This window comes from Arachis ipaensis, chromosome B8 (genome assembly GCF_059453495.1).
Source record: "Arachis ipaensis isolate K30076 ecotype BB chromosome B8, ASM5945349v1, whole genome shotgun sequence".
In the NCBI taxonomy this organism is placed as follows: domain Eukaryota; kingdom Viridiplantae; phylum Streptophyta; class Magnoliopsida; order Fabales; family Fabaceae; genus Arachis; species Arachis ipaensis.
In genome coordinates this window covers 95,390,287-95,462,375 of record NC_142443.1, presented here as the reverse complement: position 1 = coordinate 95,462,375, position 72,089 = coordinate 95,390,287, and the positions used below count along the sequence as shown (strand labels likewise).

Genomic DNA, 72,089 nt, shown 5'->3' with positions numbered 1-72,089 from the left:
ATGCTTAACTTGACTTGAGGGCCAAGAAACGTTAATTTCCAGCAACTCTAAGATGGGAAATCCCTTCCTAACATGCTGAGTGAGATTTGGTCAGTTGAAGGTTTTTGGATTTAAAGTTGTTCTTGATGTGATTTAGGAGGAAAAAGTGCTTAAGGACCACCTAAGGACATAACCGAATTAGGAGCAGCAAAACCAGGTAGGGATTGACGAATTTAATCTTGATTGATTCTGTTTGAGTTGTGTGATTATGATATGGTTTGGCTGTGCTTGAAATTGATTGTTTATATGAGTAATTCTTGTTGAAATTTTGGTGAAAATTTGATGAAATTTAATAAAATTTAGGCTATGAACTTGTGTTCTTGTGGCTGCTGGAAAACAAAACCCTAACCCTTAAATTGGGATTCAATTTGTGTTGAAATCAAGCAGAAAAGATGGGGTTTTAGTGGCTGCTAATTTATTATGAATTATGGTAAAAATCAGTTGCTGAAAAGATTTAAAAACGGGTTAAAACAGAGAAAGAATCTGAAGAATTTATAAAGAACACGAAGAACAATTTGAGTCTGATGAAGAACATTGAAGAACACCTTTTAGATATTAAAAAGGGCAAGTTTGTAATTATTTTGGTGTTTGAGGGGTTATTTGGTAATTTCTCAAAGTTAGGATGGTTAAAGTAGAAATATTAAAAGTTACGGGTGGTAAAAAGTGAATTTTAAAGGTTAAAGGTTAAAGTAAAGTTAATTTTAGAAAATTTAATAATAAAATAATAAATAATAATAAATTTTAGATAATAATATTTAATTAAAAATAATATTTTAATAAAAATAATAAAATAATGCAGAAAAGGCAGTTTTCTGTAAAAGCTTTAGAAAGACAACTTTAAGCGTAGAATGTCATAATTACCTTCATAAAACACTTAGGGAGTGGTAATAACATATTAGTGAGGCAAAGATAAAGGAAAGATAAAAAGTTAAAGAAGAGATGAAAATTAGAGAAAAAGTCTGTAAAGTTTTAATGACAGAAAACAAACAGAGATTAGTGAACGAACTAGGGCAACATAGTTAGTTCTTGAGTTGCGCCTAGGGTCAGGTATTATATGAAAAGTTAAACTGTTTCAGTATAGACTTAATGAACCTATACTTGGAACAGGCTAACTATTCATACTAAAATTTACAAAAGCTTTAAATACATACGTTGAGCAGAGAAATAAGAGCAGAGTAAAGAAATACAGAGAATAGAGTAAGCAGAGTAAAGTAAAGAGAAAAAGAGTAATAAAGAGACTAATAGAAAAGAGTAATCAGAGCAGAGTGAAGAGACAAAGAGAAAAGAGTAATTAGAGCAGTGTAAAGAGACAAAGAGGGAAGAGTAGTAAAACCCACAGATTGATAATTGGTTAAATTCGGGAAGTATCCACGAACTGAATGATCATTGATCTCGGGGAACCTATAAATTGTTATTTGTTTTAAATGTGGGAAAACCCATGAATTGATAATCATTGATTACGGGAATAACCCACGAACTGAGGATCACAGTTTTGTGTATTGATCTCGGGGAAACCCACAAACTTATGATCTCTGTGTTGTTGTGTATTGATCTCGGGGAAACCCACGAACTGAGAATCTCTGTTTTGTTGTATGTTGATCTCGAGGAAACCCACGAACTGAGGATATTTGTTTCGTTTGTGTGTTGATCTCGGGGACGCCCACGAACTGAGGATCACTGTTTCCCCTTGTGCGTATATTATGGGGTCGAGCTTTGTGCCGACTGCCGGTAGTCACGAAGGAGTGGTATTCTTACCACCGACATGTATGCACTAAGGACACAAAGGGAAACAATATCTGGGACTTGTTCTTAGGTAATGTCGGGCTGCAAGGTGTAAACCGACACATGAGCTCATGGCCTACATAGGAACAGACATGCATCATACTTGGTTGTGTATTTTCTCTGTTATGATTGTGGTATGAATGTATGCTTTCCTTTTTTGTATTCTATTCTCTGTGTCTGTGTTGTATTTTCTTGTATTCTTCTGTTTGTGTTCTGTTTTCTATTTTCTCTATTTCTTCTATTTATCTTCATCTTCTATTTACTACTTTCTGTGTTTTGCTATTCGTTTGCAAAACAACATATAATTAATGAACTTAACTAATAACCCCGACCCTACTAAGAACTTCCAAGTTCTTACCCCTTCTCTCTCCCTTCCCCCTTCAGATGGAATCATGAGTACACTTCCGTAGTTCGCTGACGACCGTTCGCAAAAAGGATTCCGCTCTAGGTAGTCATCTGAGTCTAGGGTGAATCTCATTTTCTATTTATATGTATATACTGTGAGACCAACCAATGTCTGCACCCCGTTTGTACGTGAACTTTAACCTAAATCCTGTGTACGAGACTCCTATTGTGTGGCTACTTGATGAGGTACCAGAGAGACGTCATATGGCAATGTCTGGTCGTGTAGAGGAGAAACAAATGATGTTCTACCTTTTGCTGATGTTCCACCTGACTTGAGTTTTGAAGACTTAGAACGTACTTTCCGTCGGTTTAGTAGTTTAGAGGGACTAGGTGAGTATATAGTCTAGGTTAGCCTGGGTGCCAGCTTAGGGACTTCTTGAACAGGTCAAGGCCTGGGATGTTGTATGTATATATATGTATATAGTTATTATCTAGCTATATCTAGGGGTGTTCTAACTAACAATCTATACTCTAATAAAGACCGAATCACCAGATCTTGTCAACTACTTGTGATGTATTTATGTGTGGTTGTTTATAACTGTTTTATCTGTTATTATTTGTGAGTTGATTATAAATAATTCTATTTGTTATTCCAAACGTTTTAAAAAAAAAGTACCTCGCAAACTAACTATGCTTTTAACAATGAATCAGGCTCATATAATAAATAATAGATAATAATTAGGATGACAAATTGGTAGCACTTAGTTTCCGGTATGTCCTAGGCGTACTGAAAATTGGGTTGTTACAATTTGGTATCAGAGCAGTTCATTCCCAGTAGAGCCTGGGGAGTGCACTGACTATGCTTCATTGCATACTCTGCTTGTGTGTCTCATGCCGTTAGGGTATCTTTAAGATACATTTGGCATGAATGTCTATGACCACTCATTTTGGGAATGTTCGTGCCTAGCTTGAGATATTAAGACTGATCACCTTAATGTTGATTGTTTGGTGCAGATAGGACCTAAATGACTGTGAATAGACATGGCTTAATCGAGCTCCGAACGATAAATCGACGTGAGCCACATCTATCTTCATAGCTGTTATGATCTCCACGGCTATGACTATGTGAGATTTGGGTGCCGTAAGGAACGGACCGATCTCTTTGTCAGGATGGTTTGAAGGAAATAGACTGCTTGAAGATGGATTCTGCACGTTGCTGAAATTTTGAGGGCAAAATTTTCTTTTAGGAGGGTAAAATGTAACAACCCCATTTTTCGAGTACAAGAGATCTTTTCAGAAGGTACGGATTTCTCCGGAAGATTACTAAAGGGAACACCTCTGATATACCATCAAACATCTAAATCCTCATTGTCATTGTGTCATCCTTAAGCTAGAACCTCTTTTGGGGCAAGCTCGATAACGAATCACGAAGAACCTAGTTTTTGAACCGTATCAGTTAGGAGTTTTGATTCTAGTTTTTGTAAATAGTCTCAGTTTGATGAACCGGACTCGATTTATGAGAGAAGAGAGATAATAGTATAATATTATCATTATATTAGTGTTAGAAGATGGTTGAATGATATTATAAAGTTACCTGGTCAGTTTTAGATAAAAACAGGAAATCGGTTTAACTGGGTTCACAGTTTACTGGTGCAGCTTAGCACCAGAAATATTTGATGACTTTAGCAATGCTAATTCCTCATCATACATGTTCTATTATCATATTAAATATGTTACTAGTGTCATTTATGATAGTAGCTCAGAAAAGAATTTTTAGAGATGTTTTTACAAGTGTTCCGATACATACAGTTTTAGTAGTTATACACCTGAGATATTTTAATATTATTTTAATCCACGTCCAAGCCAACCAATCACAACTCACCCTATACCCCCAAGACCCCCAAGGCTGTCTTATTTGCTCATTGTGGCCGAAAATCATCAAGAGAAAAAGGAGAGAAAAGTTCTTAGTTCCAAATCTTCAAAGCTTGATTTCTTCTGAACTAAAACTAAAATCAAGACTTTGATTTCACCAAAATGATCCTCTCTTCTTCCTCTACATAATCATATAATATATCAAGTCTGAAAATAAGGTGAGATGGCTGTCTCCTTCCATCTTCATTTCGGTTTTCAAGGAAACATGCTTAAACATGTGTTTTCTTGATGTTCTTCCTTAGGAATCATGCTTAACTCGACTTGAGGGCCAAGAAACGTTAATTTCCAGCAACTCTAAGGTTGGAAATCCCTTCCTAATGTGCTGAGTGAGATTTGGTCAGTTGAGGGTTTTTGGATTTAAAGTTGTTCTTAATGTGATTTAGGAGGAAAAAGTGCTTAAGGACCACCTAAGGACATAACCGAATTAGGAGCAGCAAAACTAGGTAGAAATTGACGAATTTATTCTTGATTGATTGTGTTTGAGTTGTGTGATTATGATATGGTTTGGCTGTGCTTGAAATTGATTGTTTATATCAGTAATTCTTGTTGAAATTTTGGTGAAAATTTGATGAAATTTGATGAAATTCAAGCTATGAACTTGTGCTCTTATGGCTGCTGGAAAACGAAATCCTAACCCTTAAATTTGGGTTCAATTTATGTTGAAATCAAGCAAAAAAGATGGGGTTTTAGTGGCTGTGAATTTATTATGAATTATGGTAAAAATCGGTTGCTGAAAAGATTGAAAAACTTAAAACAGAGAAAGAATCTGAAGAATTTATGAAGAACACGAAGAACACTTTGAGTGTGATAAAGAACATTGAAGAACACCTTTTAGATCTTAAAAAGGGCAAGGTTGTAATTATTTTGGTGTTTGAGGGGTTATTTGGTAATTTTTTGAAAGTTAGGATGGTTAAATTAGAAATATTAAAAGTTACGGGTGGTAAAAAGTGAATTTTAAAGGTTAAAGGTTAAAGTAAAGTTAATTTTCAAAAATTTAATAATAAAATAATGCGGAAAAGGCAGTTTTCTGTAAAAGCTTTAGAAAGACAACTTTAAGCGCAGAATGTCAGAATTACCTTCATAAAACACTTAGGGAGTGGTAATAACATATTAGTGAGGCAAAGATAAAGGAAAGATAAAAAGTTAAAGAAGGGATGAAAACAAACAGAGATTAGTGAACGAACTAGGGCAACATAGTTAGTTCTTGAGTTGCGCCTAGGGTCAGGTATTATATGAAAAGTTAAACTGTTTCAGTATAGACTTAATGAACCTATACTTGGGACAGGCTAACTATTCATACTAAAATTTACAAAAGCTTTAAATACATACGTTGAGCAGAGAAATAAGAGCAGAGTAAAGAAATACAGATAATTGAGTAAGCAGAGTAAAGTAAAGAGAAAAAGAGTAATAAAGAGACTAATAGAAAAGAGTAATCAGAGCAGAGTGAATAGACAAAGAGAAAAGAGTAATCAGAGCAGTGTAAAGAGACAAAGAGGGAAGAGTAGTAAAACCCACAGATTGATAATTGGTTAAATTCGGGAAGTACCCACGAACTGAATGATCATTGATCTCGGGGAACCTATAAATTGTTATTTGTTTTAAATGTGGGAAAACCCACGAATTGATAATCATTGATTACGGGAATAACCCACGAACTGAGGATCACAGTTTTGTGTATTGATCTCGGGGAAACCCACAAACTTATGATCTCTGTGTTGTTGTGTATTGATCTCAGGAAAACCCACGAACTGAAAATCTCTGTTTTGTTGTATGTTGATCTCGAGGAAACCCACGAACTGAGGATATTTGTTTTGTTTGTGTGTTGATCTCGGGGACGCCCACGAACTGAGGATCACTATTTCCCCTTGTGCGTATATTATGGGGTCGAGCTTTGTGCCGACTGCCGGTAGTCACGAAGGAGTGGTATTCTTACCACCGACATGTATGCACTAAGGACACAAAGGGAAACAATATCTAGGACTTGTTCTTAGGTAATGTCGGGCTGCAGGGTGTAAACCGACACGTGAGCTCATGGCCTACATAGGATAGACATGCATCATACTTGGTTGTGTATTTTCTCTGTTATGATTATGGTATGAATGTATGCTTTCCTTTTTTGTATTCTATTCTTTGTGTCTGTGTTGTATTTTTTTGTATTCTTCTGTTTGTGTTCTATTTTCTATTTTCTCTATTTCTTCTATTTATCTTCATCTTCTATTTACTGCTTTCTGTGTTTTGCTATTCATTTGCAAAACAACATATAATTAATGAACATAAAAATAACCCCGACCCTACTAAGAACTCCCCAGTTCTTACCCCTTCTCTCTCCCTTTCCCCTTCACATGGAAGCATGAGTACACTTCCGTAGTTCACTGACGACCGTTCGCAAAAAGGATTTCGCTCTCGGTAGTCATCTGACTCTAGGGTGAATCTTGTTTTCTGTTTATATGTATATACTGTGAGACCATCCAATGTCTGCACCCCGTTTGTACGTGAACTTTAACCTAAATCCTGTGTACGAGACTCCTGTTGTGTGGCTACTTGATGAGGTACCAGAGAGACGTCATATGGCAATATCTGGTCGTGCATATGAGTAACAAATGATGTTCTACCTTTTGATGATGTTCCACCTGACTTGAGTTTTGAAGACTTACAACGTACTTTCCCTCGCTTTAGTAGTTTAGAGGGACTAGGTGAGTATGTAGTCTAGGTTAGCCTGGGTGCCAGCTTAGGGACTTTTTGAATAGGTCAGGGCCTGGGATGTTGTATGTATATATATGTATATAGTTATTATCTAGCTATATCTAGGGGTGTTCTAACTAACAGTCTATACTCTAATAAAGACTGAATCACCGGATGTTGTCAACTACTTGTGATGTATTTATGTGTGGTTGTTTATAACTGTTTTATCTGTTATTATTTGTGTATTGATTATAAATAATTTTGTTTGTTATTCCAAACGTTTTCAAAAAAAAAAGTACCTCTCAAACTAACTATGCTTTTAACAACGAATCAGGCTTATATAATAAATAATAGATAATAGTTAGGATGATAAATTGGTAGCACTCAGTTTCCGGTATGTCCTAGGCGTACTGAAAATTGGGTCTTTATAATTTGGTATCAGAGCAGTTCATTCCCAGTAGAGCCTGGGGAGTGGACTGACTATGCTTCATTGCATACTCTGCTTGTGTTTCTCATGCCGTTAGGGTATCCTTAAGATACATTTGGCATGAATGTCTATGAGCACTCATTTTGGGAATGTTCGTGCCTAGCTTGAGATATTAAGATTGATCACCTTAATGTTGATTGTTTGGCACGGATAGGACCTGAATGACTGTGAATAGCCATGGTTTAATCGAGCTCCGAACAACAAATCGACATGAGCCACATCTATCTTCATAACAGTTATGATCTCCATGGCTATGACTATGTGAGATTTGGGTGCCATAAGGAACGGATCGATCTCTTTGTCAGGATGGTTTGAAGGAAATAGACTACCTGAAGATGGATTCTGCACGTTGCTGAAATTTTGAGGGCAAAATTTTCTTTTAGGAGGGTAGAATGTAACAACCCCGTTTTTCGAGTACACGAGATCTTTTCAGAATGTCCGAATTTCTCTGGAAGATCACTAAAGGGAACACCTCTGATATACCATTGATGAGCGGATAATTTATACGCTTTTTGACATTGTTTTTAGTATGTTTTTAGTAGGATCTAGTTACTTTTAGGGATGTTTTTAATAGATTTTGTGTTAAATTCACATTTCTGGACTTTACTATGAGTTTGTGTGTTTTTCTGTGATTTCAGGTATTTTCTGGCTGAAATTGAGGGACTTGAGCAAAAATCAGATTCAGAGGTTGAAAAAGGACTGTTGATGCTGTTGGATTCTGACCTCCCTGTACTCAAAGTGGATTTTCTGGAGCTACAGAACTCGAAATGGCGCGCTTCCAATTGCGTTGGAAAGTAGACATCCAGGGCTTTCCAGAAATATATAATAGTCCATACTTTGGCCAAGAATTGACGACGTAAACTGGCGTTCAACGCCAGCCTTCTGCCCAAATCTGGCGTCCAGTGCCAGAAAAGGATCCAAAACCAGAGTTGAACGCCCAAACTGGCACAGAAACTGGCGTTCAACTCCACAAATGGCCTCTGCACGTGCAACACTTAGGCTCAGCCCAAACACACACCAAGTGGGCCCAGAAAGTGGATTTATGCATCAATTACTTACTCATGTAAACCCTAGTAGCTAGTTTATTATAAATAGGACCCTTTACTAGTCTTTTTGACAATCTTTGGTCTCAGTTTTATTCCATTGTTCATCTTAGGAGACTATTGATCTCGTTTAGGGGGCTGGCCATCTCGGCCATGCCTGGACCTTCACTTATGTATTTTCAACGGTAGAGTTTCTACACTCCATAGATTAAGGTGTGGAGCTCTGCTGTTCCTCAAAGATTAATGCAAAGTACTTCTGTTTTCTATTCAATTCATCTTATTTCGCTTCTAAGATATCCATTCGCACCCAAGAACGTGATGAAGGTGATGATTATGTGTGACGCTCATCACCATCTCCCCTATGAACACGTGCCTGACAAACACTTCCGTTCTACATGAAATAAGCTAGAATGAATATCTCTTAGATCTCCTAACAGGAATCTTCGTGGTGTAAGCTAGAATGATGGCGGCATTCAAGAGAATCCGGAAGGTCTAAACCTTGTATGTGGTATTCTGAGTAGGATTCAATGATTGAATGACTGTGACGAGCTTCAAACTCGCGAGTGCTGGGCGTTAGTGACAGACGCAAAAGGAGGGTGAATCCTATTCCAGCATGATCGAGAACCGACAGATGAATAGCCGTGCCGTGACAGGGTGCGTGAGCATATTATTCACTGAGAGGAGGGGATGTAGCCACTGACAACGGTGATGCCCTTGCATACAGCCAGCCATGGAAAGGAGTAAGACAGATTGGATGAAGATAGCAGGAAAGCAGAGGTTCAGAGGAACGAAAAGCATCTCCATTCGCTTATCTGAAATTCCTACCAATGATTTACATAAGTACCTCTATCCCTATCTTATTATATAATATTCGAAAACACCGTTATCACTTTATATCTGCCTGACTGAGATTTACAAGGTGACCATAGCTTGCTTCATACCAACAATCTCCGTGGGATTCAACCCTTACTCACGTAAGGTATTACTTGGACGACCCAGTGCACTTGCTGGTTAGTTGTATCGAAGTTGTGACAATTATGAATTAAGATCAAAGCACCAAGCTTTGGAGCCATTACCAGGATTTGTTCGAGCCTGGAGATCACAATTTCGTGCACCAAGTTTTTGGCGCCGTTGCCGGGGATTGTTTGAGTTTTCGGCAAGCTTTTGGTCCGGTAACATCAGTGCCAGATTCCCTTTTGATCCGGCAACAGCACCAAGTTTTTGGCGCCGTTGCCGGGGATTGTTCGAGTTTGGACAACTGACGGCTCATCTTGTTGCTCAGATTAGGTAATTTTCTTTTTTGTTTTCTTTTCTTTTTCAAAAATAATTTCAAAAATCTCTCATCTGTTTTCGAAAAATTTAAAAATGTTTTCAAAAAAAAAAAAATTTTATTCAAAATTTTTAAGAATGAATTCTAGTGTTTCATGAAGCATGTTGAAGCCTGGCTGGCTGTAAAGCCATGTCTAAATTCATTTGGACTGAGGCTTGCAATTTGTTATCAAGAGCAATTTAGTTGTTGCTCATCCACCTGCTGCTGATCCATGATCACCTGCTAAAGCTTGGCTGGCCATTGGCCATGTCTAGTGTTTTGGACTGGAGCTTTCTTTAAAAGCTTGGCTGGCTAGTGAGCCATGTCTAATTCCTGGACTGAAGCTTTAGACTAATATGGCAAGATTCCTGGAATTCATATTAAAAATTTTGGAATCCTGATTTTTTCTTTTTCATATAATTTTCGAAAAAAATCCAAAAAAATTAGAAAATCATAAAAATCAAAAATATTTTTCTGTTTCTTGTTTGAGTCTTGAGTCATATCATAAGTTTGGTGTCACTTGCATATGCATCTAGCATTTTTCGAAAATATCATGCATTCATAGTGTTCTTCATGATCTTCAAGTTGTTCTTGGTAAGTCTTCTTGTTTGATCTTGATGATTTTTTGTTTTGTGTCTTTTCATGTTTATCATATGCATTCTCAAATTCTTAGTGTCTAAGCATTAAAGAATTCTAAGTTTGGTGTCTTGCATGTTTTCTTTGCATTAAAAATTTTTCAAAAATATGTTCTTGATGTTCATCATGACATTCAAAGTGTTCTTGGTGTTCATCTTGACATTCATAAGCATTCTTGCATGCATCACATGTTTTGATCTAAAAATTTCATGCATTGCATCTTTTTAGTGTTTTTCTCTTGCATCATAAAAATTTCAAAAATCAAAAAAATATCTTTCCCTTTTTCTCTCATCAAATTTGAAAATTTGGATTGACTTTTTCAAAAATTTTTAAAATCAAATTGTTTCTCATGAGTCAAATCAAATCTTCAATTTGAAAATCTTATCTTTTTCAAAATCTTTTTCAAAAATCAAATCTTTTTCAAAATTCTTAGTTATTTTCGAAAATTCCAAAAATATTTTCCAAAAATCTTTTTCTTATTTTTGTATTAAATTTTCGAAAATAACATAAACAATTAATGTTTTGATTCAAAAATTTGAAGTTTGTTACTTGCTTGTTAAGAAATATGCAAACTTTAAGTTCTAGAATCATATCTTGTGATTTCTTATGAACCAAGTCATTAATTGAAATTTTAAAAAATCAAATCTTTTTCAAAAACTAATTTCTATCATATCTTTTCAAAATATCTTCTCATCTTATCTTTTTCAAAAATATCTTTTCAAAATATCTTTTCTAACTTCCTAACTTCCTATCTTCTTAAAAATTTGTTTCAACTAACTAACTAACTTTTTGTTTGTTTCTTATCTTTTTCAAAACCACCTAACTAACTCTCTCTCTCTCATTTTTCGAAAATATCTCCCCTCTTTTTCAAAATTTCTTTTTAATTTATTAATTATTTTAATTTTTAAATCTTAATTTTCGAAAATTACTAACACATTTTTCAAAAACCATTTTTCAAAAATCACTAACTCTTTTTCAAAATAATTTTCGAAAATTATCCCTCCCCCATCTCATTCTATTTATTCATTCATATCCTAACATCTCATCTCACCTCTCTTCCATCCTCACAGTTGTGTTTCTTCCATTATATTACATTCTTTGTCTCCCCCTCTTCTTCCACTCACGCAGGAATCCCTATACTGTGGTATAAAGGATCTCCATTATTATTATTATTTTTCTGTGCCTTCTTCTTTGTCATATGAGCAGGAGCAAGGATAAGAACATTCTTGTGGAAGCAGATCCAGAACCTGAAAGGACTCTGAAGAGAAAATTAAGAGAAGCTAAAATACAACAATCCAGAGATAACCTTTCAGAAATTTTCGAACAGGCAGAGGAGATGGCAGCCGAAAATAATGATAATGTAAGGAAGATGCTTGGTGACTTTACTGCACCTAATTCCAATTTACATGGAAGAAGCATCTCCATTCCTGCCATTGGAGCAAACAACTTTGAGCTGAAACCTCAATTAGTTTCTCTGATGCAGCAGAACTGCAAGTTTCATGGACTTCCATCTGAAGATCCTTTTCAGTTCTTAACTGAATTCTTGCAGATATGTGATACTGTTAAGACTAATGGAGTAGATCCTGAAGTCTACAGGCTCATGCTTTTCCCTTTTGCTATAAGAGACAGAGCTAGATTATGGTTGGATTCCCAACCCAAAGACAGCCTGAACTCTTGGGATAAGCTGGTCACGGCCTTCTTAGCCAAGTACTTTCCTCCTCAAAAGCTGAGCAAGCTTAGAGCTGATGTTCAAACCTTCAGACAGAAAGAAGGTGAATCCCTCTATGAAGCTTGGGAAAGATACAAATAGTTGACCAAAAAGTGTCTTTCTGACATGCTTTCAGAATGGACCATCCTGGATATATTCTTTGATGGTTTATCTGAGCTATCAAAGATGTCACTGGACACTTCTGCAGGTAGATCCATTCACCTAAAGAAAACGCCTGCAGAAGCTCAAGAACTCATTGACATGGTTGCTAATAACCAATTCATGTACACTTCTGAAAGGAATCCTGTGAGTAATGGGACGCCTATAAAGAAGGGAATTCTTGAGGTTGATACTCTGAATGCCATATTGGCTCAGAATAAAATATTGACTCAGCAAGTCAATGATTTCTCAGAGTCTGCATGGAATGCAAGCTGCATCTAACAGTACTCAAGAGGCATCTTCTGAAGAAGAAGCTTATGATCCTGAGAACCCTGCAATAGCAGAGGTAAATTACTTAGGTGAACCTTATGGAAACACCTATAACTCAACATGGAGAAATCATCCAAATTTCTCATGGAAGGATCAAAAGCCCCAACAAGGCTTTAATAATGGTGGAAGAAACAGGTTTAGCAATAGCAAACCTTTTCCATCATCAACTCAGCAACAGACAGAGAACTCTGAACAAAATGCTTCTAATTTAGCAAATCTAGTCTCTGATCTATCTAAGGCCACTGTAAGTTTCATGAATGAAACAAGGTCTTCCATTAGAAATTTGGAAGCACAAGTGGGCCAGCTGAGTAAAAGGATCACTGAATTCCCTCCTAGTACTCTCCCAAGCAATACAGAAGAGAACCCAAAAGGAGAGTGCAAGGCCATTGACATAAGTGCCATGGCCGAACCTGTAAGGGAAGGAGAGGACGTGAATCCCAAGGATGAAGACCTCCTGGGACGTCCAGTGATCAATAAGGAGCTTCCCTCTGAGGAACCAAAGGAATCTGAGACTCATCTAGAGACCATAGAGATTCCATTGAACCTCCTTATGCCCTTCATGAGCTCTGATGAGTATTCCTCTTCTGAAGAGAATGAGGATGTTACTGAAGAGCAAACTGCCAAGTTTCTTGGTGCAATCATGAAGCTGAATGCCAAATTATTTGGCATTGATGCTTGGGAAGTTGAACCTCCTTTGTTCATCAATGAACTAAGTGATCTGGATCAACTGACATTGCCTCAGAAGAGACAGGATCCTGGAAAGTTCATAATACCCTGTACCATAGGCACCATGATCTTTAAGGCTCTGTGTGACCTTGGTTCAGGAATAAACCTCATGCCCCTCTCTGTAATAGAGAAACTGGGAATCTATGGGGTGCAAGCTGCTAAAATCTCATTAGAGATGGCAGACAGCTCAAGAAAACAGGCTTATGGACAAGTAGAGGACGTGTTAGTAAAGGTTGAAGGCCTTTACATCCCTGCTGATTTCATAGTCCTGGATACTGGAAAGGAAGAGGATGAATCCATCATCCTAGGAAGACCTTTCCTGGCCACAGCAAGAGCTGTGATTGATGTTGACAGAGGTGAAATAGTCCTTCAATGGAATGAGAACTCCCTTGTATTCAAAACTCAAGGATCTCCCTCTGCAACCATGGAGAGGAAGCTTGAAAAGCTTCTCTCAAAGCAGAGTCAACCAGAGCCCCCACAACCAAACTCTAAGTTTGGTGTTGAACTCCCATATCCAAACTCTAAGTTTGGTGTTGGAGAGTCTCAACAAAGCTCTGCACATCTGTGAGGCTCCATGAGAGCCCACTGTCAAGCTATTGACATTAAAGAAGCGCTTGTTGGGAGGCAACCCAATGTTTATCTAATTCTTATTTTTATTGTTTTTCATGTTTTCTTAGGTTCATGATCATGTGGAGTCACAAAATAAACAAAAAAATCAAAAACAGAATCAAAAACAGCAAAAGAAAAATCACACCCTGGAGGAGCATCTGTCTGGCGTTCAAACACCAGAACAGAGCATAGTTCTGGCGCTGAACGCCCAGAATGGGAGCATCCTGGCGCTAAACGCCCAGAACAAGCATGGTTCTGGCGTTCAACGCCAGAAATGGCAGCAAATGGGCGTTGAACGCCCAAAATGGGCACCAACCTGGCGCTGAACGCCTAGAGTTGTGTGCAAGGGCATTTTGCATGCCTAAATTGGTGCAGGGATGTAAATGCCTTGACACCCCAAGATCTGTGGACCCCACAGGATCCCCACCTACCTTCACTGACTCTCTTCTCTCTTCTCAATCATCCTCTATTCCCAATAAACACTCATCCCTTCTGTCTTCCATTTACCACTCACACCCATACACCCACTTACCTTCAAAAATTCAACATCTCTTTCCCACCCAATCCCACCCATATGGCCGAATACACACAGCCATCCATCTCCTCCATATCCTCTTCTTCTTCTATTCTTTCTTCTTTTGCTCGAGGGCGAGCAACATTCTAAGTTTGGTGTGGTAAAAGCATAGCTTTTTTGTTTTTTCCATAACCATTGATGGCACCTAAGGCCAGAGAAACCTCTAGAAAGAGGAAAGGGAGGACAAAAGCTTCCATCAAGGGTCTATAGCTCAGTGGTAGAACATTTGACTGCAAATCAAGAGATCCCTGAGATACCTCAGGGGATACATTTTCTTCCACACAATTATTGGAAGCAACTAAGGGTGGAACATCAAGAGCACTCCTTCATCCTTCATGAAATCAGAGAAGATCTAAAAGCAATGAAGGAGGAGCAACAAAGACAAGGAAGAGACATAGAAGAGCTCAAGGACATCATTGGTTCCTCAAGAAGGAAACGCCACCATCACTAAGGTGGATTCATTCCTTGTTCTTGTTTCTTCTGTTTTTCGTTTTCTATGTTATGTGCTTATCTGTGTTTGTGTCTTCATTACATGATCATTAGTAGTTAGTAACTATGTCATAAAGTTATAAATGTCCTATGAATCCATCACCTTTCTTAAATGAACAATGTTTTAATTCAAAAGAACAAGAAGTACATGAGTTTCGAATTTATCCTTGAACTTAGCTTAATTATATTGACGTGGTGACAATGCTTCTTGTTTTCTGAATGTATGCTTGAACAGTGCATATGTCTTTTGAAGTTGTTGTTTAAGAATGTTAAATATGTTGGCTCTTGAAAGAATGATGACTAGGAAACATGTTATTTGATAATCTGAAAAATCATAAAAATGATTCTTGAAGCAAGAAAAAGCAGCAAAGAACAAAGCTTGCAGAAAAAAAAAAATAGGCGAAAAAAAAATTTAGAAGAAAAAGAAAAAGCAAGCAGAAAAAGCCAAAGCTCTTAAAACCAAAAGGCAAGGGAAATAAAAAGGATCCCAAGGCTTTGAGCATCAGTGGATAGGAGGGCCTAAAGGAATAAAATCCTGGTCTAAGCGGCTAAACCAAGCTGTCCCTAACCATGTGCTTGTGGCGTGTAGCTGTCAAGTGAAAACTTGAGACTGAGCGGTTAAAGTCAAGGTCCAAAGCAAAAAAAAAGAGTGTGCTTTAGAACCCTGGACACCTCTAATTGGGGACTTTAGCAAAGCTGAGTCACAATCTGAAAGGGTTCACCCAATTATGTGTCTGTGGCATTTATGTATCCGGTGGTAATACTGGAAAACAAAGTGCTTAGGGCCACGGCCAAGACTCATAAAGAAGCTGTGTTCAAGAATCATCATACTAAACTAGGAGAGTCAATAACACTATTCGAATCTGAAGTTCCTATAGATGCCAATCATTCTAAACTTCAATGGATAAAGTGAGATGCCAAAACTATTCAAGAGGCAAAAAGCTATAAGTCCCGCTCATATGATTGAAGCTCTGTTTCATTAATAGTTTGGAATTTATAGTATATTTTCTTCTTTTTATCCTATTTGATTTTCAGTTGCTTAGGGACAAGCAACAATTTAAGTTTGGTGTTGTGATGAGCGGATAATTTATACGCTTTTTGACATTGTTTTTAGTATGTTTTTAGTAGGATCTAGTTACTTTTAGGGATGTTTTTAATAGATTTTGTGTTAAATTCACATTTCTGGACTTTACTATGAGTTTGTGTATTTTTCTGTGATTTCAGGTATTTTCTGGCTGAAATTGAGGGACTTGAGCAAAAATCAGATTCAGAGGTTGAAAAAGGACTGCTGATGCTGTTGGATTCTGACCTCCCTGCACTCAAAGTGGATTTTCTAGAGCTACAGAACTCGAAATGGCGTGCTTCCAATTGCGTTGGAAAGTAGACATCCAGGGCTTTCCAGAAATATATAATAGTCCATACTTTGGCCAAGAATTGATGACGTAAACTGGCGTTCAACGCCAGCCTTCTGCCCAAATCTGGCGTCCAGCGCCAGAAAAGGATCCAAAACCAGAGTTGAACGCCCAAACTGGCACAGAAACTGGCGTTCAACTCCACAAATGGCCTCTGCACGTGCAACACTCAGGCTCAGCCCAAACACACACCAAGTGGGCCCAGAAAGTGGATTTATGCATCAATTACTTACTCATGTAAACCCTAGTAGCTAGTTTATTATAAATAGGACCCTTTACTAGTCTTTTTGACAATCTTTGGTCTTAGTTTTATTCCATTGTTCATCTTAGGAGACTATTGATCTCGTTTAGGGGGCTGGCCATCTCGGCCATGCCTGGACCTTCACTTATGTATTTTCAACGGTAGAGTTTCTACTCTCCATAGATTAAGGTGTGGAGCTCTGCTGTTCCTCAAAGATTAATGCAAAGTACTTCTGTTTTCTATTCAATTCATCTTATTTCGCTTCTAAGATATCCATTCGCACCCAAGAACGTGATGAAGGTGATGATTATGTGTGATGCTCATCACCATCTCCCCTATGAACACGTGCCTGACAAACACTTCCGTTCTACATGAAATAAGCTAGAATGAATATCTCTTAGATCTCCTAACAGGAATCTTCGTGGCGTAAGCTAGAATGATGGCGGCATTCAAGAGAATCCGGAAGGTCTAAACCTTGTCTGTGGTATTCTGAGTAGGATTCAATGATTGAATGACTGTGACGAGCTTCAAACTCGCGAGTGCTGGGCGTTAGTGACAGACGCAAAAGGAGGGTGAATCCTATTCCAGCATGATCGAGAACCGACAGATGAATAGCCGTGCCGTGACAGGGTGCGTGAGCATATTATTCACTGAGAGGAGGGGATGTAGCCACTGACAACGGTGATGCCCTTGCATACAGCCAGCCATGGAAAGGAGTAAGACAGATTGGATGAAGATAGCAGGAAAGCAGAGGTTCAGAGGAACGAAAAGCATCTCCATTCGCTTATCTGAAATTCCTACCAATGATTTACATAAGTACCTCTATCCCTATCTTATTATATAATATTCGAAAACACCATTATCACTTTATATCTGCCTGACTGAGATTTACAAGGTGACCATAGCTTGCTTCATACCAACAATCTCCGTGGGATTCGACCCTTACTCACGTAAGGTATTACTTGGACGACCCAGTGCACTTGCTGGTTAGTTGTATCGAAGTTGTGACAATTATGAATTAAGATCAAAGCACCAAGCTTTGGAGCCATTACCAGGATTTGTTCGAGCCTGGAGATCACAATTTCGTGCACCAACCATCAAGAAGCTTGATGCCAAGGCATCTTAGGCTAGTTTCACTAGCATTTTTCTGTTAGTTTTAGTTGTTTTATGCATTTTCTTGAGCTTAAAGTAACCAAGAATGGTTAAATGAATAGCAAAGCAATGAACCATCCAAACAGTATGATTTTAATGCAAATTCCATGAGTTTTAGTTATATTACTTGAATGCTATGAATGGAAGATTTCTCATGAAATTTTGCAAGACTTTGATGCAATTGTTTGGATGATTTCAGGGAAGAAGAGGCTAAGCAAGGAAGCAACAAAATCAATAAAGGAAGCTTGAATATCACATGTGGAGTTTAAGTTCCAGTTTAAGCCTAAACTGGAGCTTAAACGCCAAAATCAGGAAGGCTAAGAAATGCTGGAATTGAAGTTTAACCTCCAGTTTAACCTTAAACTGGAGGTTAAACGCCAGAAGTGAGAAGGACACCAAGGAGGGCAGTTCCACGTTTAACCTCCAGTTTAACCTTAAACTGGAGGTTAAACGCCAGAAAGGGGAAAGGCACCAGGGAGCCATTTCCACGTTTAAGCTCCAGTTTGACCTTAAACTGGAGCTTAAATGTGTTCGACCAAGTTTCTCCTCCAGGGTTGCTTTCTCCATTTCCACGTTTAAGCTCCAGTTTAACCTTAAACTGGAGCTTAAACGTGTTCGACACCTCCAGGGCTACCTTCTAAGCTTCCACGTTTAAGCTCCAGTTTAACCTTAAACTGGAGCTTAAACGTGTTCGACCTCCAGGGCTACCTTTCTCAGCTTCCACGTTTAAGCTCCAGTTTAACCTTAAACTGGAGCTTAAACGTGTTCGACCTCCAGGATGCCTTCTTCCATTTCCACGTTTAAGCTCCAGTTTAACCTTAAACTGGAGCTTAAACGTGTTCGACCTCCAGGGCTGCCTTTTCTATTTCCACGTTTAAGCTTCAGTTTAACCTTAAACTGAAGCTTAAACGTGTTCGACTATATTACCCTCCAGGGCTGCCTTCTTCCATTTCCACGTTTAAGCTTCAGTTTAACCTTAAACTGAAGCTTAAACGTGCTTCCACAAAAGGCATCACTGGAAGTGTCTGGCGTTTAAGCTGCAGTTTAAGCTTAAACTGCAACTTAAACGCCACTCTTGGAAAAGGTTTCTGGGCCAAAAATATTGCGGTTTAAGTTAGTATTTGAGCACAAACATTAACTTAAACTTACTCTGGTATGAAACCCAATTGAATATCATGGTTTATGGGATTGGGCCTGAAGGATTGATGAGTCTGAAATTTCAATTTATTGAGTCATGTGTCATTATTTGATTATCACTAAGTTGGCTCAATGAATGTTACAGAATTTGGATCAACAGCCTCATCAAGATTATGGATCATAAACCCAAGGCAAAAGGAAAGCAGGGAGAAGCCTCAAAGCCCAAGAAACACAACAGAAGCTCAATATAGAAAGTGTATAAATAGGATAGAATTTAAGTTAGAGAGGGCACTGGAACTTTTACCTTTTCATTTAGCTAGTTTTTATATCTTTGTAGTTGAATTCAGAGCTATGACTCACTAAACCCCTTTCGTTGGGTTAGGGAGCTCTATTGTAATTCAATGAATCTATAATAGTTTATCTTCTTCTTCAATCTTTTCTCTTGAATTTTGTTAGAAAGCTTCTCGATCTAATTCCATTGGGTAGTTGTCTTGGGAAAGAAACTACCCATAATTGGAATCCTTCGGAACCTTGGGAAAGGAATGGAGGATTCATGCTAGAGAAGCTTTCTCACAGTGAATTGGATTGGGGTTTGGATGGATATTGTGACATGTAATCCTACCAAATTGTGGTTCATGAAACTGTGTGGTATAATCAGTGATCGAGCATCATCTCTTCTTATGAACATTTAAACCAAGGGATTGGGAATTTGTTTGTTTTTAGAGAGAATTGGTGAGCCAAGGGATTGGGATCCAATCATATAAGATTGCCAAGCAAAATTTAATGAACGCATTGGTTGAGGAAGAGATAAACATGTTTTGATTCGGAGATCTCAATATCTCCTAACACCCAATGAATTCCCCATTTCTGATTTCCACTTTCTCTTTACATTCTGCAACTCAATTCATGCAATCACCCCCATTCCCTTTTAATTTCAGCAATTTAGCTTCTGCTCTTTAATTCATGCAATTTAAGATTCCGCCATTTCAATTTCTTGTCATTTACTTTTCCCGCCAATTTTACATTCCGCAATTCTCATCTAAATCTTGATTCCGCTCAACTAGAACACACTTCTAATCCGAATTGCTCACTCAACCAATCCTTGTGGGATTCGACCTCACTCTATTGTGAGTTTTTACTTGACGATAACCGGTGCACTTGCCGGAAGGAATTTTGCCGATCGTGCAATTTCCTAAATCGTAGCATAACTAGTTTATGCGCATCAAAGCTCAATCCTCATTTTCATTGTGTCATCCTTAAGCTAGAACCTCTTTTGGGGCAAGCTCGATAACGAATAACGAAGAACCTAGTTTTTGAACCGTATCGGTTAGGAGTTTTGATTCTAGCTTTTGTAAATAGTCTCAATTTGATGAACCGGACTCGATTTATGAGAGAAGAGAGATAATAGTATAATATTATCATTATATTAGTATTAGAAGATGGTTGAATGATATTATAAAGTTACCTGGGCAGTTTTAGATAAAAACAGGAAATCGGTTTAACCGGGTTCACAGTTTTCTGGTGCAGCTTAGCACAGGAAATATTTGATGACTTTAGCAATGCTAATGCCTCATCATACATGTTCCATTATCATATTAAATATGTTACTAGTGTCATTTATGCTAGTAGCTCAGAAAAGAATTTTTAGAGATGTTTTTACAAGTGTTCCGATACATCTAGTTTTAGTAGTTATACACCTGAGATATTTTAATATTATTTTAATCCACGTCCAAGCCAACCAATCACAACTCACCCTATACCCCCAAGACCCCCAAGGCTGTCTCATTTGATCATTGTGGCCGAAAATCATCAAGAGAAAAAGGAGAGAAAAGTTCTTAGTTCCAAATCTTCAAAGCTTGATTTCTTCTGAACTAAAACTAAAATCAAAACTCCGATTTTACCAAAATAATCCTCTCTTCTTCCTCTACATAACCATATAACATATCAAGTCTGAAAATAAGGTGAGATGGCTGCCTCCCTCCCTCTTCAATTCATTTTTCAAGGAAACATTCTTAAACATGTGTTTTCTTGATTTTCTTCGTTAGTGTTCATACCCTGGGTCGAGCTGTCCGACCCGAGATGTTTTACCAACAAGATGACCGACCTCTTCAGGTCAGGACAAACTGACCTCTTCTCAAAGAGCTCGGCCAAGTCGATAGGAAAGCCCAAAAAAGGGCCCAACTCGAGGAATACGACCCAAATCCAAAGGCAACCCAAGCCTATAGAGATAAGGGTGATTCCCTTGAAGATAAGCTGACCTTACCCAAAGATAAGATAAGATAAGATAAGATAAGATAACTAACTTATCTTATCTAAAAAGGTTACTATCACACCTCTATAAATACACTAACTCATAATCTGATTCTACTAAAAACCTACTTAATACCCTTGCTAACTTAAGCATCGGAGTCCCTTGCAGGTACCACCACCCTCCGGTGACCAAGGATCAGTAGCGCAGCCAGTCCAACAAGTCGGACATGACAGCTCCGGCCGCCACCCACCAGCCGGACACGTCATCTCCGACCAGTACAGAAGATCTCGTCCGAGATCGACCTACAATTTTAGGTAACCCCTCGGAAAATTGGCGCCGTTGCTGGGGACCCGGAAGTCATCCCATCACCAAGGCGGATGAATAGGACAACGACCATGACTCAGATCTAGAGGATAGAACACCGCACAAAAACGCAGACACTACGCCAAAGGATACTCCTCAACTTAACAATGAGAAGAATTCTCCAAACGCCGAAGCAATGGAGGCACTTCAAGAATGTTTAAAACAACTTGAACAAGAAGCCCTACATCAACGAGAAGCTGAGAAAAACCTAAAAAGGGAAATAAGACGACGCCGGGAATTGGAGGACAAACTCCTAAAAATCAAAGCCGATCTCAAGGCCAAAGCTAATCGATCCTCCCATGAGGATAGCTCCCGCAAGGACCAAGATCCATTTACCGAGGAGATTATGAAGACCAAAATCCCGAAAGATTTTAAGCTCCCGGACATGACTTTGTACGATGGCACTACAGATCCCGACCATCATCTCAACAATTTTAGAAGTAGAATGTACATCACCGACGCCTCAGATGCAGTTCGCTGCAAAGCCTTCCCAACTACTCTAACAAAGACGGCAATTAGATGGTTCGACAATCTACCTCCTAGGTCCATCTCAAGCTTCGACGACTTAGCCAAGAAGTTTCTGGCCAGATTCTCCATCAAAAAAGACAAGGCTAAGCACGCCCCAAGTCTACTAGGAATCAAGCAAGGAGACCAGGAAAGTCTTCGCAACTACATGAAAAGATTCAACAAAACATGCCTAGACATACAAAGCCTACCAACAGAGGCCGCTATCATGGGCCTCATCAATAGCCTGTGAGAGAGACCTTTTAGCCAATCTATATCAAAAAAATACCCTACATCTCTGAACGAAGTGCAAGATCGAGCGGAGAAATACATCAACATGAAGGAAAATTCTCGACTAGGAGAGACCTCAAAATCCGGATTCACCTATCCCTTCCGAGACAAGGATAAAGAGTCCAAAAAGAAGGAAGATCGACATGGGGAAAAAATAAAAAAAATACCACAATTACACCCCTCTTCGGGTGTCCCTTGTGGACGTCTACAGAGAAGTCTGCCACACTGAAAAAATACCCCCAACTCGACCTTTCAAAGGCAAAAAAGGAGGAGGAAATCGGACCGAATATTGTAAATACCATCGAATCCGTGGGCATTCCACCAACGAATCTTTTGATTTAAAAAATGTCATAGAAAAACTAGTAAGAGAGGGAAAACTGGATCGGTATCTGGCCACCCGGGACGATGAGCAAAGAAAAAGAAGATGTCGGACGAAGATGTCGGACGAACAGAGCGATCACCTCGTACACCAGAAAGACATGTCCATATGATACATGGGGGATTTGCGGGAGGAGGAATCTCCAAATCATCTCACAAAAGATACCTTAAAGAAGTATATCATGTCGAGGGGAAAGAAGAAACACCCGACGCCCCTGCAATTACTTTCACCAAAGAAGACGCATCCGGTATCATCTTAGGACACGACGATCCCATGGTCATCACAATTATACTAGCGAACGTAAATCTCCACCGCACCCTGATAGACCAAGGGAGCTCCGCCGACATCTTGTTCAAAACTGCCTTCGATAAGCTCGGCCTGGAAGAAAGAGAACTTAGAGCGTTTCCAAACAGTCTATTCGGACTGGGAGACACCCCAGTTCAACCACTTGGATACATATCACTACACACAACCTTCGGGAAAGGGAACCAATCAAAAACACTCAAGATTGACTACATCGTGGTTGACGTGAGCTCAGCCTACAACGTCCTAATAGGTCGGACAACATTGAATCAGCTCGGCGTAATAGTCTCGACTCCACATCTGTGCATGAAATTCCCAACTGCAGAAGGGATAGCTACAATAAAAGCATATCAGAAGATGGCGCACTGCTGTTATAATGAAAGTCTAAACCTCAGAGGCAGAGGAGAAGAATTCCACACAATCGAACTCGGTGGAGTTCAGAGACGGGAAGAACTTCGCCCACAACCCGAAGGTGAAATAGAAAAAGTCCAGATCGGAGATATCCCGGACAAAACAACCAATATTGGTACGAACTTAAAGGGAGACATAAAAGAATCAATCGTACAGTGCTTACGAGATAATATCGACCTTTTTGCATGGGAAGCTGCAGACATGCCGGGCATAGACCCCAAATTAATGTGCCACAAGTTGGCGGTCTACCCAGGATCTCGGCCAATACAACAAAGGCGAAGAAAGCTCGGGCCAGAACGATCCAAAGCTGTGGAAGAACAGGTACAAGCTCTACTAGAAGCAGGATTCATAAGAGAAGTCAAGTATCCATTATGGATAGCTAACGTCGTCTTGGTGAAAAAATTAAATGGGAAGTGACGAATGTACACCGACTACACTGATCTCAACAAAGCTTGCCCAAAAGATCCTTATCCACTCCCAAGTATCGATGCCCTGGTAGATGCCTCCTCCGGATACAAATACCTCTCGTTTATGGACGTATATTTGGGATACAACCAAATCCCAATGTATCCACCCGACCAATAAAAAACTTCATTCTTAACCCCAAAAGTAAACTACTGCTACATCGTCATGCCTTTTGGTCTTAAAAATGCGGGAGCTACTTATCAGAGATTAATGAATAAGATCTTTACCGATCACATCGAAAAAATCATGGAAGTCTATGTGGACGACATGTTAATAAAGACACAAAGTTAGGAAACGCTATTATCTGACCTGACCCAAGTGTTCGATATTATAAGAAGGTATGGCATGTGACTCAATCCTGTAAAATGCACCTTCGCAGTAGAAGCTGGCAAATTCTTGGGTTTTATGCTCACACAAAGAGGAATAGAGGCAAATCCGGATAAATGCCGGGCCATACTCGACATGAAGAGCCCGACTTGTGTCAAAGAGGTACAACAACTCAACGGGAGGTTGGCAGCCTTGTCCAGATTTCTAGCCAGATCGGCAATAAGATCTCTCCCCTTTTACGCTACTCTAAGGAAGGGAAAGAAGTTCGAATGGACAACAGAGTGCGAGCAAGCCTTCTAAGATTTCAAAAAATTCCTCGGACAACCACCTATCCTAACACGGCCATGGGAAGGAGAACCACTCATATTGTACCTCGCAGTAGGAAGTCGGGCAGTAGCCTCAGCACTAGTTCGAGAAGACGACAGTGGGCAACAACCCATATACTTCATCAGTAAAGCATTACAAGGGTCCGAGTTGAACTACCAAAAAATAGAAAAATTTGCATACGCCCTTATACTAACATCTCGATGACTTTGTCAATACTTCCAAGCCCACACCATTAGGGTTCGGACTAACCAGCCTATAAAAAGGGATTTTGTAGAAAGCAGACCTAGTAGGCAGAATTTTGCAATGGGCAGTCGAGTTGTCCGAATTTGATCTTCAATACGAAGCTCGGACAGCCATCAAGTCACAATACCTAGCCGACTCACTACAAGAAAATAAGCTTTTTGCCACGCTTTTAAAGCGTACCAAAAGGTGCAAAAAAGCGTACCGATAGCCTTTCGCCACACTTTTTGAGCTATCGGTACGCTTTTGAAAGGGTCACATCTGCCAGCGTGCCGGTTGATCTATCGGCACACTTTTCTTGATCTATTGGTATGCTTTACTTTTTGCCACGCTTTTATCTATTGGTACGCTTAAAAGCGTGACTGTATGTATAACCCTATAGCCACTTTTTTAAAGCGTGCCGAAAGATGAATATACAGCCACGCTTTTAAAACGTGCCGAAAGATGGATATACAGCCACGCTTTTAAAGCGTGCCAAAAATTAAAAACTTGTCGTTACACTTCAAAAGCGTGGCCTAATCCTTTTTCAAATAAAAAAAGAAAAATAAGAAAAATAGAAATACTAATAAGTTAATCTTTCAAATAAAATATAATACTAAAAAATTAATCTTCCATTGATTTATATGAATTATGTACATGATAAAACATGAATAAAATATTTAAAAAAATAAATTCAAATTCCAAAATAAACATTTAAAAAAATTACAATTCTATGTTATAAAAAATCTAATCTAATTCCTAAACAACATCCGGACTAATTTGTAGCACACGAATGGTTGCCCGCAACTCTTGTATAGCTGTTGGAGGTGGAGAAGCTATTGAGCAACAGTAACCTGTATGCATGGGAACTATACAACAAATTGCAAAATCAGTACTAATTTCAACCATGTCAAATTTGTCACTTAGTAATCAAAACTAGTAGCCTCCTTTTTATAATAATACATACCTGCAACAAGACCCGAGTCATATGTGTAGACATCACCTCTGACCTGAACATATTAATATTAACTCTCATTACTTGGTATAGCATCAGAATTCAGAATATTAGAGGCTAAAGGCAGATTTAAATTTCATACATTGGGTTCCCAAATAAAAAATATAGGCACATTTTTCTAATAGCAAAGTGAACAAATGAAAATTTTCATCTCATCTCATTAAATCATTTCATTAACTGAATTAATGTAAAAAAATTCATGCCGGCATCAAGGAAGCATTAGTGAAAAGTATGCATTAAAATCACATAAAACATTGACAAATGGAATGTAAACATTGCATTGACTGCAACGATAGCAAGCAGCCATAATGAATCAAATGATGCATATAAGTTGACACTAGTTGAGCATGTTCAAACTTGAAACACCAGTTACATTAAAAAAAAAAGAAAAATACTCGATGTCTAAGCTGAGGTTTCAACAAATACAACATATAGCTATTACTAAGTAGTGGAATTTCACACTAAGAAGAATAGTGGCAAACCATATGGTGGTAGTGTCCAATTACAGCCAATACCACTATACATTAATGCATCATCTGTTATCTGAAAGCTCATCAAAATTCACAGCACTGAGTTAACATACAAATGAAACCTAGAAAAAAGTTATGATACCTTGATAGTCTCACTTAAATCTCCAAAACCGTGGAAGCTGTGCAGGGGGCAGAACTACTAGCGGGCAGCTACTCCAAGAGCACAAATTGTAATAATCTCATTAAAATCATATTTCTTTATTTCTCAAGAAGTTATCAATTAAGAGTCTCCTATATAAATACTCTCTGAAGTACCTAATCATATCACTCTGCATCACAAGCATGTTGCAGAGTAGTTTATTATAATTCAAAAATCACAGAAAATATACACATGGTCATTGGTTAAAAATGGACTCACCTCTAGATCTTGAATATGCTCAATGCGTGGGTCCTCAAACTTAAACTTTCGAATCACCATTCTTTCTCTATCTTCCTGCATGTAAGGCAACACAGTTGACAGTTCATCCATAAACTCTTTTTGAAGATTTAATGTAGATTATGGTATACAGAGCTTAGCAGTTCCTTGTTTGAATCCTTATCATTTAATAAAGCTTGAGACTGAAGTGCTATATCTTGGACAGAGATAGGCTCAGACCTAGCACCCTTTGTTGCAACAGCCCGCTATCAAGATGATGAATCAAGTAGTTAGGAAGTCAAACAAATCTTAAAAGCAATCAACCAACGCAAACTCAAACATTCTTAGGCAAAAAGCAAGGTTAGTTGCTTGTAGATATACACAAACAGCAGGTGTGGATTTTGATAAGGTTTTCTCACCTATTATCAAACCTGTAACTATTAGAATAATCTTAATCATAGCTTTATCAAAAGGTTAGGCAGTGAAGCAGTATAATTTTCATGATGCTTTTCTAAATGGAAATCTAACCGAGACTATTTACATGTCTCAACTCCCTAGTTTTGTTTACTCAAATTCAAACCTTGTTTGCAAACTAAACAAGGCAATATATGGTTTGAAATAAGCTCTTAGAGCTTGGTATCTAACCATTACTGCCACCTTACAATCTTTTGGATTTATGAGCACAAAATCAAATCCTTTCCTCTTCACACATTTTACAACTACTTCAATTATTTATATATTTATTTATGTTGTTGATATGCTTGTCAGTGAAAGTAATTCTACTACGATACAAACTATTTTAAACAAATTACATTCAACTTTTCTATTAAAAGAACTTGGAGATCTAAATGATCTAAATTTCTTTTCAACTACTGGATATTGTGTTTACTATGGATCGAATATGATTTTCTGGAATGTAGAAAATAAACCACTGTCAGTCGTAGTTCCACTAAAGCATAGTTTAAAGCATTGGCAGTAGTGTTTGCAGAACTAATCCAAATTCAAAACTTGTTAATTTTCCAGCCTTTGAACACCTTTTGATGCGCCCACTGAAACTGCCTTAGCAGACTCAAATGATTCTAAGCACAAATATTGCATGGGAAAGAAAATAAACATAAGAATACTCATGTTAATCATTAACCCTGAGCAACAAAGTGGATTAAGAATGAGCTATGATACAAAACCCTACCTTGAAGGCCTCCATATGGTTTCAACTTCTCAAGAACTAAAGCTAGAATTGGTCCATGAATGTCTAAAACTTACTGTCATTGCAGCAGAGGCTGGCTTCAGAAGTTGTGCAGCTTCAGCAAAACTGCTTTGCACAGAAAGTTGCCTAGATAACCAATCAAAAAGTTCTTTACGCCCCTTCCGCACCAAGTTTAGAATCCGTCAAAGCAATTGTAATATAAGGAACCTACAATAGTAGCATACTCAGAGGATAGACACAAGACAGAAGAATCACTTAAAAAAAGATTGAAACAGACCATTTTATTAAATTAAACTCCTCCCAAGTCAAATTGAAGTGTAGTCTTACAACTGTTTGAGAGTGGAATTACTTTCTTGACTTACTTTCTTGACCTCCAAGCCTCTGAACAGCATGGACAAAGGAGAGATGAAGATTAGGAGTCCAACGAAGCCTTAACATCTTTGATCTCACATATTGTCTCACACCACTCCCTCTCTTCCCTTCTCTTGATGCTGTGCTGCTGCTACTTGGGTTTGCTGAATTCCCTTCTTCATTGTTATCCTCCTCCTCCTCCTTTGCTTCATTATTATTCTCTTCTTCCAATTCCTCATCATCACTCATAGCCGCTCCTTCATTCATGTCAAATGAATTTTTCTCACCCTCATTATCATTACTACTCTTGCCGCCACTTCCTTCATTATTCTCTTGATGAATCTCAAACCTCTTTGACATATTTATTTATTTTAGCAGATGCGATGCTCAGTATAAATGCTACAATAATTTCTTGAATTCCTCCTTTACTAAATTACCTCTGAAAACCAAAACAAGGATGCAAACATTTAAATATACACACAACTAAAAACAAATAATTAAATAAGAACATACAGGCTGTAGTAGTGACCACTCTCTATCTATATATACAGTAGTAATTAATTACTAGCTAGCCTTTAAAACCTATATTCACTGAAGCAATTAAGCTGCCTACTTCGCTATCTGATCTTTAATATACCTTAGCTTGAAGAGCGCTGTGAAAAAATACAAGAATAAGTTATTCCAAAATGTCTGCCTGAACAAAGTTCAAAAGAATAAAAAGAACAATCAGAACCCATAGGAAGCTTATCTTCTTCCATTAGATAACATGATGGAAGAAAAAATACAATCAAATATCTCATAGTTTTTCAGTTATAGAAATGTAAGGGATAAAGCTGACCTTCCCAGGGTGATTATACAAAGACGAAAGATCAGAGAAAAGAGATGGAACTCCCTGGAGAGAATACAAAAGAAAGAAATCACAATCAACTTCGAAAAACCTGAGCGAGGCATAATTTGAAGCTAAAAAGAAACTTGAATACCTTAGTTAGGGGAGGCCTAATGTAATTATCTGCTGCTGCTCTAAATTTGCCACCTTGCAAAAAATCTAGAGGTATTCTCTGCCAAACGAGATTCAGCAAAGAATGAACTCAAAGAATGAGCACCACATATCAGTAGCTGAGCACTACCACAGCTACAGCAGAACAGAACCAAATGTCAAGAAGTTTAGAGAAAAAAAAAACCCTAAACCACGGATCATATTAGAACAAAAAATAGAAATTTATAAAAATAAAAAAATGAAGAACCAAGAAAATCAAATTCAAAAATCAAATAATCAGATCAAGGAAAAAATTGACCAAATAATTTACCACGGCATTGTGAACATTGAACATGGCTGATGGAGGTGCGACGAGTGAGGGAGAGGGAGACGGCGGCGCGACGACTTCAGAGAGGGAGATGGCAACGCGACGGGTGCTGAACCACGGAGGGAGGAGCGGCGATTGAGGGTTTGCGAAATAGAGTGAGCAACGATTGAGGTTCCGAATCTAACAAGGGTTTGTGAGACAGAGACCACCGAGAGAGTAGGAGGGCACGCCGAGACAGAGACCACTGATGGTGCGTGGACGGAGCAGCGCCGATGGAGGGTTCCAAATCTAACGAGGGTTGCGTCGATGGTACGACGGTTGGGTGCGAGAGACCGTCGAGAAACAGCTGGGCGCGAGAGATCATTGATGGTGCGGGGTTGGGTGCGACAGAGAGAGGGATGGGTGTGAGGGCTAGATGAAGGGCTGGGTGTGAGGGTTAGATGAACATGACGGCGAGCTGTGTGGTGCGACGGTCTTGGCGATAGGTGACAAACCCCAATTTGATGGTTTGTTTTGCATTGAATTTAGAGTATTTTGATAACCTTCTGTCACATTTAGCCTAGGAATTAGCATGATTTTGTTATCTCTCCCATATTTGTGCTTAAGTGTAAAAACATGCTTTTTAAGCCTTATTTTGATGAATTCTAGTTCTTCTTTGATTCCATAAGATGCCTTGATGTGTTTGCCAGTAATTCCAGGATTGAAATAGGCTAGGCATGGATCAAAGGAAGCAAGGAAGGAAGCATACAAGTAAAGAGAAGCATAAAAAGTCAAAGAAGCAAAGTCAGCCATGCATGCGCACGCGCACAAGGCGCTCGCACGCACATCGCAGATTAGCCAGGGACGCGCACGCGTACCGTGCGCGCACGCGTCGATGAGGGCACATGACCTCACTAATGCAACACGTGCCTGGCGATTTGAGAGGGTTTCTGAACCCATTTTTGGCACCAAATTGCTAAGGGAAAGGAATAAAAGGATGAAGGATTAAGGGGAAGGCATCATTATCACCACCTTTTGACCAATAACCACTTTGAGTTTAGAGTTTTAGAGAGAGAAGCTCTCTCTTCTCTCTAGAATTAGGATTAGGAATTAGGGTTAGATTAGGATCTCATAGTTCTAGGTTTAATTCAAGTCTCCTTCTACTTCTACCTTCAATGATGATTGCTACACTTTGGTTCTTCTCTCTATCCCCATTCTCTTGTTGTAATTTCTCTTATTTTGTTTTCTAGGTTTCGTAATTGAGATACTCTTGTTCTCTTTATTTCCTTTTAATAATGCAATTTGAGGTAATTCATGATAATTGTGATTTCCTTGGTTGTTGTTGTTGATCCTTTGTATTCAATTGTAGTTAGAATTCATTCTTGTTGTGATTGATTATACTTTTCTTTTGTGCCTTCCAAGTGTTTGATGAAATGCTTGGTTGGATTTTAGTATAGATTTGTTCCTCTTGGCTATGGTGGAGTGATTAGTGACTCTTAAGTTATCTAATTCCTTTGTTGATTGATAATTAGAGATTGCTAATTGATTTGAATGCCTCTAAAGCTAGTCTCTTCTTTAGGAGTTAATTAGGACTTGAGGAATCAAATTGATTCATCCACTTGACTTTCCTCCATGGGTAGGGGTTAACTAAGTGGGAGTAATGAACAATTCTCATCACAATTGAGAAGGATAACTAGGATAGGATTTCTAGTTCTCACACCTTGCCAAGAGCTTTTATAGTAGTTAGTTTATTTCCATTGCCATTTACTTTTCATGCCTCTTATCCAAAACCCCCAAATAACTCATAACCAATAACAAGACACTTTATTGTAATTCCTAGGGAGAACGACCCGAGGTTTAAATACTTCGGTTTATAGATTTTAGGGGTTTGTACTTGTGACAAACAAATTTTTGCATGAAAGGATTATTGTTGGTTTAGAGACTATACTTCAACGAGAATTCATTTGTGAAATTCTAAACCGTCAAAAATCCAATCGTCAAAATGGCGCCGTTGCCGGGGAGTTGCAATGGTGTTATGTTATTGGTTATTGTACATATGTGAATAGGGTAAATAGTTTGTCTTTTGCTTGTTTACTAGATTTTGTTAGTTTTATTTTGTTTTTCCATAATGAATTCTCACTTTGGCTATGAGTTTGGCTCTAATTGTGTTGTAGGGAATGTGAACTTCAATGCTAACATGTACCAAGGATGGAACACTCCAAGATGGGAGGAGCCTCAAGGAATTGATCACTCCTATTGGCATCAACCTCCGGACACTCATAGGTATAATTCTCATCCTAATGCATGTCAATTCAATGGCTATGGTGACTCCTTTTATGACAATCAACCACCACCATATGCCTATAAATCTTATCCTCAACATGATGCTCAACCATACTCGCAAGCCCCTTTCTACCAAGTACCTTTATGTGGCCCTTATCCATCATATAACCAATCACCCATACCACATCCTTGTGATCATTATGAGCAAGAACCTTTAGAACCACCACAACCCTATCAAGATTACTACCATGAACCACCTCAACCCTCACCATCTCCATACCCTTACCAAGAAGAACCACCTTCCTACTATGAACCCTCTCTCCAAAATAATGAACCTTCCTATTCACCCCAAGCCCCAATAGACGATCATCTCACTTTGTTACTCCAAGGACAAGAAGCCATGAAGCGGGATACACTTGAGTTTGTGACCAATTTGACCAAGGTGGTGCACACTTTAGCCCACCAATGCTTGAATACTCAAGGTACTTCCGTGACCACATGTGAAAAGTCAAAAGAAGAGCAAAGTATGAAGGAGAAATTGGAAAATTCGGTGGAGAAAGAGGAGTCAAATTTTGTATTGGAGCAACTAGAGGAGCCTATAATCATTGAAGAAAAGGAAGAAGTGGTTGAAGATTTAGGAGATGTTGAAAGTCCATGGGAATGTAGCATCATGGAGAACTCTTCCAAGAAGCTTGATATTGATGTTAAGGAGGGTACGCAATCTCCAAGACATATCATCGTTGGAGACTTGGAAGAGGCTTATCAAGAGATGGATTCAATCATGGATGAATTTCTCTCTACAATGGAATCCTCTCCCATTGGACATAGAGTTGAAAGTATAAAAGAGTGTGCACAACCTCCCATACCCTTGGTGAGCAACGAGGAAGAGAGCTACCAAGAGGAAAACGTTGGCATGGTGTATATTGAAATTGAAGAATATGAGGAGGTTGATCAAGAGATGACCTTGTTCATCAATGAATTTCTATCCAAAGTTGAATCGCCTCTCATTAAACAAGAAGAAGTTCTTGAAGATAACACCAAGCCATGTAACAAAGAAGATGAGGTTGAAAGTGAAGAGAATTGTGAAGAGGTGGAAACAACTAAAGAAGAGCACAAGGAAGTAGACCTTGCATTGTCTAAGTGTGGGGAGGTCTCCCTTCCCGAGTCACCATCCAACACAACATTCAAGTGGGTAAAATTCTTATCCATAAGCCTCACTTTCTCTCTTGAATATGGTTTGATTGAAACGGATGGACAACTTAGAGCTCTTTGTGGAGTTAAAAGCAAGAACACGTTGTGTAGTGGCTGCAAGTTAGGAATTAGGCTCATTAAGGTCAACGTTTCAAGGCATAGGAACGATGATTGGAAGAATATCACATTGCATGGGTCTCAACAGAAGGTTTGGTATGTTAAAGAGAATTCTATATGTCAACCACCCGGAAAGAAAAAGTATGAAGATCAAATCGAAGATGGGTGTGAAGACAAGATATGGGATCCCGGTTCGCTATATGAAGACCAACTATGGGGACTCGTATCTTGGGTAGAACTGTGCCCGAGCTTGATGATTATGGTTGGAAATTCTGTCAACCAATTGAGAAGCAAGGATCCTTGGAGATTCAAGGATGAGTACAAACATAAGCCACCATGACAATAAGCATCTCAAAATGTCCAACTTAAGGACTTAAACTAAAAGTGCTAGGTGGGAGACACCCCACCATGGTAAACTCTTTCCACTCTTCTAAATTTACTTAATAAGTGATTCGAGTTACCATTGTAGGTAGATGTTTCATACAAATTTGTTTGTACAACTTAATTGTTAGCTTAGTCACCTGCATGTTGTGTTTAGTAGTAGATGAATAATATAAAAAATTGCATTTTTGTGAATTGTATGATGGTTGAGTGAATAAGAATTGGGAACACTAAGGGGAGCACCCAGCAAGTTTTTCTTCTGAAAAAAAAAAGGGGGGGGGGGGCGTGGACGCGCGCGCACAACGTACGCGCACGCGCCCCGGTGCGCATGCACCACGAGCCACACTCCCGAGAGTTGGGCCTCTCTTGGGCAAACATTGTGCCTTGAGCCCAACCTGACCCACGCGGACGCGCACCTGCCGCGTCCGCGCCGATTTTTTGCTGCAATTGATTGAGCCAAACCCCAGAGAGTTAAGCCATTTCTGGGCTAGCTCTAGGCCCCAGGCCCAACCCAATCTGCGCGAGCGCATGCATCGCGCCAGCGCGCCATTTCACAATTCGTCAATGTACGCGGACGCGCACTTGCCGCGCGCGCGTCCTTGCGTGGTGCCACCAAACTAGGCCATGGACCAGAGAGTTGGGCGTGCCTCAAGCCAATTCTAAGCCTCAGGCCCAATCTCATGTACGCGTGCGCGCAAGGTACGCGCACGCACCCCTGCCTAATATGCCACCCCACGTTAGCGCGCACTGTACGCTCACGCGTGGATCTCCATTGCCCTCAATGCACGTGGACGCGTACTTGCCGCGTGCGCGCAAATCTAGTGGCGGGACTCCCAGGCCATTCTCCAGAGAGTTAGGCCTGAGTTAGGCCAACTCTAAGCCCCTAGCCCAACTCCATGCACGCGTGCGCGCACGGTACGCGCACGCGTCCTTCCCTATTTTGCTCATCCCCGCTTAAGCGCGTTGTACGCGCACGCGTAGGACCCATGTTTTTTTTCAAATGGACGCGGACGCGCAAGGTGTGCGCGCGCGCCGATTCAAAAATAGGGATAACCCTAGCTCGTGAAGCACACTGCGCAGTCGCGCAACTCTTTCCCCAACCTCTTCTTCTTCTTCTCTCCCCCAGCTGCCGTCGCAGCAGCAGCGCCGGCCGCCGCCGCACGACCTACCCCTCCGTCACCATCCTTGGCCATCGATTCTCTCTTCCCCTCTCACCACCACCCGTCTTCTCTCTCTCCCTCTCACTCCTCGCACCCATCTCACGGTCCCGTGACCAACCCCTCCGCCGCCACCCCGTCATCACTGCCGGCAGCTCACTCCCTCTCTGTTCTCCCTACACATCCTCCTTTCCTTCTCCTCTTTCACCATCACCGTCCCTCCTCCCCTCAGTTTCTCCAACTTCCACCGCGCCATCATCACCGCCAGCAACTCGCCCTCAACCTCTCTCTCTCACCCACCCATTTCATCTCGGCCGCCGCAGCAACTCTCGCCGCCGCCCCTCTGCCATAACCGCCACCGTTGACGGCGGCGCGAATTCTGATTCTGTGGCCCTGCTCCTAAATTCCCTTTCCATTCCTCGTTCCCTTCTGCCCCCCGGTTCCTACGCAGCTTACACCTTTCTGTTTTTCTTTTAATCATCTGTTTCTGTTCGTTAGTCTATTGCATGTTAGTTAGTTAGGCTTAGAACTGTGTATGTTAGGTTAGATAGATATAATTGCTGTTAGGTAGCTAGGGCTGGATAGAGGATTCTAGGCCTGATAATTGCTCCGTATGTCCATATCTGCTGCTTGCTTCCTTGGGTACAGTATGTTGGTTTTGGGTTGATATTCCATGCAATATGTGTTGCAAATAATATCTGTTTGCTGCTGTACGTGATTGATGCTATTTTTGTGCTAATTGTGCTATTTTGCTATCCGGGAACGTCCAATTTTAAGCCGGAATGCTGCCCGATTTTCAAGAAAATTAGTTTCATCTTGATCTTTATTTCAGTTTTGGGCAAATTTCCGTTTCCTTTTTGATTTCCCGGACTTGCATCGATCATCATGAACATAAACCACAACTTTTCTTTTCATTACGCATAAATATCATCATATCACTAACCTACTTTTCTAACTTACTAACTTCTTTAACCATTCCACTTCCACTCACCTTTAACCATCTTTAACAAATTCCTTCAACTATATGATGATACTATTGCCTTGTGAATATGAGTTGTTGATTTTAATGAAGCTTGCATTTTTTTGGTTTACTTGTTCACTTTTGCATATTCATTGCAACATCATGATTGTTCGTCATTTATGACCTGACCATGTTTTTTGCTACATGCTAAATGTTTTATATATTCTATCACATTTTTCAGGATGTCGGATAAAGGCAAAGCCATAGCCACCGCCTCTAAGAAGAGAAAACACTCTACCCCCTCCATTCCTTCCATCTACAAGAACTATGCTAAGAATCCATTGCATGACGAGGATAAAGAGAATCAGCAGTTGCCTTCTACCAATCCAGACAAATTCCCCAATCTCTACTGTGAGCTTCGATTCTCTAGATATCGAACAACGAAGCTAAATATTGAGAAGAAGTTGCTCCTACCTAATGATGTGAGACGGCGCATTACCGGTCGGATCCTTGAGTTAGGTATTGACTTTGTTAACCGGGATTTGGGTGACATAAATATATCTTGGGTGAAGGAATTCTACTGCAACTTCTTCCGTCCGACTTTGGACTCAGTTCAGGTGCGGGGTAGAGAGATTATGGTCACCGAGACCGCCATTGGGGAGGCATTACATTGCTGACACATTCCGCATGACCAGTGTGCCCATCATCAGGCTGAGATAGCCATCCATACCATGACTTTTGATTATGAGGCGCTTCGGCGCGTGATTGGGATACCGGACGCTTCATGGGTTATGGACGCAGGCAACACCAAGCCAAAGGGGATGTTATTCACTCATTTGACTAGGGAGGCCAGGACTTGGCAGATGATCTTCGCCCACTACGTCCTGCCTACCACCCACTTTTCTGAGATCCCCATGGAGATGCTTCTGCTGATCGGGTGTGTTATGGAGGGGAAGGATGTCTCCTTCCCTAGACTTATCCGACAGTGCATGTGGCGGGCGCATATTCGTGGCCTACTTCCATTTCCTACATTGGTCACGAGCATGGCGGCCTTAGCTGATGTCCCGTGGTCAGATGATGATGTGCGACCACCACCAGTTGATGCAGATGACAGGGAGGTTACTATCCCCTGGGGTGTTTGGGTGCACGAGAAGCCACCTACTAGACGCCGCTCTCGGGCTAGAGCTGTCATAGGGACACCTTCACCACCAGCCCCTACAGCTGGCCCATCATCTTCTACGACCGCAGCTCCTTCACCATCTACAGGCCCTCCAGCAGCACCTGAGCCTACCTATCTCTTGGTCCAGCGTCTCTTCCGGTTCTTGGAGCGCGAGAGGCTTCATGTCAGACGCCGACTGGATCGGATGGATCAGGCACTCATCTCCCTTGGCGCTGAGTTACCTCCGCTTCCAGACTCTCCGACCTCCGATGAGCAGGATCATCAGGAGGAGGACGCGGAGGCACTGGTTCAGCAGGATGCCCCTGACACTACAGAGCCACCACAGACTCAGGAGGAGCCGGTCCCACAGCCACAGTCAGAGCCAGAGCCTATCGTTGTACCTCCCACTGATCCACCGGTTTAGCATCGAGGACGATGCTTGGTTTTAAGTGTGGGGAGGGCACCGGTAGCATTATTTGGGAACCGGTGAACTTTTCGGCCTAGTTATCTCATTTTGCACATCTTTGTATATATTTTGATGCATTTCTTATTTTGGATTTTAGATATTTTGATGCTTTTGGATATTTTTAGATGTTTTGGATGATAGATTCCGTACTTTTAGTTGGATTCTTCTTTATACATTTTGTTTATCTTTGTTTTTAGTTTGTAGTTGTGACTAGAAATCATACTTTGGATTGCAAATATTTAGTCACCCTTTTTACATAATATATTGGTTTTAAGTGAAAAAGGAAAGGGTGAACTAAGAAAATTTTTGAACTTTTCAATCACAACAATGCTTAGTCAAATATTGAGATTTTTTTTCAAGAAGTTTAAATATAGGGCATTAACCCAATTGATTGAAAGAAAATTTTTGAAACTTGCTTGAATTTCATACCTTGTGAAGCATGTATTGAATTGAGAACACAAGCTTGTGAGATTTGAGCCTATTGATGTGGTTACATTTTATAACCATTTATTTTCCATTCTTGTGTGAAATTGTTCTCTTTCCATGATTGTGATCCTTGATTTGCTTGATTCCATATATCCGTTTATTTCTTGTGTTTGTGCATTTATATGATTGAGGCCATTCTTTCATTAGCCACTTACCCAAATAGCCAACCTTTTACTCCCCATTGTTAGCCAATTTTGAGCCTATGCTCAACCCACTTATTCTTATTTTAGCACATTACAAGCCTAAGACGGAAAACCAATGAAAAGTCCTTGTTTGGATCTTTGATTGACCTAGGCTAGTGAGAGTGTTTTATTATTCAAAGTTGGTGAGGCTAGGGAACATTGGATGGGATAAAAAGGGGCAGTACACTTTTATGTTTAAAGATTTGGGCACATATTCATGTATTGATTAAATGTAGAGACCTTATGCATTGATGTTCTCGTATTTAGTTTGAAAGAAGAAAAAGAAAAAAAAATATATATAAAAAAAATGATGATGAAAAGAAAAGAAAAAATGTATATAGAAAAAGAAAAAAAAAGAAAAAAAGAAAGAAAAGAGAAAAGCAATAAAGGGGACAAAATGCCCCAAAGTGAAGCTCAATAAGAATCAATGCATAAGTGTTGTGAAATGAAAAGAAAATGCATGAGTATGTAAGAAAAAAAAAAGTGAAAAATGGGTAGTTAGAATAGCTCACATTTGTATAGGTCATTAAATAGGTTAGGTGGGAAAGTCTATGCTAATCGAAGATTCAATTCCTAGTCCACTTGACCATAAATGATCCTACCTTGACCTTAACCCCATTACAACCTAAATAAAAGACCTCATGATGAATGTATGCATGCATTGAATAAGTGTTGATTGTTAGAAGAAAATCAAATTTTGGAAAACATGATTAGAAGAGAATTGAGTGAATTAACCCTTAAACACTTGAGTGAATAGAGCGGATACACATCCGGTGAGGGTTCGAAAGTTCAATCACATGTGTCCACCCATATTACCTATATTCTTGCAAGTTTGAACTCCTTTTTGACAATTCAATACAATTGTGGTTTGGACTTAGTCCTTATTGCCTAGCTCTTGTGCTTACACATGCTCTCTTGGGAATTGATTTGTTTGAACTAAGCATTTCCAATTGCTTTAGATAATTGCATTTAGGTAGGACTCATATAGTTTAGTTGCATTCAATAAATGTCATAACCCTTAGTTCCTTCTTATTTTAGCATGAGGACATGCTAAGGCTTAAGTGTGGGGAGGTTGACAAACCCCAATTTGATGGTTTGTTTTGCATTGAATTTAGAGTATTTTGATAACCTTCTATCACATTTAGCCTAGGAATTAGCATGATTTTGTTATCTCTCCCATATTTGTGCTTAAGTGTAAAAACATGCTTTTTAAGCCTTATTTTGATGAATTCTAGTTCTTCTTTGATTCCATAAGATGCCTTGATGTGTTTGCCAGTAATTCCAGGATTGAAATAGGCTAGGCATGGATCAAAGGAAGCAAGGAAGGAAGCATACAAGTAGAGAGAAGCATAAAAAGTCAAAGAAGCAAAGTCAGCCATGCACGCGCACGCGCACAAGGCGCTCGCGCGCACATCGCAGAATTAGCCAGGGATGCGCACGCGTACCGTGCGCGCACGCGTCGATGAGGGCACATGACCTCACTAATGCAACACGTGCCTGGCGATTTGAGAGGGTTTCTGAACCCATTTTTGGCGCCAAATTGCTAAGGGAAAGGAATAAAAGGATGAAGGATTAAGGGGAAGGCATCATTATCACCACCTTTTGACCAATAACCACTTTGAGTTTAGAGTTTTAGAGAGAGAAGCTCTCTCTTCTCTCTAGAATTAGGATTAGGAATTAGGGTTAGATTAGGATCTCATAGTTCTAGGTTTAATTCAAGTCTCCTTCTACTTCTACCTTCAATGATGATTGCTACACTTTGGTTCTTCTCTCTATCCCCATTCTCTTATTGTAATTTCTCTTATTTTGTTTTCTAGGTTTCGTAATTGAGATACTCTTGTTCTCTTTATTTCCTTTTAATAATGCAATTTGAGGTAATTCATGATAATTGTGATTTCCTTGGTTGTTGTTGTTGATCCTTTGTATTCAATTGTAGTTAGAATTCATTCTTGTTGTGATTGATTATACTTTTCTTTTGTGCCTTCCAAGTGTTTGATGAAATGCTTGGTTGGATTTTAGTATAGATTTGTTCCTCTTGGCTATGGTGGAGTGATTAGTGACTCTTGAGTTATCTAATTCCTTTGTTGATTGATAATTAAAGATTGCTAATTGATTTGAATGCCTCTAAAGCTAGTCTCTCCTTTAGGAGTTAATTAGGACTTGAGGAATCAAATTGATTCATCCACTTGACTTTCCTCCATGGGTAGGGGTTAACTAAGTGGGAGTAATGAACAATTCTCATCACAATTGAGAAGGATAACTAGGATAGGATTTCTAGTTCTCACACCTTGCCAAGAGCTTTTATAGTAGTTAGTTTATTTCCATTGCCATTTACTTTTCATGCCTCTTATCCAAAACCCCCAAATAACTCATAACCAATAACAAGACACTTTATTGTAATTCCGAGGGAGAACGACCCAAGGTTTAAATACTTCGGTTTATAGATTTTAGGGGTTTGTACTTGTGACAAACAAATTTTTGCATGAAAGGATTATTGTTGGTTTAGAGACTATACTTCAACGAGAATTCATTTGTGAAATTCTAAACCGTCAAAAATCCAATCGTCAATAGGCAGTGATGAACTTAGTGTGATGGCTTGCTGGGTGCGACGGCTTGCTTTTAGGTTATCTTCTAGGATAAAAATGAATTTGGAAATAAAATGAAGTGTATGAGCAGTTACAACTTCTATAGGTTAAAAGTTAACTTAGAAAAAAGTGAAGTGTGTAAAAAATAGGGTGGCACTCTATCGGTACATTTTTGTAGGGTGCCTATATAAACACAGTATATGGGCACGCTTAAAAAATGTGACTGTTAGAAAAAAATTAGTCACATTTTTAAAGCGTGCCGATTTCTCTCTATGGGTACGCTTTACAAGCGTGGCAATAAAAAAGCGTGGCCAAATTTTAAATAAGTGGCCACCCTCGTAAAAGCATGCCGATTTCCCTCTATGGCCACGCTTTTCAAGCGTGGCAAAAAAAGTGTGGCCAAATCACAAATCAGTGGCCACCTTCGTAAAAGTGTACCCATGACCACTTTTGGGCACGCTTTAAAAGCGTGACAAAAAAAAAAGTGTGCCGACAGACCTTTTTTCTTGTAGTGACTTCATCACAAAATTTACGGACACCCCGGAACTCCCCACAGAATGGGGTCTCTACGTGGACGATTCCTCAAATAAAACTGGAAGTGGCGCAGGTGTGATAATTGAAAGCGAGCAAGGACCCCAAATCAAACTCTCCCTTAAATTCGGGTTCCCTACTTCAAACAACCAAGCAAAATATGAGGCACTACTAGCTGGTTTAAAGTTGGCTAGGGAGGTTGGAGCTCAAAAGCTTATCATCTTCAGCGACTCACAAGTAGTCACTTCACAAATAGCAAGGAGCTACCAAGCCAAAGATCCCACCATGAAAAAATATTTGGACAAAACCAGGGAACAGCTCGGACAACTAGGAGAATATGAAGTCCGTCACATACCCCGAGAACAGAACGCCCGAGCCGACACACTCTCAAAACTAGCCAGCACCAAACCAGGGGGAAACAATAGAAGCCCCATCCAAGAAATGCTACATTTTCCGTCAATCTCGAAAGAAGAAAAAATCCTAGCCATAATAGGCCAGGATCAAGGATGGATGGCCCCCATAATTAACTACCTCAAAACAGAAACACTCCCCACAGATGAAAAGGAGGGAAAGAGATTAAAACGGGAGGCACAATACTACACTATCATAAATAATACTCTATACAAAAGAGGGATTTTAATACCATTGTTAAAATGTGTGCCGACTTCCAATACAAGGGAAGTTCTAGAAGAAATATACAGTGGCATTTGTGGCAACCATCTCGGAGCGCAATCACTTACCACAAAAGTACTCCGGGCAGGATTTTATTGGCCAACTTTACAAAAGGAGGCTACAGAGTTCGTAAAAACATGTCCACCATGTCAAAAACATGCCAACTTTCACATCGCCCCGCCAGAGGAGCTCATCAGCGTAACCTCACCTTGGCCATTCGCAAAATGGGGACTCGACCTTCTCGGACCCTTCCCTCAGGGATCGGGACAAGTTAAATTCCTCATAGTAGGGATAGAGTATTTCACAAAGTGGATCGAGGCAGAACCCCTATCCAATGCCACTACTCAAAGAAGTCAAAAATTCCTATATAGGAACATTGTCACAAGGTTCGGGGTTCCATACTCCATCACCACAGACAATGGCACCCAATTCACAGATGCAGGCTTCAGAAAGTTAGTGGCCGACATGAACATAAAACACCAGTTCACTTCCGTAGAACATCCCCAAGCCAATGGACAAGTCGAGGTTGCCAACAAGGTCATATTGGCCGGGCTAAAACAGAGATTACAGGACGCAAAGGGAGCCTGGGCTGAAGAGCTCCCACAAGTCCTATGGGGATATCGAACAACGCCGCATTCCACTACAAAGGAATCACCCTTCCGATTAGCATACGGAACGGAGGCAATGATCCCAGTAGAGATCGAAGAAGGATCGCCTAGAGTGATCCACTATAATGAAGAAGCCAACTCCCAAATTCAAAGGGAAGAACTCGACCTACTTCCGGAAGTTCAAGAAAGAGCTCGGATTAGGGAAGAAGCACTAAAGCGTCGAATGGCTTCAAGATATAATCAAAAGGTAGTGCCACGAGGTTTCGCTGAGAATGACCTCATCCTAATCCGAAATGATATCGGAACAACTCGACCTGGAGAAGGAAAGCTGGCAGCAAACTGGAAAGGAACCTACCGAGTCGTAGAAGTACTCGGAAAGGGCTACTACAAACTGTCCGAACTCGATGGACAAGAGCTTCCTAGGTCGTGGCACGCCTGCACCCTGAGAAGGTACTATAGTTAGGGATGATAAAGGATCTCAGCATAAGGTGCACTCTTTTTTCTGAAAAGGTTTTTTAATGAGGCACCAAGCCAAGACCTACAAATGATCCGACTTAAAGGGATAAAAAATCCCGCATGTATATATTTGCTTTTTCTTTTGAATAAAATATGTTTAGATATTCTACAAATTCTAAAGCCGCATTAATCTGAAACATTCATTGTCCGATTATAAAGCAACAGATCGGCAGAAAGTGAAAATCAAATTCACTGCACGATCACGATAAAGACCAACAGAGATGAAAACCAAATTCATCCAAAGGTCGACCAAACGAGGATTGAACCCAACTTCTACAAATCGGCAAAGATGAAAATAGAATAATGCAAGAAGTTATCGAAAGTGATCCAGAGAAAGGACCTGATGAGGTCTTGATAAAATGGGTTTCTAAATAATAACTTAAAGACTGGCCAACGTTAATAAGTCGGACCAGTCGCAATAACCAAAGTTATCAGTAAATCCCTGGAAAGAGGTTTGGCCAGCACTATAAAAGAGGATTACTATAACTTAGAAGGGTTCGACATGACAAAGTCGGCCCAAAACCCAAAAGTTATAAAAGTAATCCCTGAAAGAGACTTGAACAAAGTCCAAGAAAGAGGATTACAAAAATAACTTAGAAGGGCCCGACATGAAGAAGTCGGCCCAAAACCCAAAAGTTATAAAAGTAATCCCTGAAAGAGATTTGAACAAAGTCCAAGAAAGAGGATTACAAAAATAACTTAGAAGGGCCCGACATGAAGAAGTCGGCCCAAAACCTAAAAGTTATAAAAGTAATCCCTGAAAGAGACTTGAACAAAGTCCAAGAAAGAGGATTACAAAAATAACTTAGAAGGGCCCGACATAAAGAAGTCGGCCTAAAACCCAAAAGTTATAAAAGTAATCCCTGAAAGAGACTTGAACAAAGTCCAAGAAAGAGGATTACAAAAATAACTTAGAAGGGCCCGACATGACGAAGTCGGCCCAAAACCCAAAAGTTATAAAAGTAATCCCTGAAAGAGACTTGAACAAAGTCCAAGAAAGAGGATTACAAAAATAACTTAGAAGGACACGACATGAAGAAGTCGGCCCAAACCCAAAAGTTATAAAAGTAATCCCTGAAAGAGACTTGAACAAAGTCCAAGAAAAAGGATTACAAAAATAACTTAGAAGAGCCCGACATGACGAAGTCGGCCTAAAACCCAAAAGTTATAAAGTAATCCCTGAAAGAGACCTGAACAAGGTCCAAGAAAGAGGATTACTAACAGCAACTTGGACGAAACCAACATGATGAAATCGGTCTCCCGAAAACCTTGGTGATATACAAAGTAATTCCTAATGAAGACATGAGTAAGGTCCAGACAAAGCGAATTACTAGAAACAACTTCAGCCAGTGAAGTCAGACAACGAAAATTCCAAACACCTAGAAAGGTATCGAGATGATTGCAGACAAACATGTCACAAAAAACACAAGTTATAATAATAACAAGCTCAAGAGGTTACCAAAACTAACCCTAAGAGCTTGGAAATCACTTTGTTTTTCAAAAGAAAGCTGCTAAACAAGCAACCAGGAATGCAGCAAAGTTCAGAACTATCATTTACAAAATATAAAGAGTTCAAAAGGTCCACAAACCGGGCTATACACACAAACATCTAGAAAATTTATAGAGGATTCAAAGTCTTCTCAGCAACACGAGGCGAAGGAGGGCGAGCCTAAAGAGGCACTGCGTCCACTGTCCCATCATCTCTGTTTAAAATCTGATAATCCGGATCCAATTCAGGATGACTAGTCTCGGACGAAGGAGCTGAAGAAGCCGGCCCAGCTGAAGTCTTAGCGGCAGGCACAGGGGGGTTCAATATCATCATCATCAGGATCGTCAGGAACAATCTTGCCATCCTTTACAACATTGTCCAGACTAAAGAGAGTAAGGTCGGCCTCAGGTGCAAGAACTTGAACCTGCTCCTTCAGTTTCACATAAGTAGCATTTACGCTACCTACAAGATGACCCTGGAGCGCAGCATAATCAATCCGGGTAGACTCCAACTCCTCCCTGAGACGCATCACCTCCCTATAGGCCGTAACATAGCTATCCTTGTGCCTCAAAGCCGTGTCTTCAGCCAGCTTTACAGAAGCCGCCAAGGCAATAGAACTAGCCTTCTCACCCTCCAACTCTTTCTCTAACTTGGTCACCTTCACCTCGAGCTCCTCCTTCAAACCCTTCATCCGATCGAACTCCAATTTGGCCTCCTCCATAAAGGCCTTCGTAGCATGAAGAGGAAGATCTTGGGCAGTCCGATATAAGGCCGCCCCCATGTGTGCCATCTTGATGCTACTCCGGGTTATAAAGTATAAATGGTGAAGGAGTGATACATCATCCATAGGGAGGGCACTATAGGGACCAATCTGCTGGTCGACAAACCCAACATTGTCGAAATCAGGGGCATCTAGATTGAAGGGTTTAACAGTTCGAGGTGTTTTTGAAAGAGGAATGACCGGAGGAAAAGATGCAGCAGCAGCAGAAGACTGCGAAGGATCCACTACACAGACTCGAGGAGTACGGATCATTCTCCTCGGACAGGGAGAGTTTGGCACGAACGGTTTTGACGTCACCTGAGAAGATCCTTCTATATCCATCTTGGCCGGGATGTTCGGAGCGGCAGCAGCCTTTCTCGCTTTCTTAAAAGCTTTCATTGCATCATTATTCTTGGCCATCTCTGAAAAATAGAAAACAATGAGTTTTACAGACCAGGAAAAAAGAAGAAAGCAACAAGAAGCAATATATATCAAGTAATACCCAATGCAGTTCGAACAAGAGAGGGGTCCCCCAAGGATTTTTTAGTATCTAGATGAGGAGGTTCTCCCCAAAGGTTCTCCAGAACTGTTACAAAAGTCTGCTTAATCTCATCGAGCATTTCCCACGTATATCGGGATACTACTACATTTTGCTACCAACACAGAGGGAAGGATGGTTCATCATTTGCTTCCAGGAAAAAGGGGCGAGCTCCCTCAACAACTCGAACCTTGAAGAAATAATTCTTGAAATCCTTAAAGGACTCATCATACATGGTAAAAACCTTCTTTCCTTGTGCAGATCTAAAAGAAACCCACGAGGTTTTCTTTTTCGAAGAAATCCCGGGCCTAGTTAAAACAAACAAATAAAGGAAAAGAGTCTGAGAAGGGGTAACATCCAATTCTCGGTAAAGAAGCTGAAAAATCTTAATAAAGTCCCAGGAATTCGGATGAAGCTGGGACAGAGCTACATTACACGACCATAGCAAATCGGTCTCAAAGGAAGTAAAGGGAAAAGTGATGTCCAACTGGCTAAAAAAATAGTCATAAGCATAAAAGAAAGGGCGCTCCCCTTGGGTCGAGACAGGGAAGCGAACCCTCTCCTCGGAGTCAGGTGCTACCAATTCATAATTCCCCTCTTGATCTCTACTCTTGCAAAGACGATGATGTTTTCTAAGCTCTACGCAAAAGTCAGAATTGGCTAAAGAAACACACAGCAACACTAGGGAGTCCAACCAATCAGACATCCCCTCAGGAACCTTAGAAGACGCCTCGATAATATTTTTGCGAGAAGACATGGCCAACTAGTCCTACAAACAAGAAAGGAAGATTGGATTACTAAAAACATCTCGGATGAAGTCAAAACAACTCGGCCAATATAATCTAGCACAGTACGAGCGAAAAAGGAAACCCCAGGACCTACACCAAAAAGATCCAGGGGCACCCTTTCGAGGCAATCAGGGAACAAGGATTCAGGGAAACCAACAAGACTAACGTCCCAACAAAACTTGCAATAAAGACAGAGAAAAAACCTTTTTTTCAAAGACACAACATTCCCAGAAAGCTATAAATCAAACAGAATCGAAATAGCTACCTTCCAAATTCACAGTCTCAGCTTATTAGCAAACAAATAGCAAAACTTATCAAGACAAAAGTCATCAAAGACGCACAAACAGGAAAATGACACGAAGAAAATTAAAACGAGCCACCAGAAAAAAGTCATTATCTTTTAGGAGATTTATCAGCAAATAAGGCTATCAGCATGGCGAAAAACATCAAAGGAGCAATCTTTCGGGGAAGCAAGAAAGTTCATGCAGTTTGTAAAAGAAGAAAAACAAGCAGTATGAACCATAGAATACAGAAGGACCGTTTCAAAAGTAAGAAAAGCCCCCAACAGTAAAAAAAGCAGGCGCATAGTAATACAAAAAGATTCAGACTTCCCAGCATGCACTTCAGGAGAAAAATCAAAACCTTATCAAAAACCAAAGGAAGAACGACGAAAGAGAGGGTAAAACCAACCTGGAGAAAGAAGAAAGAGCTTTGAAAGATAGGTGGAAGCTGGAGCGAAGAAATCTTCCCTTGAGCAAAGCGCGAGATACAACGTCGAACGAAAAGGCAAGCTCCTGGCAAAACAGAAGAACAAAGAAAAAAGGAAACTTACAGAAAAGAGGAAACCGTTTCGTGAGAAAAAAATTCAAAAACAAAAAGCCAAAAGAAATAGAGCATTAAAACCAATTAATGAGGGTATTAAACCCTCGCACATTCCCAAGGCTAGGATGCTAAAACAAAAGCGCGTGCTCTTAGAGGAAACGAAAGAAGAAACGTTCCGCATTCAAAAAAAAAAGAACTCTCAAAATATAAAAGTAATAAAATGCTCGAGTTTGGCTTCACCAAGAGAAAGATCGAAGTCCTAAAACTAAGACTCGACCTCAAAAGAAAGACCGAGCTCGAGCAGGGGCACTGTTCATACCCTGGGTCGAGCTGTCCGACCTGGGATGTTTTACCAACAAGATGACCGACCTCTTCAGGTCAGGACAAACCGACCTCTTCTCAAAGAGCTCGGCCAAGTCGATAGGAAAGCCCAAAAAAGGGCCCAACTCGAGGAATACGACCCAAATCCAAAGGCAGCCCAAGCCTATAGAGATAAGGGCGGTTCCCTTGAAGATAAGCTGACCTCACCCAGAGATAAGATAAGATAAGATAAGATAACTAACTTATCTTATCTAAAAAGGTCACTATCACACCTCTATAAATATACTGGAGCACCCAGGTATAACTCATAATCTGATTCTACTAAAAACCTGCTTAATACCCTTGCTAACTTAAGCATCGGAGTCCCTTGCAAGTACCACCACCCTCCAGTGACAAAGGATCAGCAGCGCAGCCAGTACAACAAGTCGGACACGACAGCTCCAGCCGCCACCCACCAGCGGGACACGTCATCTCCGACCAGTACAGAAGATCTCGTCCAAGATCGACCTACAGTTTCAGGTAACCCTCGGAACACTTAGGAATCATGCTTAACTTGACTTGAGGGCCAAGAAATGTTAATTTCTAGAAACTCTAAGGTAGGAAATCCCTTCCTAACATGCTGAGTGAGATTTGGTCAGTTGAGGGTTTTTGGATTTAAAGTTGTTCTTGATGTGATTTTGGAGGAAAAAGTGCTTAAGGACCACCTAAGGACATAACCGAATTAGGAGCAGCAAAACCAGGTAGGGATTGACGAATTTAATCTTGATTGATTATGTTTGAGTTGTGTGATTATGATATGGTTTGGCTGTGCTTGAAATTGATTGTTTATATGAGTAATTCTTGTTGAAATTTTGGTGAAAATTTGATGAAATTTGATGAAATTCAAGCTATGAACTTGTGTTCTTGTGGCTGCTGGAAAACGAAAACCTAACCCTTAAATTAGGATTCAATTTGTGTTGAAATCAAGCAAAAAAGATGGGGTTTTAGTGGCTGCTAATTTATTATGAATTATGGTAAAAATCGGTTGCTGAAAAGATTGAAAAACGGGTTAAAACAAAGAAAGAATCTAAAGAATTTATGAAGAACACGAAGAACACTTTGAGTGTGATGAAGAACATTGAAGAACACCTTTCAGATCTTAAAAAGGGCAAGGTTGTAATTATTTTGGTGTTTGAGGGGTTATTTGGTAATTTCTGAAAGTTAGGATGGTTAAAGTAGAAATATTAAAAGTTACAGGTGGTAAAAAGTGAATTTTAAAGTTTAAAGGTTAAACTAAAGTTAATTTTCGAAAATTTAATAATAAAATAATAAATTATAATAAAATATTAGATAATAATATTTAATTAAAAATAATATTTTAATAAAAATAGTAAAATAATGCGGAAAAGGCAGTTTTCTGTAAAAGCTTTAGAAAGAGAACTTTAAGCGCAGAATCTCATAATTACCTTCATAAAACACTTAGGGAATGGTAATAACATATTAGTGAGGCAAAGATAAAGGAAAGATAAAAATTTAAAGAAGAGATGAAAATTGGAGAAAAAGTCTGTAAAGTTTTAATGACAGAAAACAAACAGAGATTAGTGAACGAACTAGGGCAACATAGTTAGTTCTTGAGTTGCGCCTAGGGTCAGGTATTATATGAAAAGTTAAACTGTTTCAGTATAGACTTAATGAACCTATACTTGGGACAGGCTAACTATTCATACCAAAATTTACAAAAGCTTTAAATACATACGTTGAGCAGAGAAATAAGAGCAGAGTAAAAAAATACAGAGAACAGAGTAATCAGAGTAAAGTAAAGAGAAAAAGAGTAATAAAGAGACTAAGAGAAAAGAGTAATCAGAGCAGAGTGAAGAGACTAAGAGAAAAGAGTAATCAGAGCAGAGTAAAGAGACAAAGAGGGAAGAGTAGTAAAACCCACAGATTGATAATTGGTTAAATTTAGGAAGTACCCACGAACTGAATGATTATTGATCTCGGGGAAACCTATAAATTGTTATTTGTTTTAAATGCGGGAAAACCCACGAATTGATAATCATTGATTACGGGAATAACCCACGAACTGAGGATCACTGTTTTGTGTATTGATCACGGGGAAACCCACGAACTGAGGATCTCTGTGTTGTTGTGTATTGATCTCGGAGAAACCCACGAACTGAGGATCTCTGTTTTGTTGTATGTTAATCTCGGGGAAACTCACAAACTGAGGATATTTGTTTTGTTTGTGTGTTGATCTTGGGGACGCCCACGAACTAAGGATCACTGTTTCCCCTTGTGCGTATATTATGGGGTTGAGCTTTGTGCCGACTGCCAGTAGTCACGAAGGAGTGGTATTCTTACCACCGACATGTATGCACTAAGGACACAAAGGAAAACCGTATCTGGGACTTGTTCCTAGGTAATGTCGGGCTGCAGGGTGTAAACCGACACGTGAGCTCATGGCCTGCATAGGACAGACATGCATCATACTTGGTTGTGCATTTTCTCTGTTATGATTGTGGTATGAATGTATGCTTTCCTTGTTTGTATTCTATTCTCTGTGTCTGTGTTGTATTTTCTTGTATTCTTCTGTTTGTGTTCTATTTTCTATTTTCTCTATTTCTTCTATTTATCTTCATCTTCTATTTACTGCTTTCTGTGTTTTGCTATTCGTTTGCAAAACAACATATAATTAATGAACTTAACTAATAACCCCGACCCTACTAAGAACTCCCCGGTTCTTACCCTTTCTCTCTCCCCTCCCCCTTCAGATGGAAGCATGAGTTCACTTCCGTAGTTCACTGACGACTATTCGCAAAAAGGATTCCGCTCTAGGTAGTCTTCTGAGTCTAGGGTGAATCTCGTTTTCTGTTTATATATATATATATATATATATATATATATATATATATATATATATATATATATACTGTGAGACCAGCCAATGTCTACACCCCATTTGTACGTGAACTTTAACTTAAATCCTGTGTACGAGACTCCTGTTGTGTGGCTACTTGATGAGGTACCAGAGAGACGTCATATGTCAATGTCTGGTCGTGCAGAGGAGTAACAAATGATGTTCTACCTTTTGATGATGTTCCACCTGACTTGAGTTTTGAAGACATAAAACGTACTTTCCATCGCTTTAGTAGTTTAGAGGGACTAGGTGAGTATAGAGTCTAGGTTAGCCTGGGTGCCAGCTTAGGGACTTCTTGAACAGGTCAGGGCCTGGGATGTTGTATGTATATATATGTATATAGTTATTATCTAGCTATATCTATGGGTGTTCTAACTAACAGTCTATACTCTAATAAAGACTGAATCATCGGATGTTTTCAACTACTTGTGATGTATTTATGTGTGGTTGTTTATAACTATTTTATCTGTTATTATTTGTGAATTGATTATAAATAATTCTGTTTGTTATTCCAAACGTTTTCAAAAAAAAAGTACCTCGCAAACTAACTACGCTTTTAACAACGAATCAGGCTCATATAATAAATAATAGATAATAATTAGGATGACAAATTGGTAGCACTCAGTTTCCGGTGTGTCCTAGGTGTACTGAAAATTGGGTCGTTACATTTGGGAGGCTGGCCATTCGGCCATGCCTAGACTTTTTTCTCTTATGTATTTTCTACGGTGGAGTTTCTACACCTCATAGATTAAGGTGCAGAGTTCTGCTGTTCTTCATGAATTAATGCAAGAACTATTGTTTCTCTTTCAATTCACTCTTACTTCTTCTCCAAGATATACTCTAGTACTTAATTCAGTCAAGTCAGAATGAAGGGGTGACCCATGACAATCACCCACTATCTTCGTTACTTCGCTTAGCCAAGATCCGCGTGACTGACAACCACAAGCTGTCTACATGATGTTCAACATAGTCATTGGACGACAGCCGGAGTATAATCTCTTGGGTCTCTAATCCACGGACCGAGTCCGTGAGATTAGAACCTTTGTGGTAGAGGCTAGAACCAATTGGTAGCATTCCTAAGATCCAGAAAGTCTAGACCTTGTCTGTGGTATTCCGAGTAGGATCTGGGAAGGGATGACTGTGACGAGCTTCAAACTCACGAATGTTGGGCACAGTGACAGTGTGCAAAAGGATAGAGATCCTATTCTGACACAAGTGAGAACCGACAGATGATTAGCCGTGCGGTAGCTGTACCTAATATTTTTCATCCGAGATGAGAAATCCGACAGTTGATTAGCCATGCAAAAACCGTACTTGGACCATTTTCACTTAGAGGATCATACAGCTTGCCATGGAAGGGAGCATGCATGATTGGATGAAGACAATAGGAAAGCAGAGATTCAGAAGTAACAAAGCATCTCCAAACGCTTATCTAAAATTCCCACCAATGAATTACATAAGTATCTTATTTTATTTTATGTTTTATTTATCTTTCAATTATCAAAACTCATAACCAATTGAATCTGCCTGACTAAGATTTACAAGATGACCATAGCTTGCTTCAAGCCGACAATCTCTGTGGGATCGACCCTTACTCGCATAAGGTTTTATTACTTGGACGACCCAGTGCACTTGTTGGTTAGTTGTACCAGAGTTGTGAAAAGTGTGATCACAATTCTGTGCACCAACCACTCAAACGCAACTCTCTGGTTTTTGTACCAGGAGTCCCAACATCAGCTTTTCGATACGTACGCGTGGGTCACGCTCATGTGTGGGTGTGCGAAAAAGACTAGTGACGCGTAAGCGTCGTCCACGCCCATGCGTGGAACGCCCCTTTTTTTTTAAAGAAGCATAAAAACAAAAACAGGGCACTCTCCTAACCTGTAAATACTCTAAAGCAACCAAAATTCAAATTTAACAAAAATCTTTTAGTTTTTTAAAAAATTTTCAAAGATAAAACAAACAAAACTTGCACTTCAAGCAAAATACAATTCAAAACAACTATTCTAATCAAAATATTAATCTAAGAACCAACCTATCAATCAAAGCAATATGTACAAGGGTATAGGAAATAAGAAAACTACCTATAATGGTAACTCAATTCATCCTTTGATTATATCTACAAGAGCATAGAAAGAGTTTACCATGGTGGGGTGTCTCCCACCTAGAACTTTTATTTATTGTCCTTATGTTGGACAATTGAGAGGCTCCTTGTCAAGGTGGTTTATGCTTGTACTCATCCTTGAACTTCCAAGGATGCTTGCTCCTCAAATGGTTATCAGAATTTCCAACCGAATTCACTAAGCTTAGGTGAAGTTCTTCCCAATATATGAACTCCCAAAATTGGTCTTCATGTTGCGATCCGGAATCCCATATCTTATTTTCACACCCGCCTTCAAGTTGATCATCATTGTTTCATTCGGGTGGTGGGTACATAGAATTCTCATAGGAGCACAAAATTCTCCTCCTAGACCCATACAATTTAGCACTAGTCCACCCTTTGCATCTACTCCTTGAAGCTTCAACCACAATGAGCCTAGATTTACACCGCCAACCACTAAACATCCTCCTCTTACGCTTTATTCCACAAAGCGCCCTAAGTTGGCCATCAGTTTCAAGCAAGCCAAATTTGAGCGAGATAATAAAGCTAAGAGTTATGATTTTTACCCACTCAAATAAAGGATTAGATGGTAACTTAGGTGAAGGAGCTTCCAATGATCTTGAGAAGGCGATTCAACTCCCGTCCATCCTCCTCTAGGGGCTTCCACCACTTGACAAGGTTCTTCAAGCTCTACCTCTTGCCAAGCTTCCTCAAGTTCACATTCTTCTTCACCAATGTCCTCTAGCTCTTTCCCGTCACTCAAATTATATCTTGGAGGTTGATTGAAATCTACCTCAACATCAATTCCAAGTTCAATAGGGAAGGATCAATCAAGCTCAAAAGGATCATATGTTGATGCGGAATCATCATAGATAGGGGGACTTGTTATTTGTACTATTTCTTTCAATTCTTTATTCACATTGTGCCTTGGAGGTTGTGCACTATCCTCCTTGACATCACTTTCAAACTCCATGGAAGAAGGCTCTTCAACCTGAGATTCCTCTTTGCATTCAACATTTCCTAAGTCTTCAACCACTTTCTTTAGTTCAATTATCTCTACTTCCTCCTCTTGTTGCACTTCTTGCTTTAACTCCTCTTCTCCACCTTGAAGCTTCAAGTTCACTCCCTCACTCTGCTCTTTGGTTGCTTCTCCACATTCAACAATGGGGGTACCTTGATCGTATAAGCTTAGGTGGGAGGCTATGTTGGCAATGGCTTCCGCCATGGTGGCAACCATGACTTCTAGCTTCTTTAGCTCCTTTTGCCTCTCTTCTTGCCTTTGGATATAAGAGCTAATATCTCTTCGTTGTTCTAGCATGAAGGCATGGAGAGCTTCATCCATTGAAGGAGGTGGTGGAAGAGAGGGTTCGTTGTTTGGAGAAAGAGTGTCATAGTTGGAAGGTGGTTCAAATTGGTGAAATTCCTGACATGGTGTATGAGGAAATAGTAGTTCTTAGGAGTATTGGTGTTGGAAATGTGGTGGCTCTAAGTATGGTTCATATGGTGATTGGAATGGTGGATATGGGTTATGGTCATATGGAGGTGTTTGGTGGTATGGGACTTGTGAGTGAGGTTGACAACAATGTTGAGGGATTGGTTCATAATTATGTACATTATGGGATAGATTGTAGCCATAAGAGATTGGAGGAGGTTGTTGCCAGGAAGATTGACCATAAACATGTGGCTCCTCCCTAATTTGATATCCATTCCCACAATGTGGTTCCTCATTGAAGCTTTCATTCCCTACAATATAATTATAGCCAAACTCATAGCCAAAGTGATGATAATTTATAGTGACAAGAGAAAATAAAAACAAATACTAATAAGAACTAATAAAAACTAACTCCTAAAGCAAGCAAAAACTAACAAAGAAGCATATTCACAATATCAACATATATACAATAGCCAATAACATAACACCATTGCAATTTCCCGACAACGGCGCCAAAAACTTGAAAGAGTGTTATCGTTGGTTAGGAATTTCACACAAAGTAGTTCCGTTGATAGTATAGTTCCTAACTAACAAATAACACTCAATAAAAGTTTTAAAATTGGTTGTCACAAGTACAAACCCCAATAAAAACCAAGAGTATTTAAACCTCGGGTCGTCTCACAAAGAATTACAATGAAGTGCTCAATTATTGGCTACGAAGGAACAAGGGGATTTGATTTGGCAATCGACAAGAAAAGTAAATGACAAGAAAGTAAATGATAATTAACTAATAAAGTAAAGGAAAAGAACTCTTGGCTAAGGCATGGAAATTGAGATCACCATCCTTGTCTATAAACCATGTGTTGACAATTATGAGGGACCAATGATGAGTATTTTGGTGGAAAAATGAATTTCTCCAAAAACACACAAATCTAACCGGCAAGTGTACCGGGTCGCATCAAGTAATAAAAACTCACGGGAGTGAGGTCGATCCCACAGGGATTGAAGGATTGAGCAATTTTAGCTTAGTGGTTAATTTAGTCAAGCGAATCAAGATTTGGTTGAGTGATTTGTGATTTGCAGAAATTAAATTGCATGGAAAGTAAAGGGAATGGGTAAATTGCATGAAGTTAAAGAGAGCAAGAAATTAAAGTGCTGAATCTTAAAGAACAAGAAATTAAATGGCAGAAACTTAGAATGCAAGAAATGTAAATTGCGGAATCTTAAAGTGCAAGAAATGTAAACGGCTGGAATTGTAAAGGGAATTGGGGATTGGATTTGCAGAATTTAAACAAAGAAAAGTAAATTGCATCAAACTGAAAAGTAAAAGAGTATTTGGGTTGAATCGGATCTGAAGCAAAACAAGTAAATAAACATGAAAAGCAAAAACAGAATGTAAATTGGAATTTCAGATCTCAGGGGTCCAGAGACTAGAAAACCAGGTCTAGATCTCACTACCTTCCTTGATCCAACAAGAACAATTGCAAGGGAAAAGTAAATTGCAAAGAAAGTAGATGAAGAGCAATTAACAGAAATTAAATTCAATCAAGCAGTAAATAAAGCAGAGAGATTCAAGGTTGAGATTGAAACAGAATTTCTTCAATTTTCCAACCCAAGATCCAAGACAATTGTAATTAAAATTGAAAGCAATAAAACTGAGAGGAAGAGAAGTGAATTCTCCTTCCCCAAGACTAAGAAATTAAAGATCACTCAATATCCAAAGCTCTCCGAAAACTATTATGAAAATTCAAAGGGAAAGCTCCCTGAAGAACTTGAATTCTATCCTATTTATACACTTTCTTCAAATGATCTTCAAGCCTTGAGTTGGGCCTTTGCTCTTGGTGGAATTGGGTTGAAAGAGGCCTTGGTTGATTGCTCTTGAAGTTTGGAGAAGAACCAAAGTGAACCAATTGAACCGGGTTGGAGTTTTGCAAAAGTTGGACCAAAAGTTGGAGCAAAAGTTAGGGTCTAACTTTTGGTCCAACTTTTCATATCAGCCAACATAACTTGCTGATACTCACGTTGGTGCAAAAGTTAGGGGTCTAACTTTTGCACCAACGTTGGCCTTCCTTGGTGCACTTGAGGCGCCAACGTTAGCCTCAAAGTTAGGGGCTAACGTTGGCGCAAACTTTTGGTGCCCAGGGAGTGTTTTTCTCATGCCAACGTTAGCCTCAAAGTTAGGGGCTAAAGTTGGCGCAAACTTTTGGTGCCCAGGGGTGATTTTCATGTGCCAACGTTAGCCTCAAAGTTAGGGGCTAACGTTGGCGCAAACTTTTGATACCCAGGGAGTGATTTTCAAGTTCCAACGTTAGCCCAAAAGTTAGGGGCTAATGTTGGGGCTAACTTTTCACCCAAAAGTTTGTGCAAAAGTTTGAGGCTAACTTTAGGTCCATCTTTTTGCTTCCTGGTTCAATTTCACTTATTACATTGTCTTCTCTTTACTCCTAGCTATTCCTTCTTGCTTCAACCCTTCTCCAAGCTTTCTTCACCTATCATTAATCAACCAAACACATCAAAGCTATGCTTAAAATCATGAGATATTCATTCTTTCATAATATGTGACAATTATAGTATAAAACCTCATGAAATAGCATGAATTCATACATGGTTGATTAAATCAAAGGAAACATGAAAATCTACCCAAATTAGCTTACTTGTGGCTCAAGAAAGTATACAATTCAAGTGAAAACAAAAGAAAAAGACTAGTTAAAATAGGCTAAGATGACTTGTCATCACAACACCAAACTTAAAGCTTGCTTGTCCCCAAGCAAGAAAAGAATTATGCTCAATGGTTCTTTTATTTAAGATGGATTGAAGAACAACTTGTCAGGTCCTATGAGTGAAGTGATCAAGTAACAGTGGGGTAAATTTTAAATCATATGCTCATGTAAGGGCTTCAGTGCTTACTAGTCCTCACATATTGGGAGTCTTAGGTCTTAGGATTTGCATCCAAATGGTGTCATGGAGATCTCTTTATATGTAGTCACCTTGAAGCAGCTTATAGTTTCTTTGCTTTGGCCTTGACTCTAAGTGTCATGTCTCAAAGCGGCTCTTTAAATAAGCTTTCAATCAATACTCCTAAACCAGTTGGTTTTAAGGTATTAGGTGTTAAAGCACCCCTAAGAATTTACTTGCTCAAGCCTCTTTCTTTGATACAATTTAACCACAAGCATTTACTAGGCTAACAACTCTTTGAGTTTTGTTTCTTTTTTTCTTTTTCTGCCTAGTAATTGATGCTCAGAGCCTTGGGCCATATTCTTTTTGTTTTTGTATTTTCTTTTCTTTCTTTTGTTTTGTTTGCTGCTTCTTGGATCAATAGATTTTTGAGAATCTCCACAATACTTCTTTGAACTTCATGCCCTTCCTATGAGCTCCCATGCAAGTTTTCACAAGCATGCAACCTCAATACAAAATCATACAACTAGAACCACCACTTCTCCTAATCTTTTGCTTGCCTCAAATTTGATTTATTCCTCAATCCTTCTTCTCAAAGAACTTTCATGTGATGCATTTCTTGAAAATTGAGTGCAAACAAGTTTTGAAGATAAGAATGTTGTGATTGATCAGACATCTTGCTTATTGAATTATAAGAAAAAAAAAACTATGCTATGCAGGCAGGCAGGGGTATATAGAAAGAAAACTATACTATGCAGACAGGCAGGGCAATTAAGGATACAATCCAACTTTCAATCACAACAATATTTGATGTAGAATAATCACTTAACAATACAACCTGTTGGAGTTCAATTGCTTTCCTTTTTCTCATCATCATTGTTGCTGACCTTCATGTTCATCTTTCTCCTTTTTGATGATGTTCAAAACCTCCAAAAGCATGTATGACATTCTGCAATGATATTGAAAGTTGCTTGTTCCCCAAGCACTTGGAAACAATGGTTAATTTTCATGATTTATTTGCGGGCTTTTTGAACTTAATTTGGTGTGGGTGATGCGCATAAACTTGTTATGCTACGATTTAGGAAATTGCACGATCGGCAAAATTCCTTCCGGCAAGTGCACCGGTTATCGTCAAGTAAAAACTCACAATAGAGTGAGGTCGAATCCCACAAGGATTGGTTGAGTGAGCAATTCGTATTAGAAGTATGTTCTAGTTGAGCGGAATCAAGATTTAGATGAGAATTGCGGAATGTAAAATTGCATGAATTAAAGAGCGAGAAGCTAAATTGCTGAAATTAAAAGGGATGGGGGTGATTGCATGAATTTAATTGCAGAATGTAAAGAGAAAGTGGTAAATCAGAAATGGGGAGTTCATTGGGTGTTAGGAGATATTGAGATCTCCGAATCAAAACAACTTTTATCCCTTCCTCAACCAATGCATTCATTGAATTTTGCTTGGCAATCTTATATGATTGGATCCCAATCCCTTGGCTCACCAATTCTCTCTAAAAACAAACAAATTCCCAATCCCTTGGTTTAAATGTTCATAAGAAGAGATGATGCTCGATCACTGATTATACCACACAGTTTTATGAACCATAATTTGGTAGGATTACATGTCACAATATCCATCCAAACCCCAATCCAATTCACTGTGAGAAAGCTTCTCTAGCATGAATCCTCCATTCCTTTCCCAAGGTTCCGAAGGATTCCAATTATGGGTAGTTTCTTTCCCAAGACAACTACCCAATGGAATTAGATCGAGAAGCTTTCTAACAAAATTCAAGAGAAAAGATTGAAGAAGAAGATAAAACTATTATTGATTCATTGAATTACAATAGAGCTCCCTAACCCAATGAAAGGGTTTTAGTGAGTCATAGCTCTGAATTCAATTACAAAACTAAAAGAAAATGATCCAAAGTTCTCCGTGTAAAACTTTCTCCCTCAGGGGCTGGATTCCCCCTCAATCCTTAGTATCCACCATGCATGCCATATATGCTTGGAAAGCTCTGGATGTCTTCTTTCCAATGCATTTTGAATCACCTCATTTGGAGTTTTGTAGCTCAAGTTATTTATGTTTGAAGAAGGCATGGTCAAGCTGTTCCATATAACACGTTTAAGCTCCAGTTTAAGCTTAAACTGGAGCTTAAACGCTGGCACTCCCTGGAGGCACAAGCTCGAGCACGTTTAAGCTTCAGTTTAAGGTTAAACTGAAGCTTAAACGTGGAAATGAGAAAGCAACCCTGGAGGAGAAAAAATAGTCGAACACGTTTAAGCTCCAGTTTAAGCTTAAACTGGAGCTTAAACGTGGAAATGCTCCCTGGTGCATTTCTAATTCTGGCGTTTAACTTCCAGTTTAAGGTTAAACTGGAGGTTAAACGCCACTTTCAGCATTTCCTTAGCTCTCATGGTTTTGGCGTTTAAGCTCCAGTTTAAGCTTAAACTGGAACTTAAACTCCACATGTGATATTCAAGCTTCCTTTATTGACTTTGTTGCTTCCTTGCCTAGCCTCTTCTTCCATGAAATCATCCAAACAACTGCATCAAAGTCTTGCAAAATTTCATGAGAAATCTTTCATTCATAGCATTCAAGGAATATAACTAAAAACTCATGGAATTTGCATCAAAATCTTCATGTTTGAATGATTTAAGACAAGCATGACTATTTGGCCCAAATGATTACTTAAGGCTCAAGAAAATGCATAAAACAACTAAAAATAACAGAAAAATGCTAGTGAAACTAGCCTAAGATGCCTTGGCATCACAACACCAAACTTAATACTTGCTTGTCCCTAAGCAAGTCCTGAGTTACTTGAGAAGAAAGTATGAAACAGAAAGCAATTACATTGGCAATATTAGTAAGCACTTGAAGTTCATCAGAAGGGTTTTATGCAGAAAGTTGCAGCATCACTTTTTCATTCTTATCAAGTAAGATTATCACTTTTTCATTGCATCCATCAAACACTGCTATGGCCCCTTGTTATTCTTATGTCCTTGGCACTTTTCTCTTCTTTGTTTTTCTTTTCCTTAGAGCTCCTTTGCTCCTTGTTTGCTCAGTGTCATGTGTTGCACAAGCCTTTGGCATTTTCTTTTTCTTATCAGTGCACTACACATATCCACTACAGGCATTTTAGTTCACATTTCTTCTTGAGACATTGGTGCCCAGCACCTCTTTGTGTGACTAAATGTTTTGTATTTAGGTTGCTCTTGATAATGGACTTTTGGTTGATAATCCCGGGTTAGTTAACCCAAGTTACCAAGTGTTGAAACACTCCTCAGAACCTATTCATCCAAGCATATCCTTAATACATAAACACCACAGGCATTTGTCTTAGAAGTTCAAACCATTGGTGCCTAGCTTATTTTCTCAATTTTTTTGCTTTTTGGTTGCCCTTTTTCAGTGGCTTTTTCTTCTTCTTTTTCTTTCTTTTTCATGGCCAAAGACATTTATTCATCAAGATCCATAGACAGTTTTCAATTTCTATACAAAAAAATGATAATTCTACACTCTATTTCCAGTGATCTGACTTAAACAATCAAGCATGCATACCACCACTTAATTCTACTTGATTTGTCACTAATTGAGCCAAGTTACTTTTGTTCAAACTTTTCTTTTATTTTTGGAAACAGAACAAGCATGGCAAGCATACATTTAAGCAAGTGAAGTTTATCCAGACACTTAGACTATCACTTATTTGGAAATTAAACAAACAGACAAACAAAAACTGCAATGACTCAAACTTAAAGCAGGGGTGCATGCAAACTTCCAATATCAGCAATTCAAAGTACAAGCAATTAAGTGACAATACAACCTTTTAGCATCTTCTTTGTTGTTCATCATCCTTCCTAGCCTTGGTGTTCTCTTTGATGATGATGTATATTCCTTCCATGAGATTAATTGTCTTCCTGTAAAGCTATTAGAAGTTGCTTGTTCCCCAAGCACTTTGAGAATTGGTTAGCATGCATGTATGTTTGTAGGCCTCTGAACTTAGATTGGTGTGTGAACACCAAACTTAGTTCCTTGCCATATGCAGCAATTTGGATCATATGCAGAAAACCTCATGTGCTTTTATTAAGAAAATAACTATGAACTAGAAAAAGAAACTATGAACTAGAAATTAAACTATTGTTTAAGTAGTTTCCCTGATTGGTTGGAGCTAGTGACTAGTCATGCTGAGGTAGAAATGTGCTTTTAATGAAGTTTTTGGTGGAACACCAAACTTAGAATCTCACATTCACCCTTGAATTGTTTTGGTGTGCAACACCAAACTTAGCTCCTTGCAATACAGATAAATCTACTTAACTCTTTTATTGAAATAACTAGAAAAGAAAAACTACCTTTGGTTGGGTTGCCTCCCAACAAACGCTCGTTTACTGTCATTAGCTTGACATGCTGTTCCTGACTTTCTTCCTCTTCCTCCAGTTTGTTAAGAGGAATGACTTCAAGTGGATAAAGGAGCTAGTTAGTGCCCCTTGTTGTGAATGCCTCTTTCCAGCAAGCTTTCCCTTGTGATTGGCTTGAGTGAACTTGCTTGTTGGCTTAGGAGTTGGATTGTTCTTCGACCTTCTCTTCTTCATGGATATGGTCCTTTGTTTCTCGGTCACAATCCTCATTTTGGTGCTTGTTTCTACTGCCTTCACATCCTTGATCTCAGAACTTGGTTGTTGTTGGACAGTTGGAGTATCCTGTTCATCAAAAGCTTCCTGAATTTGTGGTTCAATGAACCCTTCCTCTTTGCAACTCTCTGTTTCATTGGAGTGTGATCTCCCTTGATTGACTTTCTCCCTTTCTTGTTCTTCTGATTCCTCCCTTGGGTTTGCCATGGTATCACTAGAAGAATTGTGGGTAGGGATTTGCTTTGATAGATATCCAATTTGTGCTTCTAGCTTTTGAATGGCAGCACCTTGATTTTGTAAGTTGGATATCACTTCTTCCTTAAAGCTTTTCAAATCGGCCACATCTCTGCCCATAGTTGCAAGCATTCCTTCTATCCTGGTTAACTGATCATGAAGTGATTGGTTCGGATTGGGTTGATGAGGTTGATTATCTTGGCTGTGATATGGTGGCTGGGAGTATGTGTTTTGTGTGGGCTGATAGAGTCTTTGGTTGGAGTGTTGGTAGTGGTATGACTCTTGTGTGTAGTGGAATGAGTCTTGTGGATAGTGAAATGAATTGTATGAATTTGAGAAGGAATTTTGTGCTGAGAAATGCTCAAGTGATGAAGAATTTGGATATGTAAAACTAGGAGGTGAGGTTGGATAATTCAGAGGTGATGGCTCTTGATGAATGGGGTGTGAATAAGTGAAATCTCTTTGGTTTTGATCTTCCCAGCCACAACTTGAGTAGTGATCAAATTCACCAAAACATGGACCATTTTGTGGCTCTGGGAAGTACCCCATTTCCTGTTCCTGATACTCCCACCCACCATGAGCATAATAACATGAATCATTCTGTGGTGGTGGAGAGTTTCTCATGAATTTTGATTGACCAAAAGATGATGGATACTCCTTTCTTTTTTGCAATGTGCTCAGTCTCAAACAATACTCATCCAAAGATAGTGGAAATTCCATATTGAGGTAATATCACAAACAGCTAGTGGTTAGTATGCTAACAAGTGAATAAGCAAAGAAAACAAATTAAAATTTGCAGAAATTAGCAGTAATAAACTGAAACAAAAACTATTAACAAAAGAAAAGAAAAATTGCTCAATCTAGTTAACTTCCAATTGGAGAATTGTCAATCGAAAACCAATCCCCGGCAACGGCGCCATAAACATGATGCGCATAAACTTGTTATGCTACGATTTAGAAAATTGCACGATCGGCAAAATTCCTTCCGGCAAGTGCACCGGTTATCGTCAAGTAAAAACTCACAATAGAGTGAGGTCGAATCCCACAAGGATTTGTTGAGTGAGCAATTCGTATTAGAAGTATGTTCTAGTTGAGCGGAATCAAGATTTAGATGAGAATTGCGGAATGTAAAATTGCATGAATTAAAGAGCGAGAAGCTAAATTGCTGAAATTAAAAGGGATGGGGGTGATTGCATGAATTTAATTGCAGAATGTAAAGAGAAAGTGGTAAATCAGAAATGGGGAGTTCATTGGGTGTTAGGAGATATTGAGATCTCCGAATCAAAATAACTTTTATCCCTTCCTCAACCAATGCATTCATTGAATTTTGCTTGGCAATCTTATATGATTGGATCCCAATCCCTTGGCTCACCAATTCTCTCTAAAAACAAACAAATTCCCAATCCCTTGGTTTAAATGTTCATAAGAAGAGATGATGCTCGATCACTGATTATACCACACAGTTTCATGAACCACAATTTGGTAGGATTACATGTCACAATATCCATCCAAACCCCAATCCAATTCACTGTGAGAAAGCTTCTCTAGCATGAATCCTCCATTCCTTTCCCAAGGTTCTGAAGGATTCCAATTATGGGTAGTTTCTTTCCCAAGACAACTACCCAATGGAATTAGATCGAGAAGCTTTCTAACAAAATTCAAGAGAAAAGATTGAAGAAGAAGATAAAACTATTATTGATTCATTGAATTACAATAGAGCTCCCTAACCCAATGAAAGGGGTTTAGTGAGTCATAGCTCTGAATTCAATTACAAAACTAAAAGAAAATGATCCAAAGTTCTCCGTGTAAAACTTTCTCCCTCAGGGGCTGGATTCCCCCTCAATCCTTAGTATCCACCATGCATGCCATATATGCTTGGAAAGCTCTAGATGTCTTCTTTCCAATGCATTTTGAATCACCTCATTTGGAGTTTTGTAGCTCAAGTTATTTATGTTTGAAGAAGGCATGGTCAAGCTGTTCCATATAACACGTTTAAGCTCCAGTTTAAGCTTAAACTGGAGCTTAAACGCTGGCACTCCCTGGAGGCACAAGCTCGAGCACGTTTAAGCTTCAGTTTAAGGTTAAACTGAAGCTTAAACGTGGAAATGAGAAAGCAACCCTGGAGGAGAAAAAATAGTCGAACACGTTTAAGCTCCAGTTTAAGGTTAAACTGGAGCTTAAACGTGGAAATGCTCCCTGGTGCATTTCTAATTCTGGCGTTTAACTTCCAGTTTAAGGTTAAACTGGAGGTTAAACGCCACTTTCAGCATTTCCTTAGCTCTCATGGTTTTGGCGTTTAAGCTCCAGTTTAAGCTTAAACTGGAACTTAAACTCCACATGTGATATTCAAGCTTCCTTTATTGACTTTGTTGCTTCCTTGCCTAGCCTCTTCTTCCCTGAAATCATCCAAACAACTGCATCAAAGTCTTGCAAAATTTCATGAGAAATCTTTCATTCATAGCATTCAAGGAATATAACTAAAAACTCATGGAATTTGCATCAAAATCTTCATGTTTGAATGATTTAAGACAAGCATGACTATTTGGCCCAAATGATTACTTAAGGCTCAAGAAAATGCATAAAACAACTAAAAATAATAGAAAAATGCTAGTGAAACTAGCCTAAGATGCCTTGGCATCAGTGGGAACACCAAACTTAGTACCTTGCCAATGGTTAACCATGTGTGATAATTTCTTTTTCTTTTTCAAAAGTGATAGAACTGAAAACTAAGAAAAACAGTAAAATGGCTAACTAGTTCATCCAGTATGCTTGAAGCCTACATTATGCAGAAAGTGAGAATGTGTGTTACAATGGGGTTTTGGTGGATACCAAACTTAGAATCCTTCATTCTCCTTTATATTGTTTTGGTGTGTACACCAAACTTAGCTTCTTGCAATATAGATAAAACTAATTAACCTTTTTATTGAAATAGATATGAAAAGATAGTTACCTCCGGTTGGGTTGCCTCCCAACAAGCGCTCTTTTATTGTCACTAGCTTGACATCCTTCACTCTGTGCTCATGGAAGTTGAGGCTTCTGTTGCCTTAGGTTTCCTCCTCTTGCTATGGGCTTCCTTCCCTCTGTTTCTCTTTCCATAGCCCTCTTACTTTCCTCCATGACTCCCTTCTCTTTCAACACAGCATCCTTTTCATGGCTCTTTGGGTTCAGATTCCCCTCCTTCTCACTCAATTCAGCAAGGTTTTAAACAAGTTGTTCCATCTGCCTTTCAAGTCTTCTGAGTGAAGCCTCCTGGTTCTTGCTTATCATCTCTTGATGTTTCTTTATTTCTTCCCGCTCTATTACCATCATTTCTTGAATTTTTATGGACCTTTCCATCAGCATTTCTAGAATATAGATTCTTTGAAAGGTTGGAAGTGGTTGTGGCTGTGTCAATTGTGGTGGTTGATGAAGGTCATTTTGAGCGAATGGTGAGGTAGGACGGGGTTGGAAGTGTGTGTGATTGTTGTTGTGGGGGGTGTGTTTTAAGTTGGTTTTTGAAGCTGGGATTGTCGCAGTTGAAGTCCCTTGGTTTTTTGTTTTAGTTCTCAATCCCCCTCCCATTAGAATGAGTTCTCCAAGGTGGATTGTACACATCATTCTGAGGCCTGTGTTGGGGTATGCTAGAGTGATTGCTTGGAGATTGTAGTTGCTCATAACTCTGTTGCTCATGGTTAATGACCCCAAAATTGTGTTCAGCTTGATTACTCCCATATGAGCTTTGAGTCAGGTTGTATGTATGTATTACAGCATGTCTCAACTCAGTGATTTTCCTAGCCATCATGTCCAGTTGTTGTAGAGTCTGCTGATGTATCTGCTTGTTTTGGCTTATTACTGCACGAGCACCTTCAATTTCTTTCTCTTGTGTGAATGGATGCACTTCTGCCTCTGACTTAACAATTCTTTGTGATGGGTTCAATTTGACTAGGAGCCCATTCATCAGTTCTTCCCATCCGATAATGCTTCCTTGTGGAAAAGCTTCAAACCATTGGGCAACATCATTCATGGCTATGGATAGTTGCTTCGAACTATGGGTTACATTATCATCCAAGGTGGGGATATTACTCTCATGATTGCTAGAATTTGTTGAGTTCCCCTCCATGATCTGCACAGTCACAAAAATTCAAGTAATGATTGAATATTTTCAAGCTCAGAATGTGATTCAGAAGGTTAGCTGGCACAAAGTATCAAACAGTTGATGGACTTGGGAGATTAGTGGCAGAAATTGCTTCTCTTGTGTAAGCAAGAGCATTGCATAGAGCCAGAAATTTCCCGGAAAACTTCACTTTGTTGCTAGAGCAAAGTTTCAGTCATCTCAGGTAAAAATTCAAACAGTTAGTGGGTTAGTCGAAATTAGAGAAAAATAAAGAGAAAGTGCTTGATCTAGATTACCACCTCACTTAATCATTGTCAATCTAATCAATCCCCGGCAACGGCGCCAAAAACTTGATGAGTATTTTGGTGGAAAAATGAATTTCTCCCAAAACACACAAATCTAACCGGCAAGTGTACTGGGTCGCATCAAGTAATAAAAACTCACAGGAGTGAGGTCGATCCCACAGGGATTGAAGGATTGAGCAATTTTAGCTTAGTGGTTAATTTAGTCAAGCGAATCAAGATTTGGTTGAGTGATTTGTGATTTGCAAAAATTAAATTGCATGGAAAGTAAAGGGAATGGGTAAATTGCATGAAGTTAAAGAGAGCAAGAAATTAAAGTGCTGAATCTTAAAGAACAAGAAATTAAATGGCAGAAACTTAGAATGCAAGAAATGTAAATTGCGGAATCTTAAAGTGCAAGAAATGTAAACGGCTGGAATTGTAAAGGGAATTGGGGATTGGATTTGCAGAATTTAAACAAAGAAAAGTAAATTGCATCAAACAGAAAAGTAAAAGAGTATTTGGGTTGAATCGGATCTGAAGCAAAACAAGTAAATAAACATGAAAAGCAAAAACAGAATGTAAATTGGAATTTCAGATCTCAGGGGTCCAGAGACTAGAAAACCAGGTCTAGATCTCACTACCTTCCTTGATCCAACAAGAACAATTGCAAGGGAAAAGTAAATTGCAAAGAAAGTAGATGAAGAGCAATTAACAGAAATTAAATTCAATCAAGCAGTAAATAAAGCAGAGAGATTCAAGGTTGAGATTGAAACAGAATTTCTTCAATTCTCCAACCCAAGATCCAAGACAATTGTAATTAAAATTGAAAGCAATAAAACTTAGAGGAAGAGAAGTGAATTCTCCTTCCCCAAGACTAAGAAATTAAAGATCACTCAATATCCAAAGCTCTCCGAAAACTATTATGAAAATTCAAAGGGAAAGCTCCTTGAAGAACTTGAATTCTATCCTATTTATACACTTTCTTCAAATGATCTTCAAGCCTTGAGTTGGGCCTTTGCTCTTGGTGGAATTGGGTTGAAAGAGGCCTTGGTTGATTGCTCTTGAAGTTTGGAGAAGAACCAAAGTGAACCAATTGAACCGGGTTGGAGTTTTGCAAAAGTAGGACCAAAAGTTGGAGCAAAAGTTAGGGTCTAACTTTTGGTCCAACTTTTCATATCAGCCAACATAACTTGCTGATACTCACGTTGGTGCAAAAGTTAGGGGTCTAACTTTTGCACCAACGTTGGCCTTCCTTGGTGCACTTGAGGCACCAACGTTAGCCTCAAAGTTAGGGGCTAACGTTGGCGCAAACTTTTGCTCCTCCCCTTGTAGTTTTCATGTGCCAACGTTAGCCTCAAAGTTAGGGGCTAACGTTGGCGCAAACTTTTGGTGCCCAGGGAGTGTTTTTCTCATGCCAACGTTAGCCTCAAAGTTAGGGGCTAACGTTGGCGCAAACTTTTGGTGCCCAGGGGTGATTTTCATGTGCCAACGTTAGCCTCAAAGTTAGGGGCTAACGTTGGCACAAAATTTTGATACCCAGGGAGTGATTTTCAAGTTCCAACGTTAGCCCAAAAGTTAGGGGATAACGTTGGGGCTAACTTTTCACCCAAAAGTTTGTGCAAAAGTTTGAGGCTAACTTTAGGTCTAGCTTTTCGCTTCCTGGTTCAATTTCACTTATTCCATTGTCTTCTCTTTACTACTAGCTATTCCTTCTTGCTTCAACCCTTCTCCAAGCTTTCTTCACCTATCATTAATCAACCAAACACATCAAAGCTATGCTTAAAATCATGAGATATTCATTCTTTCATAATATGTGACAATTATAGTATAAAACCTCATGAAATAGCATGAATTCATACATGGTTGATTAAATCAAAGGAAACATGAAAATCTACCCAAATTAGCTTACTTGTGGTTCAAGAAAGTATACAATTCAAGTGAAAACAAAAGAAAAAGACTAGTTAAAATAGGCTAAGATGACTTGTCATCAACCAACCCATCAAATCTCGAGCAAAGTATGGACTATTATATATTGCGGAAAAGCCCAAGATGTCTACTTTCTAACGCAATTGGGAGCACGCCAATTGGGCTTCTGTAGCTCCAGAAAATCCAATTCGAGTGAAGGGAGGTCAGAATCCAACAGCATCTGCAGTCTTTTTTCAGCCTCTGAATAAGGTTTTTGCTCAGGTCCTTAAATTTCAGCCAGAAAATACCTGAAATTACAGAAAAATACACAAACTCATAGTAAAGCCCAGAAATGTAATTTTTAAATAAAAACTAATAAAAATATAATAAAAAGTAACTAAATTATACTAAAAACTACTTAAAAACACTGCCAAAAAGGGTATAAATTATCCGCTCATCACAACACCAAACTTAAATTGTTGTTTATCCTCAAGCAACTAAAAACAAAATAGGATAAAAAAAAGAGAATATACAATGAATTCCAAACTTATCAATGAACTTAGTTCCAATTAGATGAGCGGGACTTGTAGCCTTTTTGCTTCTGAACAGTTTTGGCATCTCACTTTATCCTTTAAAGTTCAGAATGATTGGCTTCCATAAGAACTCAGAATTCAGATAGTGTTATTGATTCTCCTATTTCAGTATATTGATTCTTGAACACATCTACTTTATGAGTATTGGCCGTGACCCTAAGCATTTTGTTTTCCAGTATTACCACCGGATACATAAATGCCACAGACACATAACTGGGTGAACCTTTTCAGATTGTGACTCAGCTTTGCTAGAGTCCCTAGTTAGAGGTGTCCAGAGCTCTTAAGCACACTCTTTTTGCTTTGGACCATGACTTTAACCGCTCAGTCTCAAGTTTTTCACTTGACACCTTCACGCCACAAGCACATGGTTAGGGACAGCTTGGTTTAGCCGCTTAGGCCAGAATTTTATTCCTGTGGGCCCTCCTATCCATTAATGCTCAAAGTCTTGGATCATTTTTACCCTTGCCTTTTGGTTTAAAGGGCTATTGACTTTTTTTTTCCGCAAGCTTTGTCTATTCACTACTTTTTCTTGCTTCAAGAATCAATTTTATGATTTTTCAGATTATCAATAACATTTCTCCTTTTTCATTATTCCTTCAAGAGCCAACAATTTTAACATTCATAACAACAAATTCAAAAATATGCACTGATCAAGAATTCATTCATAAAACAAAAGGTATAGTCACCACATCAAAATAATTAAACTAATTTCAAGATATAATTCGAAATCATGTACTTCTTGTTCTTTTGTAATTAAAAACATTTTTCATTTAAGAAATGTGAAGGATTCATTGGACATTCAAAGCTTTAACACATAGACTCTAAATTTTATTAATCATGAAATAAAAATAAGACATAAAATAAACATAAAAGCAGACCAATAATAATAAAAGAAAGAAAATTAAAAACATAAAAATAAATGACTCTTAAAATAGATTTCTAATAACAAAAGTTATCACAGAGCTAGGACTCAACAACCTGCATTGGGAGAGACAAGTACTCCTTCAATTTGTGGGACGCCTGGCTCTTCAAGGGACAGCTTCTGGTGCTTTAGCTCCTGTATCTCACGCCCCTTGCTTCTCTTGTTCTATGAACAGTTTGCAAAGCATGCTGGTTTGATTCTGCTGCTCCTCTTTGAGTTGATTTACAACTTCTTGCAGTTTGGTGACAGATGCTTCTAAGCGAGTCCAATAGTCAAATTGAGGAATTTCTGGAAGGAGCTCATGCGCCCTCCTCTTGATGAGGTTGTCTTGAACTTGCTATCCATTCATCACCCTTTTGGTGATTGGGTGTTCGACTGGGATATACTCATCAACACCTATTTGTACTCCTGCATCTTTACATAACAGACTGATCAAGCTTAGGTAGGCCAATTTGGCCTCAATGGATTCCTTGTTTGAAATTGTGTAAATTTCACAAGGAATTAATTGATGGACCTCCACTTCTTTTCCCAGCATAATACAGTGGATCCTCACTGCTCTTTTGACAGTGACTTCAGAGCGGTTACTAGTGGGGAGTATAGATCGCCCAATGAAATCTAGCCAGCCCCTAGCAACTGGCTTGAGGTCTCCTCTCTTCAGTTGGTTTGGGACACCTTTTGAATTAGTTATCCACTTGGTTCCAGGGAGGCATATGTCCTCTAGAACTTAATCTAACTTTTTATCTTTAGCCATTCTCCTGTTAAAGGATTCTGGATCATCCTACAGTTGAGGAAGTTTAAGGACTTCTCTCACTTTGTCAAGATGGAAATAGATAATCCTGCCTCTGACCATGGTTCGAAAAGTGTGAAAGGCAGTTCCCTCCATTCTTTGCTTATCTGTCAGCCACAGATTTGCATAAAATTCCTGGACCATGTTTCTTCCCACATTCATCTCAGGATTAGCTAGGATTTCCCAGCCTCTGTTTCGAATCTGCTCTTGGATCTCTGAATATTCATCTTCTTTCAGATCGAACTTGACTTCCGGGATCACTGATCTTCTTTACACTATTTTGAAGTAATGATCTGCATATTCTTTGGTGCAGAACCTCTCATGCATCCATTGTGGTTTTGGATTATTTTCTTTCTTGCCTCTTGGAGTGGTTTGTTTTCCTTTAGGGGCCATGATCTTGGTCAGTGATCACGGAAAATCACACCAAACTTAGAAGTTTGCTTGTCCTCAAGCAAAAGCATAGAAAGAAGATGAGTAGATGGAAAGAATGATTCGAATGATGGAGAAGGGGTGATGGCCGAATGTATAAATAGAGGGGAGGGAGGGTATGGTTTCGAAAATTTAAAAAAAAAAGATATGATTGAAAAATATGATTGATAAAAGATAAACATGATATGCAAAAGAAAAGATTGTTTTCAAAATTTAAGAGATATGAAGAAGATATGAGGAAGTTAAATCTGAAATTTTTTTGTTTATGTATCTAAGAAATAAAAGATAATATGAATGAATTGAAAAGATTTGAAAAGAAATTGGGAAGATAAATGAGTTCTTGAAAAAGATTTGAAAAGAATTTGAAGGAGAATTAAAAGGAATTTATAAGGTTATGAATTTTTTTTAATGGAAGTTAGAAATTGAATGTTTGTAATGCTTAGATGTAGAAAACTTTGAATTAAAACAAGAAAATTCGAAAAAATTTGGATTGAAAACGAAATTACCTCTCCCCTGTCTGTTCTGGCGTTAAACGCCCATAATGATATCCATTCTGGCGTTTAACGCCCATCTGGTGGCCATTTTAGGTGTTTAACTCCCAGCCAGGTACCCTGGCTGGCGTTAAATGCCAGAAATCCTTCTTCACTGGGCATATTTCTGAACGCCCAGAATGCTGCCAATTGTGGCGTTAAACGCCCAAAATGCTACCTATTCTGGTGTTTAACACCCATAATGCTACCTTTTCTGGCGTTAAATGCCCAGAATGGTATCCATTCTGGCGTTTAACGCCCAGTTTGCCTCTTTACTGGTGTTTTGACGCCAGTGAGCTCCTTTCCTCTGTGATTTCGCTGTTTTATGTCTTGAATCTCCATTTTCATGACTTTTTCACTGAAAATATATTAAATAACAAGAAAAACAAAATTAAAAAGACTTATCTAACTGTTACAAACATCTAATTATTGATAATGGCTGGGTTGCCTCCCAGCAAGCGCTTCTTTATTGTCTTTAGCTGGACTTTACTGAGCTTTTAACTCAGTCTTAGCTTTGAGCATTCTTGCACGACATTGCCTTCAAGATAATGTTTGATTCTTTGTCCATTAACAATGAACTTTTTCTCAGAATCAATATCTTGAAGTTCTACATAGCCATATGGTGACTCACTTGTAATCACATACGGGCCCTTCCACCGGGATTTCAATTTCCCGGGGAATAATCTGAGCCTTGGGTTAAACAGCAGGATCTTCTGTCCTGTCTCAAAGACTCTAGATGACAGCCTTTTTTCGTGCCATATTTTTGCTTTCTCCTTATAAATCTTGGCATTTTCGAAAGCATTGAGTCTGAATTCTTCCAGCTCATTCAACTAGCGTAATCTCCTCTCTCCAGCTACCTTAGTATCAAGGTTTAGGAATCTGGTTGCCCAGTAGGCCTTGTGTTCCAGTTTCACTGGCAGATGACAGGCTTTTCCATACACAAGCTGGTATGGAGAGGTCCCTATAGGAGTCTTGAATATTGTTC

At 39.2% G+C, this 72,089-nt stretch overlaps 1 protein-coding gene and 1 non-coding gene across 2 annotated transcripts; both read right to left on the bottom strand.

Moving 5' to 3' along the window:
- Positions 1 to 11,987: 11,987 nt before the first annotated feature.
- LOC148548900 (small nucleolar RNA R71) lies at positions 11,988 to 12,095 on the bottom strand. Its single transcript, XR_015898125.1, has one exon. It is a non-coding gene; the product is annotated as a small nucleolar RNA R71 (small nucleolar RNA).
- A 15,655-nt stretch (positions 12,096 to 27,750) lies between these two features.
- On the bottom strand, positions 27,751 to 28,450 carry LOC148548899 (uncharacterized). The gene is made up of 2 exons (XM_088496188.1): positions 28,089 to 28,450; positions 27,751 to 27,865 (listed from the first exon to the last, which is right to left on the bottom strand). The coding sequence occupies exons 1-2, from the start codon at positions 28,448 to 28,450 to the stop codon at positions 27,751 to 27,753; spliced, it is 477 nt and encodes a 158-aa protein (XP_088352314.1).
- Positions 28,451 to 72,089: the final 43,639 nt, after the last annotated feature.

What these genes read in the sequence shown, in the direction of transcription:
- LOC148548899 (XM_088496188.1), bottom strand. Translation starts at nt 28,450, where the DNA reads ATGTCAAAGAGGTTTGAGATTCATCAAGAGAATAATGAAGGAAGTGGC. An exon ending in CAAGAAAGTAAGTCAAGAAA is followed by an intron (nt 27,866 to 28,088) that starts GTAATTCCACTC and finishes TTGGTTATCTAG; the next exon opens with GCAACTTTCTGTGCAAAGCA.